The sequence below is a fragment of the Parasteatoda tepidariorum genome, chromosome 6, assembly GCF_982258835.1.
Source record: "Parasteatoda tepidariorum strain Cologne lab strain chromosome 6, Ptep-v5.0, whole genome shotgun sequence".
NCBI classification, from domain to species: domain Eukaryota; kingdom Metazoa; phylum Arthropoda; class Arachnida; order Araneae; family Theridiidae; genus Parasteatoda; species Parasteatoda tepidariorum.
In genome coordinates, this window is record NC_141760.1 from 58,618,946 (window position 1) to 58,691,034 (window position 72,089).

A 72,089-nucleotide genomic window follows, 5' to 3' on the forward strand; every position below is an offset into this window, starting at 1 on the left:
AGTATTACAAACAGTCAAATTTGTAGCAAGTGGTAATGATTAAGAAAAATAACTATCTAAATCACAACATATACATTAAAAAAACACGAGTATTTGTCAAAACATAGAAAATTCTGATATACAGCAGACTCCTAACTATCCATTTTAGTGTGTATCTGCAGTTTGATTATGGAATAAAATTTAGTTAGCATAAAATATAACAAAATTATTAATATTCAGAGAAAGGCAACAAAAGTTTTAATAAACACAAAAATGTAACAAAACTATAAATATTATTCACACGAGGTTTTGTTTTCTGCCTAAGGTGCATTACAATACTTTAATCAATGTCCAGAAATACTCTTATATTTCCGGCAATGGTTAAGTCTTTTCTTTTTTTTTCCATGTTATTGAAATGTTGCAAATTAAAAAAATAGATGTTTAAACACAATGGTTAACATCTTTTAAGGAAGTGAGATGAAAAAATTAGGCTGTACATCTAATTTTATATTAATTGATACTAATTATTCCATAGTATGACTAGAACAATATCAATTTGTTTTAAAAATTAAAAGACACTATTTAATACTTTTAAATAAAAAATATTTGAATTATCTGCTCACTTAGCATTGTTTAATAAAATTGAATTATAGCACATTAACTTTCTTGAAAAACATTACTATGTATAAACTATATACATTTTAAATAAATTCTTTAACACATTTGTTTTGAACATTATTTGGTTAAAAGAAATGTTCATTTAAAAAAATGAAAAATTATCTTCAGGTAAATTTAAAGTGCTTTGTAAAACAGTAATAAAATTTCTGAAGCTAGTTATGAAGTTTTTTCTCATTTTTTGTTAAAAGTCAGGAAAGCGTGTATGTACCACAGGGACTGACTTAGGCTTTTGGCAATAGAATGTGCAGCCTTATGTTAATACATAACATATACAAATACCACTTTTTAATATTTTGCAGATTATCCATAGAATTCAGTTTTTAAAAGTTGTCATACTATCTCCACAATCAGGAGTAATTGTAATGTTTTTTTACTGAATTAAAATTTATTACAACCTAATTAATAACAAAAAACAGAAGCAACAAATCATTACTAGTGCATGTTTAACGTGTATGTACATTGTACCAAATCTCTATTGTGGTGTGTATGATGTGTATACTCGTCACGTAAAGTTAATATCAAAAATCAAGATTTCAATAAAATGAAGAAAAAAAATATTTGATAGTATGTTTTTTTTATATTACCATCGACACTCCATGAGGTGCCGGGTATCATCTACTTCATCGAAAGCCAATACAGTAAAACCTCCAGGAAAGACCACTTCTGTGTAGCGACCTCCTCTATTATTTATTGAAGTTAAATTTTATTCATCAATCCAGTTTTCATGATGCCATCACAAGTGGCATTTCTGCGCAAAGGAAATGACACCGAGTAAAATTAAAATCGTTTACGAAAAAACATGTGCCTTGATAACATTTTGAAGTCATAGGAAGTAATCCCTAAGAACAACCAATCTCCTTTAATGGCCATTTTACTGTGGAACAAAGAGCAGTCGCTCCCCCCCCCCCCGAGAGGTTTTACGGTAACTCCAGCAATACACCGTCTGCTCGAAAAATGGAATCCATATGCAGTCAAGATACTGGTGTACGCTTTGTGTGGTATCATAATTCAAGGAATACCACTGAAATAAATTGAAATTCTTAAAATTATTTTCTATTTTTATGTAGTTTATTATAATTTGTATTTCAATTGTATTATTCTTACTTTGTATCTTATTTACTTTATTATATTTTGATAATTGTTCACAAGTTTCTAATAACAGTAACCTTTTCAGATATGAATAGTTAATTTTTTATTTATTAAAAGTGTAATATCCGTAGTCATTTTATGTAAAATTTATAACAGGACCATTTATCCTACTTCCGACGTGTATACACAAGAGATGAGACAGACTCGGTCAGATCTTGGGATCGTTTACTGAAAAATGGTTTTGGGTGGACTCGTGAATAAAATTTGCATTAACTTTTTTCTTACTTTACTAAGACATTCTTACATGAAGCAGCAGAGCAAAATAAAAATAAATTCTCAAACCTAACAGTTTACTAAGAGAGTTTCTGATTTGGAATCTTACAAAAGTTAAATGATGATGATTCCTCTTCACCATTTCTCTTTCTCATTCAATTCTACTTTTTTCTCTTTGTTTTTTGGTTTACAGGCTAGTTATTAGTGGTGCAAAAAAAATTTTAATGACTCCTTTCCTTGTTTAGACATCAAATGCAGAGTGGCAACACTGCAAATTTGGGCCTTTATTCAACGAATATCTCGGACAAATTCTGAGTAACCTCGGGCTCGAATTAAAATTTTTCAGGTTAATGCTGCTCGGATCTCCAAAAGTGTGTTCAATCTCATCTATAGTATACACATCATTGCTTGATTTTAATTTTACAATCTGAGGGGGGTTTCTGAAATTAAATATTGTTCTTAACTGATGAAGATAAACATAAAAAACTTATCTCATAATTCAAAAGTAAATTATCGTCTTCTAACAGTCAACAAAACTTTGATACAGCAAAAATCTCTTTAGCAAAATGAGTAGTAAGTTCAATACTGTAAGTTCAACTCTGAAATACAGCTAAATTGCTAATGATCAATCATTTATAACTGCACTGCAGTTTTCATTCATACGTCGTAAAATGAGATTTATGTGGCAATTAAGTAATTGGCAACTATTAGAATTTTTGACATGATTTAAATAATTATGATTACAAACTGAATTATAGTACATACAATAATCTTTTAAAAATGTTAGAAACATTCTAAACTCCTTTTACCAAAAATTCACTTCACAATTAAAACTATGTGGATGTTATAAGAAACATACATTAAATGCATTAACTCCTCAAATGGTAACAAGTTTGTCATCTCAGATATTGCTCATGTGTTTTCCAAGGTGTGCTTGACATCCATTCCTGAATGCACATCACTAACTTTAGGAACGTCAGCGTTTTTTTCTAAACGAAAGAGTTCTTTTTCTGTTTTGGAATCTAAGTTTTTGGGTATCACATTGAAGTTTTTTGAGTCTTGTTCACAATTTTTAGAATACAAATTCAAACTGGAAATATCAAGAATATTGTCTTGTCCTTCATTCTTATGGAAAGCATTTATTTTAAAAGGAATTTCTGAGATAACAAAGTTTTCATCAGAGGAAGATTTTAATATATTATTATTTATTTGCTCTTCGTCATGTGAGCTTGTAGAATCTGGAGAATCAATGAATTCATTTTGATTTCTTCCGTGGCTAATGTGATCTTCCTCTGCATTTGGAATCCCTGAAAAATTGGAATGTTTTAATATTTTATCACAAATATCCATAATATCCATATAATATTTTATCACAAAATGTAATGAATAATACCAATCTTTCAATTTTTAGCAGTTAACTAATGTTAATCCTAAGGTGGTATGAAATTCTAACACAAATATTTCAGATATATTTCATAGTGTTTTTTTATGTACGCCTTAAAAACTAGAGACTAACATTTTACAACACATTTTTTAAATTAACTCCAACATAAAATTTTACATTTTTCTGGAAAAATTCATTAAAAGTTTTATGCATATACTAAAAAAATAAACATTACAAAAGATTAATTCGTTTTAGCAACCACAAAAACATTAACAAGGATCAAATTATTTTTTACTGAAACAGGGCACAGCACACAAATGCTTTATTGATTGATTTTTAAAAATTTAATAGAAAATCTATCTTGTAATTTATTATGTTTTTTAATTTATTAAAATGCTTAATTTATTAAATACTTAATCAATAACTTTTAATAAATTAACTTTTAAGAGAAAAATTTAAAATTTTATAATAGCTATACTTGAAAAACTTATGGACAATTCTTGCCAAAAATTATGAAACATTAAATATTGTGGATTTCTTCAAAATTAAGCATGAAGACAGTTTGAATTGTTGAATAATAATACAATTATATATGTAATTAAAAAATGTGTTAGATTTCTCACCGTGGGATAAGATAGAATCATAATTATAAAGAAATTAGTATACTAATAAGTAAATAGTTATATCATAAGGAAATTAAATTGTAAATTAAGATATTTTAGATGTGTATATTTTCTGAGGGTGAAATGTTAATTAAATATATCAATTAGGTACACTTACAGAAAAATATTTAACTGGCAAAATACTATGTATTTAGTTGTGATACCTGCAGATATTGAAGAATAAACAAAATATGTATTTAAGTTATAGTAAACTTTTGAAATTTTTACCTAGTTTTGAAGTAATATATAATATTTTATGTATTAGCATTACCTTATGGCATCTTTGTGCGTATTCGAATTACATGACATCTCATTATGGCAACTTTTTAATAATTTCATAGCATACCACAAAACACAATAAAGTAGGTAATAGTAATAACATTAAGGTAATTAATTCTAATGCGTAAAAAATTTAGCTATAGATAACATTTATTTTATTGTTTCTTGATTTTAAATGTGTGTTATTGATTAAGTAAAAATAATAAAGAGATAAAGTAGAAAAAACAACCATAAAATGCTATTTGCATCAGAAAATAAAAGAATAATAAAACCAAATAAAAGAAATAGAGCCTCTTTCTAATGACGTAATAGTGTTTGAAAATGAAACAGAGTGAAGTTAGTAGAAGAAGAGAAAAATGATACTTTTGATCTGCTGACAATGACATATTTGTATCTCTGTATTTAGAAAGAAAATGTATTAATAAGGTGACCAAAGAAAAAAAAACTCCTCTGATTTTTGTAATTAATGGCCAGACTTACACAAAATGAAAAACGAATCTCAATTAAAAACTTTTTCATGCATCGATTAACTCTTGTATCTAGTTTCAACCCTTTTGTCACGACCTCATTTTGGCGAAATTTGTTTAAAAATCCCAGAATTTTTTAAGAGTATTTCATTTTTATAAGATTCTAGATTGGATACCACATGGATTAGTTTAGTAAAAAGATGAAAATAGAAATCGAAAATTATTATGTGCAAAAACACTTTTTAAGTAATAAGAAAAACACTTGAAATTTTAGCAAGAAAAAAGTTTAGTTAGGAAGCATTTATCCAACGTTTTAATAAAAATATCAATATGAGACTTAATTTATTTAAGTTACATGAATATAAATATCAATTTGTGATTTTTGAATCATACGAATACGCAACTAGAAGTTTAATTTTAAAGTCACATTAATGCGATTATATTAATATTATTCACTTAAATACCCAAATATTTTATTCCACGTGGCTGCTATTTATGACAGATCAAAGGTACATGTAAGACTGAGATTAACATTTAATACCTGTAAAGAAATACTGTTTTCTTAACATTAAGGACAAAAAGAATTTATATTGATAGCAGTATTCTCTAATATATATTAAATCAATTTTTTTCAAAAAAAAACTTTTTTTTTAATTTATTAACTTTTTGTAATATTTTATAGATATAACAGCATCTATAAGGCAGAAAATAAGAAAATTCTAATAGATAATAATCTAATAGATAATCTAATAAAAATGAATTAGAATCGATAATCAAAATATTTTTCAGAATTTGCAAGATTTGTTTATAGGAAAAATATTGGACTTTTAACTATCTCAAATCAAAATCTATGTTTTTCTATGTTTTTTTCCTGTTGTATTTACATTACATTTTCTAATACTTCAAGATTGATAAAATTCACTAATTTTTCACGATTCTCCATGATTTCCTAGCTTTTTGGTCACCCTTAGAAAAAAATATAGTACATTTTTAAAATATTAATTTTTCATTCTTTAATTTTTCAACACTTTTATATGTTTAGAACTATTTCGAAAAATTAAAATAATTAAGATATTGTAAAAGTGAGTGAAATGATTTATTATTGTTATGCTGTGTCAGAACTTGATACTGAATCTATTTTCAAGAAAAACTTAGATGGTTAACTCTGCAAAAAATTTTATTTTCAATCTGACTATTCAACTAAACAAAATTTATATTAGTATTGTTTTCTGTATGCTATTGACAGGTACATCAAAATGTACACTTTTGAATAATATGTCATCACTCATGTATAATTATTTTACTTAATTGTAAAGAATAAAAAAGTAGTTTCTATAAAAAAGTAGATAAGTTATTCATTAAAGGTTTTACATTATTTTCTTTTTACTATCTTTATTATTTAATAATTTGAAAATTTGTTTCAAAAATGAATTATAAAAACAATATAAGCAAAAAATTAGAGTTTGTTAGAGAGAAATTAGAGTACAATATAGAACAACATTTTATTTCACTTTAGCTTCAAATTATCACTTAAATTGGAAAAAAAATTATTAGTAGTAAAATATTTGCTATATCTCTTTAAATACTTTCCTTCACAATAAAAAATCTATATAGAAATACAAAGGCACATTTATTAATAGAAAAAGAAAACTGCATTGGGTGTAAATATTATTTTAAAGATACTAAACAAATTTATATAAAACATGCTGTTCACATCCAATTAATAATTTTCCGCTAAAACTTTTTGCCTGACATTAACTAAACTCAAAACCTTTGTTCAATTTGGGTAGGGAAAAACATGCAGTATAAATTGTTAATCTTACACTTGGCAGCAGTTTCATGTGAAGATTCCAAACTAGGTTCACTGCTGAAGAAAAAGATACTGAAATTTAAGATAGATACAAGAAACAGAGAAATAGTATGAAAATAGATAAGTTTGATGAAGGATAAAAACTTGCTTAACATTGAATTGCATTTTATTAATAAAAAACACTTATCTCGAAAAAATAAAATAAAATAAAAATCTGTAAAAATCAGTCTTGATATTCTTAATCGAAAAATTATATAGAAGAACAATTGAAAATAAACTACATTGATGTATTATGAAAATATTAAAATTTCATGATCAATGTTTTCTTGTTTAACTCTCAATAAAATACCGAATTTTAGAAACTGATGTAGAAAATAATAAAAGTATAACTACACAGAGGAAGGTAGTCTCTTTCGAAACTAGTTAGTAAATGATAAACATGAAAATCATGTTAAACACAATTAGAAAATATATAAATGTAGGAAGCATATTAAAAACAAAAGTTATGAGTGGATTTCATGTTGTCCTAGTAATTAATTGAAATTAAGTGCTTAACTAATCAAATTATGAAATTATTTAAACTACAACATAAAAAATGTTTTAAAAAAATGTAAAACCCAGATAATTATGCTTTACCTCTCAAAATTTCAAAAATTGCTAATAACTTTAATGCTTTAACTCTACTTTTCAATTATGACTATGAAAAAAATTCTTTAGCAAAAATCATGAAAGTTAGCAGCTATGCTCTTTTGCAATTTACAATCATATCGCACAAGTTTATCTAAAAATACCAAATAATACTTATCTAAAGCAAATTAAGAACTTTAAAAATTACATTAATAACTAGAGATCATTATATAACTTTTTATACAGTATTTACTACAAATAAAAGTGTAGGTAAACTGCAAACATAAAAGAAAATTGAGAACAAACTTTTGATGCTCATTTTCATCACTAACTCTTCCTTCTGGCATTTGTAATTTAGATAATTCCAAAGCAATAAGATAATCCATATTAGGATCAACAACAGCTGTGACTTTATCAGAGCCTGAAATTTGAATAAATAGATATTTACAATGACATAGGTTACAGCTTGGTAGCAGAATTTACAAAAGCAATCTGCAGCTCTATTTTCAAAAGAAAAAAAAACTATATGTTGTTAAGATTTAATTTGAATTTTATACAATCATACTTTAGCTTTGCCTAAAAGGAGAAGAAACAAATACTTATACTAAATGGTATAAAAAAATCAGAAAGAAAGGTTTAACCTACAAATGATAATATTAAAATGAAATATCTTTATTTTAAAATAATAAATTAACAGAAGTGTAATTTATGGTTTTCTGATTTGAGCCTATTAGAAGTTTCTTCAAATGAAACTCATTTCTGAAGAAAATATTCATTAAAAAAATATTCTTCAGTCTCTTTTCCTCCTACATAAAAAAAATCCTCCTACTCAAAAATATTCCTGCGATATTCACAAGCATGATAGCTATAAGAATCCAAAAATATGTTAAAAACAAAAATAGAATGAAATTTATTTTAGTAGAAAATCACTACAGCTAAAAAAAAAGGCAGAAACATATCTCAGTAATAACGTAGTAATAACTTTTTGTCAACGTAAATATTAATTATATACTATAATTACTTGAACTCTTTAGAACATTCCAATGCTTGCAAGATAAAGAACAAAATTCATGGATATCACCAGTTCTTTTATTTTTGACTCTGGGTCTTTTACAGCCTTCTCGAGAACAAGTACCTAAAGATACAATAATGAGTGATGAAAAATAAAATTATTTAAACTTTAGTTTTTGTTAAAAAGATTCTGCTCAAGTGTGAGATTTTTATATTGCATTCATAAAAAAGAATACCAGCATAGCACTGAAGTAACAGTTTATCAAACTAAAATTTGTAATATAGTCAGTAGTTAGAAGAGAGAGATAAAGAGAAAGAGAGATTTCAGAATTTTTATTCTTGTTACATTATTTAAGTTAGTACATAAATAGTTCCAAGATTTAGATAGATTTGAGATTATAACTTTTCAGATAGTGTGTAATTTTAAATACCTGTAATACAGTTTATTAACTGGTTTACGAATATTTATGTTCACATCACTAGACATAATATAATCGTAAATTATGAGAGTTCACATGAATTCAAGAATTTACAAGTCAACAAGAAAAGCAAAATTATCTTGGGTTTTTATAATAAATGGCCTTAAAATATTGTGCAGTCACATTTTGCCTAAATTATTTTTTATCTTCACAAATAAACAATAAAAGTCTTTGCAATTCAACCTGTTTAATAAGTTTCATAAGAAAAAATCATTATTTGCCTAAATTAAACTTGAAACAAACATAATTTACCTAAAACAGATGCCAGGACTGAATTAGCAATAACATCTTCATCACTGTCATAATCAGGCCAATCACAAACTGCTGCAACATTTGTGTGTTTACCTTGTCGGTTAATAACCCAGGGATCATTCGGATCAACATTCTCTAACGAATCTAATAATCCATTCATCTGAAAATAATTTAAAAAAGACTTTTAAGTGATCCTTTTGTCTAGACATTGCAAAAATTTATTATATTTAGTCTTACATTTCTTAGACTTAAAATATTAACAACAAATAACCATGAAATTGAAATATAACAACTAAAATCCCTTGATAACTTCAATATATTATTTTCTTTTAAATCTTCTTTTCCCAACTAAATGAACACAACAAAGAATAATTATAATCAACCAATTAGTTATTGATTATAATTATAATCATAATTATAACCAAATATATCGAATTAGTGTAAGTATAATAATTAAGTGTTGATTTAATACAATCAAAGATATAAATTGACCAATGAGAAACAAAATTAACCAGTCGGAAGGGACAAATCAAAATTTTGTTACAAAGTAATATAAACTATTTTAATTTAACTATGATAATCTTCTTATAACGTTAAAACATAAGCAAACATTAAAAAAAGACTTTGCTATTTATTGCCCTTACAGTTAGCACAAAGTGTATAATCTAAAAGAAATCAAAATCTAGAATTTTTGGTAGAATAAAAATAATTCTTGAAATTTCTAGTTAGTTTAAAAACACTACAAAATTATTTAGTATAAAGTTTAGGAGTTTTAGCATTTAATAATTGAAAAAAATAACAGTTAGGTAATTGACTTGTTAAGATGTTTCTTAATTTGGCATAAAGCACATTATAATTATAAATAATATTTGTATTACTAATGATAAATTCTGTGATAAACCCAAATAATATATTTCTGAGCAATTGCAAAATGAGAAGCAGCACTCTTCAAAAAAAAATAATAATAAATAAGTGTATCAATATTTTAATACAGCTTATGTTCAGTAACTGTAAATATAGAGTGAAGGCAGAAAGTGAACATTTTATATAATCATCTCCACCTAATTACATGTCAGAAAAATCAAATAACCTTCTAAAATGAATAAAATTTAATAAAACAAAAAATTTTATATGAAACCTCTGCTAAATTTCCTCATTCAAATGATTATTTATGGTTGCCAGTCTTCGCTTAATAGCATAAAAAAAAGATGAGAAATAAAAAAAGTTTTAAGAGTTGTTTCTCCTAGCTAGAATGGAATTTCAGTTAAAACAATGAGAATACAATACAATGGTCACTTCAATAAAAATTTCCTATTTATTTTCTGCTTCAAACAGTTGTCAGAAGGTAGTTAAAGTAATCAAATCTTGTAAGCAGTTTTATAGTGAATGAGGAGTTTTTTGTGACTCTTTGACACACTTCACTCTTATACCATTTAGAATGTGGGTATCTAAGAAATCTCTTCTGAGGGAAATTAGAGCATCATAGTGCATAAATTATACTCTTTGTTAGCATTGATTTATTTTTACATAAATTTTAATGTCATTTATACTTTATGAAATTAACACTGACTGTTCTAATTGTTTATCAATCATTAATATCAGTGAGTTTTATTTCTTTAAAACATTGTTCCATGCATTACACAGCAATTCAAAGTACAATTTCATTTTTAAAAAAAAGGATTTAAGATTTACTAATGCATTCTTCTTACAATCAAATGAAACACTTATTTGAATACAGTTAGCTGAAACCAATAGCATTTATTACTTACATCTTCAACAGGATCCATCCCCATTAGACCAGGTAAACGATTCCTTCTCTTTTTACGTTGGCTAGTTGGTGTTTCAGGAGGTGTCAAACCTTTATGAACTGCATTCAGCAAATCAAGTCTTTTTCTTTTAACAGATGTCGTCATTTGGACGACTTTGGATTGAGGAGTTTGTAGATAGACATGAGTAATTGACTCAGATAGCTTTTCCGTCACCTCTTCCAGTTCTTTCTGATAAACAGATATTTAAAAATGTTTTTATACATCGATAAAATTTAGAAAAAAAATTTAATAGAATAAAACACACTTTACAAATAGTAATATAACATGTTACATATTTTAACCCCATATTAGCATGCATCTGTTGCCAAAATCATTATCACAGAAATTTAACTAATACAATAGAACATCGATCGATTATTCCTTAAAAGATATTTTGTGAACGATAGATATGGGAAAACTATGAATGCAAGTCAATATAAAATACCGAGTAGAAAAAGTATGAATAATAAAAAAAAGTGGATTTGAAAATAAATTTAAAATCAGTATAAAAAATTTTAATTGAAAAGTGTACCTACTTAACGTAAAAATTTTTACAATATAAAATAAATATGAATATACACATTTATTTTTTTTAAACAAATGAAAATTTTGGTTTAAATACACTCATTTATGACATATTTCTGTTCTTTTCCTGTAAATTAGTGTGAATTCAGGAAGTTTTTGTCTCTAAGGCATTCAGACCTTCTGCAAATGTTGGCTCTGGTTGTGGTTCCATTACATCATTTTCATCGTTATCATTTTGATCTTTTTTAGTTTCTGCAACCATTTACTCCACTGGTATTAGACCACAAAGTTCAACATCTTCAACAACATGCATAAACACCAAATGTGATGTTTGAGATGTTTCCTCCAAAGTGTTACAAATTCTCTTTTCTTCTTCATCATTAGTATCAGTAATAACTATTTTCATCGCAAAACAAAATGATTGACTTGTGTTTGGATGCTTATAAGAAAGGTGATCTCCTAAGTAAGGAAAGCGGTTCAACTTATTCTTTTACATAACAGGCTCAGCTTTGTGTATGATTGAGAAAGGGAAAACCTTTTTACATGCTTATGAGCCGGTTTTTGTAAATATCTTGAGCTGTGATGAAACGGCATTATGAGGAAAGTTCGGTTAATAGTTAACTTAGCTTTCGCCACAAAATAAAAAATTTCACTACTTCCAGATTTGTCCATTCCAGATTCTTATTCCTTTAAAAACCTAAAATGAACAAAATTAATTCCGCAACATAAAAAGTTAAGAATTAGTTTTGCTCAATCCCAGCTTTTATTGAGTTCTAAATAAACTCTTTGGTATAATTTAAATGTATGCATATTTAAAGAATTTTTGCTAATGCGGAACTAAATTAAATTTTTTAATAGTGAGCAATGTAAAACAGTTTGTTTAATTTAATTTTTTCAACTAAATTTAATACTTACTTGCAGATATTCAAATATAGTTTTATTATATCCATTATCTTCTAAATAAAAACCATGTACATATGTGCCGCACAAGATACGCCTTGCTCGAAGAAGCTCGTATATTGCGTCTTCTAAAAAGGAAGTGTCTGCTTCGGGTGATGATGTCATAGCTAAGGTTGCCACTAAAATATTCATTTTTTCTTGCATGGGCTTCACAAATGTCTCTTCATACTAAATTTATAACAGCAATAAAAAATTATTAAAAGTTTGTGACTACAATGCTTGAATTAAGAAATATAACAAATATTTTCTTTTATTAATCTTTGAAGAGGATAAAAAATGACTACTTCCCCAGTTAATTAACTTCTATATTATTACTGGCTAGTGAAAACATTAAATAAATATGTTTTCAATTTAAAGTTAAGCTACATTCATTTATAAGGTTTTTAAAATTATATATAATTACAGAAATTCAAAACAGAAATGTAAGTGAAAATGATAGGTAAAGTAGTTGATATTTTTTTTATTTTTTTTTTTAAATTTTGTCGATTTTTATGATTTGTTATTTTCTATCATAACTTTATAATTGGTAATAAAATTACAAGACTATATGGCACAAAAAAAACTACTTCCTTTTTTTCAAAAATTTAATAATTGATTATTAAAACAGATATAAAAACCTTTGAAATATAAATACATATGTAAAATGAAGGTTTGTCAAACATTTTGAGAATTTCAATTGCATAAAAATTAGTTATATTCATTCACCATATTTTTCAATCATTAAAGACAACAATAATGGTATTTAATGAAAAACAAAACATAAAAAAATAATAACTTAATAATCCTTTACACAAGGAAAACGTAAATTTTAGTAAAATAATTAACAATGTTTTCAAACATTTTCCAAACCTTACAGAACTCTTATAAATCCATAAACATTAAAAATTATGAAAAATTTATTATCTAGTAAAATAAGTTAATTCTAAAATTTTAAAGAAAAACTTAAGTGAAAAAAAATATAAAATCAATGAATTGTTAAAACTGATTCAAGACACTACAAAAGAATGTAAAAGTACAAATCAGTGCCATTCAATTAATAATATTAAACATTCTAATACTCACTTTGAATTTATTTTCATGATTTTTGAATCTTGTATAATACTGTAAAAATCTTTTAAGCTCCTGCATATGTTTATTATGTTCTTCAGCCTAAAATTAAATTTATCTCAATTAATACCACATTTTGCTGTTTTAGGAGACTTCATAACTATATTTATACACATTATTAAAGAAAATTGAAATATTTTAGAAAAATATAAATTGGTATCTATAATTATTTATCAATAATTTTTTCAGGCTTTTAAAGCAATGATTCAAAATTCTTTCATTTTAAAAAACATCTTAATGAAATTCAATTTACTACAAAAAATACTCCAAAGATATTTTAACAGAATAAGAATTGTGAAAGTAAATTGAAGAACTAACTTAATAGCTATATCATTTTCATTCACAAAGCAATTATTTTATGAAAAGTTTATAGTTATTAACTACTCTTAAACAAGCAGCATATACCCAGATCAACAAACACTTGACCAAAAATAGGGTTTTATCAATAATTATTTATTAGTACTTAATTTTTATGAACAAGAATATTTAATTTCCTTTTAAATATATCACTATAAATCTAAAACATAATTCACACAAAATAATTTTTGCACCCATTTAAACAATATACAAAGCAAAATATTGCAATGGTGTCGCCGAGATTCGTATAGTCATCCAACAACAGTAAAGAGCAGCATTGATAAGTCCAACCTCAAGCTCAAAGTAATTCCATATTCCAAAACTCTAGGACCAAACTGAGAGACTTACTTCAACTTTGTGCACGCACTATGACAGAACCATCTGCTTGATCATGGTCAAACGATACCCAATGGTATATGGGTTTCTTTCACATTCAACTACTGTCTTGTTTACACCATCGTTGTTCAATTTCATAAGGAAAACTAGAGGGGAAACTTATTTTCAGACTAACCCTCGTATTTCAATAACCACTTATCCTATACAACCTTAATTAATAAAAACACAATGTATAAAAGCTGAAACAATAAGCTTTATATGCTGTGTTCTGTTTTCTAACACAGCAGCACAACGATGCCCTTTGTTCATTGGACAAATTTCTTTCTCGTGACTTCTAACTAACAAATAAAAAAGGTAATTTACTTCATTTATTAGAGCTTCTGTCTTAACTTCTGCACGTTTTACAGCGTCATGACGATTGCACCTGAAATAGCCACCAGTTCCATAATTGTGTTTTTTCCATGATTCTAGACACACCCAACAAAATTCATACTTGCACTGAAATAAATATATAACATTGCTTTGTAAATAATCTGCATAATGCCTCATAACGGATGAATATTATGTGTGAAACAATAGTGAAACTGTATTAAACATTGATGAAGATGTGAATAACTGTTTTGAAGTATACATTTTTTAACTTTAAAAAAATAGCAATTGTGAAACTTTATATTACATTAGATTATAAGAGCTTAAAAAATCAAAGCTACAACAATGTCAAACCCAATTTTAAGTTCTGAGTGAAAACATGTTAGTTCTAGAGATGTACTAGATCCAAAAATTTTGTTGGGCCTGGGTACCGGGTGATAATAGGATCATATACCTTGCCAATTCCAGGTACCTAGCTAAAATTTTATTTGCTACCTGGATTTATTACCTGACTGGGTATTATAGCATTCATGTAAAAAATATAGCAAATTGAACAAATATTTTACATGATATAGCCCCAAGGAAATTTATTACATGTTTTTATTTTTAGATGAGATTTTAGTATAATCTCTTAAACATTTTGATAATTGGTGAGAAATTTTATCTTATGATTAACATGGAACAGAAGATTCATATAGCACTTTTGCAGTCCTTAACGTTCGGGTTCTAAAAAATATTTAAAATGGATAATGCAATGCAATAAGAAAAATTATTTTAACAATCAAAGATGTTGCTCTTAAACAGTAAAAACACATAGTAATAATATTATTAAAACTCACTTTAGTACATTTCATGTGGTTACACCCTTCAGTGCGTTGGATAGGACATTTGCAGTTAGGGCACGGCTTAGAGTTTGTAACTAACCACAGTGAGTTTTCAGCTTGTTCTGTCTCAACATAAGTATTTTTTACTAAAATGGACAAAAAAGAAACAAGAACGATGAATTTGTAAAAAAATTCGAAAAATAACAAATAAACAAAAATTAGGCGATATAGTTACATATGAATAAACAATTAAAATAAATACATTAAAAAAAATAGAGTTAAAAAATTTAACTTTTCACTTCAAGATAAATTCTTGATGTGAATTTATCTCAAAATTTGATCTTAGATTAAATGTCAATGAGTTTTCAATTTTTCCTGTGTCAACAATTAATTAAATTTAATGATGATACCAATTAAGCAAACTAACTTAAATATTTAATTTTAAATACTTTAGCTAAAAATCTTTTTAAAAAAATAAACTTCTGATACATTACCAAGATATTTATAATTTTTTTTTAAAAAAATAGCAATACATTAAATTTTTGAAACAAAATAAATATTTATTAATCAGAAAAATCTGTAAAAAAATTTTCAGCATTAGTTACTTTCTTAATTAATTAATTAATCAAAGATTTTTTTTTTAATTTAGTGGACAGAAAATCATTGATTAATAAATCCTCTTCCTAAAAAACACTTCTGCTAAGTGAAGCACATTCTAATTTTTTTTAATACATACGCATTTTCTTTTTTTTTTCTCAACTTTTTACAGCAAATAATGCGCTGTGATTATTCCAGATCACAAGAGATTTGTTTGATTCACAGTCTTTGTTCACAGATTCATTGATTAATCTACATTATTTCTAAGGTATTTCACACCAAATAATCAAAAGCAGAACCTTTTTTTTTACATTTAGAGAACTCCATTATTATCAACATCAAAAGTATTGCACCCACTATAATAGCATGCATTTTTAGTCACTGATATAAGATAATCTCCTACTAATCACTAGTTTAATTATGATAGGGTTGCTTCTTTTAAGGTCATTAGAAACAAAAACACTTTTTATCCTGCTTGACCTACAATTTTCTGTGAAATTGAAGTTTAATTAGTTCTGTTAAAAGAATCTGATTACGGTTCAGATTTTTAAAGTTTAAAAGTGTTGAGTATAAGATAAACCATAATAAAATCTTTCTCCTTTTCTTCTACCATTAAGAACCAAGGATAGCAAATCATGTATTAGTTCCTCTCTGAGCATTAAGACACAACCTACTCATTGCCCACTTCTTTTGCTTATTTTTTATCTATTTGTAAATTGTTTGTTGGGTTTGCCCTTTCCAAAATTGATTGATTTCTTTCCTTAATAGGGTTAAGAAGATTTTTCTGAGACACTAATTTTGTAAAAATTCATGTTTTGCAAGTCTAATTTTCGCAAGCACCATGTTCCAATTACTTCGAGCATACAAAGTTCTACTGCAACTTATAAAAATTTAATTTTAGAAACACTTCAAACTATATTATTGATGGTTAATGTTAGCCAAACAATAAGACGCTTCCTAAAAACTAAAGGAATGGAGTAAATCTTAGGTGAATCCTATGATAAATTATTCTTTTAAAGCAGAGTGTAAGAAACTTTTGTAATCAGAAACTTAATATTCTGCATACGTGGTTATGGTTGAGTAACTGCACAGTAATATTTAAAAAATTTGAAATTATATTCTTGAAAGCAATAGCATAACAGAGAGCAGAGCATGCATTCAAAAATTCTTATTCTTACATTCTTGTGGCTTGATTTCTGCTATTTTATTATGCCATTCCTTCCACTTCTCACAACCACAGGGAGCATGAGCTTCTCCCAAACATTCCCTAAATAACCATAAAATAAACTTTTTACTTGAGAGATGCCATAAGTTTTTAAAAGGAAGTAATAAGTAATTCATTTAATTAATGTTGATTTTTGATCAAATTGCAACATCTTATTCCCCTTTCAACATTTTCAAATTAGTTAAAGTAGTTAAATAGAAAATAAGCACTTACATTAAAGCATTAGAAAATAAGAAGAAAATTCAAGAAATGAACAAAAAGTAATTTTTAAGTACATAACATTTTTATCAATTTTCAGTTTACTTTTTATGTTAGAAAAGAAAATCATATTAATAACATGAAACTTAAAATATGTTACTAGCTTCGATATTCAGTGCATTAATTTAGCATAATTTTTCATTTGCAAAATCACTCTTGTTCTAATAGTCAATAAATATTGTAGAAGCTAAATATCCTGGCCTTTAAGTACCAAAGTTATTTGAGTAATTAATTTTAATGCAGATTAATAAAATCTAAACAGATATTTATATTTCATATAAATTATTTTACAGAAAAATAAAACTACCATTTCAATCAAAGCTGAAGGCAAGGAAAAAAAAAATTTGTAAGGTAAAGGTAATGTTTCCTTAGTGTTATTTTTTGTTATGTTATTTTTATTTTATTTTTTTTTTGTTATTGTTTTGTCACTTAACTTAGTATTGATATTTCAATTTAGTTTTGATATTTCATCTTTTCCTAAAAAAAACAATTACGCAGGGAAAACAATTATCATTAATTACCAGCAAAAATAATGTCCATTCCCACAATCTACTGAATGAGATAGTGATGGAGGAGTACTGAACGAAATAGCCAGTAATTCCTCACTAATTTTCTCTGTTTCTGGAAGTTTTACAGCCATAGCGCAGGCAGGGTAGGGGCACCATTTCATAGTTGGATTGCTTTCAACAAATGCCTAAGAAAAATTTTATTATTATTTGCATTACAAAGAAATCTTAAAACCAACAACTATTTACTTTCTAATACTAGGAATGGAAAATGAAATATGAAAAATACCTTAATATCAAATTGTGAGTATCTTTTAATCATCTCCTCAGAAACAATTTTTTCTATGACATCAACAGGAACGATGAAAGGGCATTCAAAGGCTGGACAGAGAATTTTCTGTGTATCACCATCACTTATTTTAATAGTAAGATACCTGTTTAAAATTGGAATCTAGAGTAAATAGGGCATTAAGTAAAAAAGTAATTTTCGTAAGGGCAATAGAATTTTGTTTTCATAATAAAATATTATGAAAATAAATTAATGCCATAACTTTTAATAATATTTAGAGACTTTAGTGGGAGAAGTTTTTAAGGAAAGCTCATATTTTAATCTTGTTTAACAACCAACATTATTTAATTTGTGAAGTCTTTTACTTATTCAGATCTCAGTAGATGAAGTTACTAAGTGAAAATCTTTGAGTGTTTTCTAAGTGGAAAAAGGTATACGGCAACAAAATGAACAGTCGTCGGCAACTAAACATAATTTGCATCAAAAAAAAAAACATTTTATGATAAAAATAAAATGTTACAGATAATACAAAAGTAAGCATCACATTCATTTTTTTATACTTAAAATATTAAACATGTACTATAAAATTTATAAAAACATAATATAAAACAGGAATAGGAACATAATATAAAATGTTTAACAGAAACTGACTATAATAACTTATATTTTGATTGCAGCTTACTCTTTCCAACATTCTTGACAAAACTGGTGTAAACAAGGTACTTGCAAGGTTTCTTCTGTAGACATATCTTTCATGCAAATACCACACTAGAAGAAATAACTCTTTCAGTTCTTTACTACAGTGTATTGTCATTATATGAACTATAAAAACGTTTAATATAATAAATTGTTTAATATGCTATTAAAACAAACCGGTGAAATCTAAAGCAATGAAGATGTATTTTCTGAAATTGTCATATCTTCATATACTTTATCGCTTAAAGGAAACATTTTTATAAAAATTTTCAATCTACGAATTACAAATAATAACATTCAAAAATTTCACAATATAATAGTTTGGAACACTAGAGATTTTTCAGGATAGTTCATTAATTTCACAGAACTCTCTAAAAACTCATTATTTTATCAATATTAGGACTATTTGTTACAATCCCATTCTCTGACTTTTATTCATAAAACTATTAGAAGTAAGCCTTACTTAAATGGTGAGTCAACTCCACATTTTTTCATTTTAAAATACAAGGCCTAAAATTCTACTGAGTATATTGTTTTCACTATTTTGCTTGATTTTTACATTTTCAACGGCAGTTAAAATAAGCTGGAGGTATGTTAATTTTAAAATAAGGCAAATATTATTATCATATAATGTAAGGCTATCTCTTCTTTTTAGAAAAAAAAAACATAGAGTCAACTCATTATTCAAATAAGACCTTTATATTTTAGAGGAGGAAAAATTTTTTGATATGATTGCCACCTAGTCAAATAATTTGGCTTTAAAACTATCTTTGAGGACCTAAAGACAATACTGGTGCATGCTTGCACAACACTACAGCATGTTAGATCAGAGAGTAGATGGTGGTAGTAATCACCCAGCCACCACACCAGGCTCCCCTGCATAGACTTTTCCGGCGCAGAAACAGCTGGGATATTACATAACATTTGATTCAAAACCATTAAGGACACAACTGGGGAAATAGCAGCATGATTAGACACCCAGCTTTTAGAGCAGAGGATTGAACCCCATTCCATAGTAGGCAAAGACTAAACCCACTACATTAACTAGGCTGCATTTTGAAATTTTGACCTATTTTGTTTTGGTGTTGAGTTCTGAGAAAAATATTTGTTCTTATTGGTATATATATTCTCTATTTCATACTAAAAAATCTTAAATACTTATCTTTAGAAACTTAAGTCTTACAAATATTGGTAGAGTCTATTACATGAAAAGATGTCTCCAAAAAGTTACATCAAAAGAGATTATACTAAGTATTACCCTTAATTCTTAAATATTTCAGTTGACGTCAAAATTACATAAATTTTATCAAGGATATTGCTTAACTTGTTAAAAAAAATATACAATAAATAAAAATTTATATACATCCATATACCATACTGAAAAAATTTAATATAAAAGCCTTATCGTAACACGAAAATTACTACCAAAGAAAGGATTAATTTTGTTCCACCAGTAATTTAGATCTAAGTAAAAACTTTATAGTAACATAAAGTATGGAAAATAAATAATAATAATAATAATGAGTACTAAATACCAACAATTGATATTAACCATTATTTCTTCCTTGACAACAACCGTGTGCACAGGGCTATTGAGAGTCTCATTGTGATATTCTTGCTGTATCTGTTCACAGCATGCTTTTAAAGAATCTTGGGTAGCTGAAAAATTCACTGCACTTGATGGAGGTGTTATGCCAACTTTATTGCAGCATGTAACGGGATCTCTCATCCAGGCATCCAGTAAACTCTGCCTTGACCACTCTGTTTGAAATATTAAGGTTAGTTCCTGGAGATTTTTATGAGAGTAAGTGATTTTAAATGTCATTTATATGAGCATTATATCAAGAGTAAAAAATGTTTTCAAAAGGACTAAGCTCATAATTTTAATAGCAAAAAATAAAGATTAAGTATTTAAAAAATAATAATTAATTTTTGTAGAATTCTCCATTTAAAATTGCTTTAAAATTGCTAACATTAAAAATATAAATTTAGTACTTGTATTTTATAATTGATATAAAGATCCAGTATTAAAAAATATATATATCAAATTCCTTGAGTATAGATCAAGATATTTGAAATTGTTTTAACAGTATAATAATTATTATGTAAATGTGAATACTTTTCTACAATTTTCTCACACCCATGGTGCTACATGGGGCTTTTATATAATGTGTATAAAATGAAAGGACAGACACACAAATACCCCTTTTTTTAAAATACCACTTAGAAACAAAGGATCATAGAATGCTATCTGTAGTTGCTAGAAGGAGTAGTAAAATATAATTAATGTACAGGGACAATAAATAAGACTTACTCTAGGTTTTTATTTTTATTGCATTTCCACTCATGTTACACATTTACGACAGACTGTTGTGGAAGCAGGATATTTTTCAGATATATCAGGATGTTAGAGAAGGTCCACACATTACACAACCATGGCGAAGTACCACCATTTTCAAGGCTCTATCTTTTAATGACCCTGACAGAAGTTCCATGAAACTTTGACCATGGACAGACAATGTAGACAGTGCATGAGCTGGTACCCCTCTCTCCAAATACACCACAACCAACAAAAGATTTAACATGCACCTTGCTGCCTATATAAACACCTGTTGTTTTGTTGGTTACCAGGATGAAACTCAGAACCCTCAGCTCTCCAACGAGCAGTTTGAGCAACGCCTTAATTGACTGTGCTCTCGGAGTTCCCATTTGAGAAGGTTCATTCTGCATAAAGTGTCTCCATCTCTTTGGTCAAAACTTTAAGCATCTGTGAAGTAGTATTATTAATCATGAATATGAAACATGTGGGAGGAGTGGAAAAACAGTAAAACTTAAATAACCTAAAAAGACTTTAGTTAATAGTTCTTATATATTGCAAATAATTTGCATACCCCTTAGCAGCTTGTTACTGCATGTTCTTATGTGACTTATTCCTTCTTTTTATATGCCTACTTTACCCTTTAATTTTTGACCGTTATTTTTAAGCTCCATATATGGTGGTCCATATTAATGTAGTATATATATATAAATTCACACAATTCTTTTATTAAAACAATTTATGGATTTTAAGAACCAGTATAAGAATGGATTTGCATAAATATTAAATGCAAGCCTCACAATTGAAGACCAAATCCATTTATCTCACTTGATGAAAATAAAACTTTTAAGTTTATGGTACACTAATTTTATTGAATATCAATGTGAATACAATAGAAATTGATGACTAAGTATGTGAAAAAGAGTGTGTTGTAAATAAGTCCAATAAACAATGAGAATTGAAGTGAACGAAAGAGTGGAAAGTTTAATACCAAGAGAGGAAAAAAAGTTACATAAATTAAATATATAGAGTGCTACAAAAAAAAAGGAAAAGACACTGTGAATGCACTGTATGTGTAGGCAGACTTTCTGTGTAAACTATCATTTTCAAATCGAATTGCTCTACTACGAGTTCCTCAAATCCAAATATAATGTAACTTTTTAAAACTCAGTATGCATGATTTTAAAACAAACAAAATTTGAAGTATACCATAATTTCGAAGTAGCACTTCAGCTGTGAACAATGGAACATGAAGCATATCACTGGTTTCTACTAAAAGTTGATCTTTGGCTTCGAGTAAATCTTGAGCTCTCAATCCACTTGTGATCTGAAAAATAGTACATCTAAGTGGTTTGCAATCAAGTGGTGATAAAATGTTAGAAAAATAGAAAAAATTATTACAAAAAAAAAAAATAGAAAATTTAACAAAAATCTTAAGAAAAAAAATTCTCAAAAGTTTGAGATTTCATTACAAAGAAAGCAGCCAAATTTTAGTCAGGTACCTGGAATCAGAAACCTTCCAGCACAGCTGCTGCAGATTATTTTAAATAAACAAATTGTGATAAATTTTTATGTTCCTTGATTATAGTCTTAATGGTATAGGAATTAATTCCAATTTTTTAGTATCAGTTTAAAAATTCAAGAGAAATTTGAAAAACAAAGTTTTTATTTATTAAGACCTTATACTTGGAAATTTCGTTACATATAGATTATATTAAGCTAAATTTATACAATAATCACTGTATAACTGTGTGGAGGTTGCAGACAAATCTGGATTTACGAAGATAGTATTACAGGTTCCCTCCATAAATTCAGCTACCAAGAGCAGATATAATAAATAATTAATATATGATTATATAAAAATTAATTTTAATGCAAGTCAAATGTTTTAAGAAATTATGGGTAATAAGATATGAAAATATCTTTTAAATCATCATTTTATAATATACAACTTTTAGTAGTGATTGCTTTCATCGCATTAGCTATTTAACTTATAAGGTTTGCAGTTTGCTGCAATATAAAAAAGCAATTAAAGACATATTTTTAAAAAAGTCAAAACTTTAAAAAAATTAATCTCAATAATACAATATGTCAATTAATCTAATAAATAAATGCAATGCTTTAATTGAAAATAACAAGGCAATATAATATTTAAAAAAGTTCTTAAATCAACTATGTAAAATACAGCATACCAAACTATAACATATAGTTTTACTCAGTAACATTAAAAAAATTAATTATAAATATAGCTTATTTTAATATAATAGTTGATATAATTGGATAATTTAAATCTAATAAATTAAATCCTTTAATTTTACTAACTTCTTCCTCAGCTTCTTCTGTAGATAGTGATTCCTTTAACACAGTTGTATCAAGCTAAAAATATGAAGTAGGAAATATGATTTAACAAAATGACACTTTATAAGTCTTTTTTTATAAAATAAGAGATTATAAAATAATGTCTTACAAAAAAAATCATTTTAGCTTCAAGAAACTGAGCAATATCTTCATGCTTATTCTTTGCTGCCAAATCACAAGCAGTTTCTGATGATTTATTCTCAACAAACAGGTTGGCACCATGAGAAACAAGTAACTAATAAGGAAAAATATTAAAAGAATATTACAAACGAGATATTAAAACTAGATTACTCATCAGACAAGCGATTGGCAAAAATAAAAAATAAAAAGTTTATAAAAGTAGGAACTCAAATTTTTGACAAGTTACAAAATACCTATTCTATCATTTGATTCTGGTAAATATTAAAACAATAATTTTTAGAATAATTTATATTATTTTAAAAAAAGCAGAGAGAGAGAAATGGTTGTCTTATTTTTAAAAAAAAATTTATAATCTTGATTTATCTCGATTTATATTTCTGGATAGTTGTGCTACTATACACATAGCATATTAAGTTTCAGTTAACAAATGTTTTTTGAGAAGTAATTTTAAGCAAATAGTTGAAACTGGAAGAAAAGTTACTCATTGCAGGGTAATATTTGTTTAAGAATAATATTTATTTTTTAAATTTTAACATATTAACTTTTTGAATTAAATTAATGTACCTGATGTCGATATATACATCTTAACATACTTAAAAATTTTGATACATGAAAAAAAATCAATCACCATTTGAATAACATGCTAGCTCAAGCAATAATTGATAACAGTAAACACACACCAACCAAACAGCACGATAATAGACCATATAGAATAACCCAGTAGCTTTAATCAGAAGAAAGAGTGCAAGGCTCACTGCCAAAGAAATCATCATCCATAAATCCAAAATACTCCCCAAAAGTGATTAACTCATTAAAAAAAAAAGATTAACTGTCAAATCTCCAATAAAGTGATTCAAAAATTTATGAACCAGCATGCTTACATTTTTATGGACATAGAATGAATAAAAAAAGTAACATGAGATACAAACAATTTAATCACCAAGTTGAGTTTGCAAATAAGAATGTATACATAATTATATTTGTGCTTATGAAATTGAATTTGACTAAAAATATTGTTTTAACTCGGAAAACTTTTTATTGCATTTAAACTCTTATTATCATCCAGTTGAATTGAAGAAGTTTGTTTTTAATGTTAAACTATCAACATACAAAATAAAATGATATATCAACTGAATACCTTTGCTGCAAATCCCTAAAATTAAATTCAAAATGCACTCCCATTATTACATCACTACTAAGTAGGTGCCGTACAGAAAAAAATAAAGAAATTGTAGCTACAGTATGTGTGCAAACATAGTAACCCATAATTTTCAATTTAAATGAAATTTTTAAAACTTTTTTAAAAAAATTAGGTTAAAAATATTTTATTTATTCACCTTCACAGAATAATTAAATACTCAGAGATAAAAATTAAATATTTATATTCATGTCTACAAACTTCTCTTAACCTTCTTAACTTTTTAAAAGTCACATTTCTATCCACATTTTTCTCCACATAGAAAAAAGTTTTTCTATAACATCATAAATAGAAATGGTGTATAGAGAAGACTGATTCTCCCAAATCAAGAGCTGTGATTTATGTTTTGCTACAAGGCTTTTGATAAATATGAATATTCTGGTGATATTATTAAAAATAAACAGCTCTCACTTGTTAAACTATTATTATTCTAGTTAACCTATCATTGTATATCCATTGCTAGTTAAACTATTATCGCAAATAATTTTGTTTTGTAAGAGAAATTTGCAACAACAAAAAATTACTTTAATAATTGAATATCAAATTATGCATACATGCCAACATAATGAAACAAAAACTTTCAATAGCATTTAATACAAATTAGCACAGAAACGATTCGACAGAAAAATGGAAATAAGTAGCTCTCTAAGCATAAACTGATCTGATGGGACTGTGATTGTTTACATGACTTTCTTCCTTTTTTTGTTGAGCCTCAGAGGCTTAAGAAAAGATTTTGGAAATGAAAAACAGTTTTACAATTAATAGATATGCAAAAAAATTTTGATCTAATGAAGAAAAACAAAATAAATTAATACTTCAACACATTTCATTAAGCCAGATGCTGCTGCAAAGTGAAGAGCTGTGTTACCCTCCTGCAAAGCAATATCAAATATTTAATGACAAAGCAATAAAAACATAATTAGCAAAATACACAGCAAAAGAATATAAGCCATAATTTATAAATATTCAAACTTTAATTTCATATTTTATTTTTATAATCGGCATAGAACAGCCTACCAATGTTCAACCCCGTAGCCTTGTAATTTTGAACCTAATCCAGAAGACAAGGGAACTCCCGGATCAAGTATTGGGGGAATTTATCTTCGTGGAGGACTTTTTGATTGAATTAACCCACATTTGCCTTACATAGAGAGGAAAACCACAAAAACCTCTCATGATCAGTGTAAGGTTTGCCACCACTAGATGGCGCTGCGAGATATGAGCAAAACTTAAGAATTAATTAATAAAGAATCTCTCGAGTAGATTAGAGTGGTGAGAAAAGGATTAGAGTGTGGGGGGAAGGAGCGAAGCGTTTTTTGACGATGTGATTTGTAATTATTCTATATACTTAATTTTATGTTTGTGATGTGGCATAGTATGTGTTTAAATAAATTTGTTTTATGCCAAGAAAGGTTTAGTGTGAAAATCATTTCACATTATGAAAATTTGAAAAAGAACCTGCAAAGTTAAGTGGCGTAGTCGTGCAAGAATGGAATTCTAGATGAAATTAGCTAATTAATTAGCAATTAGCTGAAACCGAAATATGGTTTCCAATCAAGGAAATGAAGGATTCCATTAGAAACCAGGTAAGAGGAGTCCACACTCACTAGTAAAATTTTAGTTAAATTTAAAATAATGGTAAGAGTGCATTATTATTAGCCTTGATTACTTTTGGAACTGTGAATAATTGGTATTAATTGTATGAAAATAATAAGTTACAGTTTAACTTATTGGGTTGATTCATCAGAATCGTATAGTTTTGATTCATCAGAATCGTATTAAATATTCGTTGTAGAAGGAATAATTTTGGTTTTCTGCCATAGAAAACATATTTTCATTTAGGTTTTCTGACATAGAAAACATATTTTCATTTAGGTTTTCTGCCATAGAAAACGCATTTTTGTTTTGGTTTGAAGAAAGAACGCTTTGTTCTAAATATATCATTGTTTCCAAAAGTTTTCAAAGGAGTATTTATGTTTCATCGAAAATATAAAGAATTTAATATTTAGTTCATAGTTTCTTTGACATCAGTTCAATTTATGTGGTGGAACTTTTGTTTTCAAAACAAAACAAAAAGAATAGATGCGTCAATCCAAGACGATAAGTAGTTTTTATATTTAGTTTACTAAATATAAATTTGATCAATCCTGATCATAAATAAATATAGATTTTAACCATCCCGGTTAAAACGTTTAATATTATCGTTCGTTCAGAGACCGTCCTGGTCATTTCAAAACCTTTTGATCAACCTGATCACTTTATTGTGTTTTAATGTGTAAAGATTATCCTAATCTTAAGAAAACTTATTTTTTTAATCAACGAAAATATATATTTACTGTGTTTATATCTGTATAAAAGCATAAAGTTGCAGTTTATTCTAAAATCTATTGCTTTTTAAAGATTTAAAAAAAAAAAGAAAGTTAAGCATACAAAGTGAAACTTATTTTCCGAAAGCGGAAGTAATGGATTAATTCGTTTCTTAGTTGAAGAAATGTTTATACTTTATAAGAGTTATTTATGACTTTGGAATTAGTAATTCTGAAATATTGTATAACTGCTTTTAATGATGGTAGATGTTTAAATGAAATCTTCTCCTTATGGTTTATTGAATATTAAATTATATATCAGTAAAGTTTATATGTTTTCTGATTTGATATTTGGCATTCTGTTTTATGATTAATGAAAAAAAAAGAAGTCTAGTAAGTGAAATGCTGTTTTGTTTTGGTGAATTCTTATTCATTCTTTAAAAAAAAAAGGAAAGTGATGACTCTGAAAAAGAATAATAAATATACGATTGAATGTTTATATTTAAAGTGATAGATTTTATTAGTTTGTTTTGAAAAGTAATTTGATGTGGTGATTAAGAGAAATATTTTGTCAAAAGTATTCACTTCATTCTGTTATTGATATAAGATATACATTTATTCTGTTGCTAGAAATATTATCTAGTGATTTATTACTATTACTGTGTTCTTGAGGTCTAATGCTTTTTGATTTTTTTTATGTTCTCATCAGTGATTTTGAATTGATTTTAAGAAGTAGTTTGCTATTATTTTACAAAGTGCTTTGGTATTATTTTAACTTAAGAAGGTTGCGTTTTAATAAAATTTTGATTTATGTTTCGAGAATTTTGTAGTTCTGTTTTAGGATTGCATTTTAATAAGTTGTTTGTTTTAAGTAGAATTCTAATTTAAAAAGACTTTTTTATTGCATTTGAAGAGATTTTTTTTTGTGTGGTATTACGTGTATACATTACAATAGGATATTACTAATTTTTTTTATTATAATAGCATATGGCTGAATTTAAATTTAATCAGATATATGAAGAAAAAAAAGTTTAAAATATTTTATTATTTTTCTTTTACATATCAAATTTTTAGATTTTTTTTTTACCAAGGTAAAGTAATTAGTTTAAGTTAATTATAATAAGGTGCGAGATGGCGTTTTTAGGAAAAGGCTTAAAAATAGACTTGCAATTCATGGCAATAGAAATGGGGGTTGAAAATGTTACTAATCTAAGAGTGTTTGAGTTGAAAGAGCTCATCTTGAAGAATGAAAATTTCGATGAAGATTTTTGTAAAGAACTGTTGAACACTATTATAGACGATCGTAAAGGAAAAGAAGCACTCGAAGTAAATGAACGCATAAGAAAAGAAGAACTTGAAATTGAAGAACGTAAAAGAAAAGAAGAATTTGAAATGGCGGAACGAAAGAGGCAAGATGAAGTTGAAGAAAAGAAAAGGAAGGATGAAATGGAATTCGAGCTTCGGAAGAAACAAATCGAGATGAAAACAGGAGATGAAAATGAGGTGAAAGAATCTGGACAATTCAAGATTGATTTACATAAGTTAATTCCAAAATTTGATTCAAAAAATGATGATATCAGTTTATTCTTAGTTTCGTTCGAACGTCAAGCAAAAATCTTAAATTTACCGAAGGAATGCTGGGTGACGCATCTTATGAGTATTATACCGTCAGATATCGTATGCCTTATTGCTCGTGAACCAGAAAAAGATGCGGCTGATTATGAATATGTGAAAAAATTATTACTTCAAAGATTTAAAATGAGCCCTGAAAAATTTCGCCAAATGTTTGTCACACATCAAAAGAACCCCGAAGGAACCTGGAAAGATTTCTTTTATGAAATTAGAAATTTTTGCGAGGAATGGCTTAATGGGTTAAATATTCAAACCTTTGATGAACTTAAAGATCTTCTCATAACGGACCAAATGAAAAAGAAGGTGCCCACCGAGATACGTGAACATTTCATAGATGACTGGTCTAAAATAAAAACTCCAAAGGTGCTTGTGGAAAAACTTGATGAATATGAGGACATTCATCGGAAAACCAAGAAACCAGCTGTGCCATTGAACAGTAAAGAGAAATCTTTTCACAGGACCTTTCCTTCGAATAAATGGAATCAACCACGCCATAAAGAAGAAATGAATATAGGAAATAAAGATAAAGTGACAAGTCACAAATACAATAATTTTTATTCTAATAACAGCCATGAAACTCAATATAATCGATCACGTTTTGTACCTACGTGTTTTTCTTGCGGCAAAGAAGGTCATTATTCGCGAGAATGCAGGGATAGGAACATAAGTAAACAGAGTTCTCAAAGAAACAAACCTCTACCTGTCAAAGCCCAAAGTAATGCAGTGCAGGCTGGGGATAATGCGAAAAATATTATGACAGTACAGATGTCTACTCCCAAATCCACCTGTAACTTCTTGGCACAGAATATTGATGAATTGAAGACTGTAAAAGTCAAATGTGGTGATGTTGTCTTCAAAGGAACTGTAGACTCTGGAGCACAAATCTCTGTTGTGCGAGCGGACTTAGTAAAAGACATTGAAAGTGCTGGAGAAGGACAAATCCAATTAGTATCAGCCTTTGGTGATAGTGAAATTGTTCCCTTGAGAATATTCAATATAAAAATGGATGATGGATGGCATGATTCAGTACCAATTACATTTGCTGTTTCCAAGAAGCTGGTGAATGATATGCTAATTTGTCAAACTGCATATGAGGCTCTCCTAGAACATGTACAGTTATACAGTGTTAATGCAAGACAAGTCATTAATGATGAATCCCAAATAATCAAAGTCGCAAATGTCGAGGCCAATGAAGATCAAACACCTGAATCCTGTTCAGAGAGAGAGTTATTTGCAGAACCGGTCAACCTAGAAAACAAAGTTGATTCTAATCTTGACAGTGAGACGAGAAAGGAATTTATCAAACTTCAGAAAGAGGACATAACGTTACAAGATGCATGGGAAAAAGCAACTAAGACGGAAAGATCGTTCGAAATAGAAGATTGCTTGCTGATGCATAATGATGTTGTTTGTGGGGAGAAGGTAAAACGGATGGAAAAAGGATGGCTCATGAAATTCCTTTAGCTGGACACTTGGGAGAACAGAAAACTAAGCAATGCATTAAATATTCATTTTTCTGGCCTTCAATAAAAAGTGACGTGAAAACATTTTGTGAAGCATGCAAGCCATGTCAGTTACGAAGAACTACAACATATAGAGATAGAATTCCTATACAGCCAATTGTAAGGCCTAATAATCCATTTGAGGTTTGGAGCGTGGATTGTATTGAACCTTTAGAGCCCCGATCTAAAAGAGGACACTCGTACATCATATGCGCTATTGATTTGTGTTCAAGATGGGCGGAAGTCATACCGGTCAAACATATTACTGCAAAGACTACTTGCGATGTGCTGATGAAGATTTTCTGTCAAACTGGTTTCCCCAAGACTATATGTACGGACCAAGGTACAAATTTTACAGCCCAGTTAACTCAAGCTTTCCATGGCATATTGGGAGTCTCTCCTAGATTTTCCACTCCGGGTCATCCTGAGAGTATGGGAGCAGTTGAAAGATGGAACAGAACTTTGAAAAACATGTTGAACAAAAACATCCAAGAACATGGGAATGAATGGGACGCTCACCTTCCTTATTTACTTTTTGCATATAGGGAAATACCTCATGCAATCACTGGAGTGTCACCATATCAATTGGTTTATGGAAGATTACCAACTGGACCATTAGCCATTTTGAAAGAATTTTGGACTGGTGAAAGAGGAATTCCAACTAATGCTGCTCGTCCTGTTGAAGATTACTTGAAACAATTGCAAAGGAAACTGCAAGATGCCCACTTAATAGCATCTGAGAATAGTTCTAAAAATCAGGAACGTATGATTTCACACTACAATATGAGATCCCGAGAAAAGAGTTTTTCTGTTGGCGATGAAGTGCTGATTCTTATGCCTTCCTCAACTCACAAATTGCTTAATACCTGGATAGGACCAGCCAAAGTAGTAAAGCTCACTAGACCCCACTCCTGTTTAGTAGAAATGGAGGATGGTAGTACAAGAGAATTACATGTAAATAAATTGAGACCTTATATAGCTAGAGTTGAACAAGTTGGAATTATATTTGATCAAGATAGTGATTTTGGGGAATTGTATTATGCTCCAACGGACAAAGAAACCACATGGAATAAAAATAATGACATTGAATTAAAACGAATGACTAATACCTTGAATGACCAACAGGAATACCAGTTGAAAAGTCTACTACAACGATATAAAGATATATTTTGTAAACGTCCTGGAAAAGCCAAAGTGAGAGGACACTCTGTTAAAGTTACTGCAGATTGTTCACCGAAGCGATTACAACCATATAGAGTGCCGATTGCCCTCCAGAAAGAAGTGGATCGTCAGATTAAAGAGTTATTGGAAATGGACTTGATAGAACCGAGTGATAGTGATTGGGCGCATCCTCTCGTGTGTGTTGCGAAGAAAGATGGAAGTATTAGGTTGTGCATAGACTTCAGACTCTTGAACAGTTATACAATACCTGATGCATATCCAATGAAACATGCGATGGATTTGTAGCGTATCTACCACTACAAAATTACAACTACAATTCACTAGTACATAAGACATGTTAACTCGACTCTATGTTGGGGTACCTTTTCATAGATGACGGTTGACATGGTCTGTAACTCCACCCCCCACATTGGTGACCCGGACGTGATGTGAACACGCCTACCTTGGCAGTAACGCCTACTTCGATATGAACACGCCTACTTCGATGAGTGATCCACATTGAACAGTTGATTTGCTACTTGTGACTGCGACAAAATCCACTTCCTCGCACTGCTGCTACTCAGTCTCGTCTCGATCACACACAACGTCGGCTTGCATACTTGTGATTACTCGACTGCTAACGGCAACATAGGAGCGACTACGACCGTGAAGTTAATACACCTCTCACATTCAGCACTCAAAAAATACGGTGATCTTAATACAGCTCTCCCGGCTTCTCACAAAAACAGCAATGAATCAACTAGTGGAATTCGTTCATCGAATTCTATCACAGATATAATTCTAGTGGGAGAGTACTGTAGCGTATCTACCACTACAAAATTACAACTACAATTCACTAGTACATAAGACATGTTAACTCGACTCTATGTTGGGGTACCTTTTCATAGATGACGGTTGACATGGTCTGTAACTCCACCCCCCACAGATTTAATATACGAGATAGGCAAAGCTCATTTTATATCAAACTTGACTAAGAAGAAGGTAGCTAACAAGATTCCTTGGGACAATAACGCCGAAAACTCTTTTCAGTTATTAAAGAAAAACTTAGTTGAAATGCCTACTCTCTATACCCCTGTGCTGAATCGCCCATTTCAGCTGTATACCGATGCTTCAGCTACTATCGTTGGAGCTTGTCTTGCACAAAATGACGAGAATGGCACAGAACATCCAATTGCTTTCTTCAGCAAAAAATTAACACCGTGCCAAATAAACTGGTCCACGATAGGGTGGGAAGCCTATGCTGTGCTAAGTGCATTGAAAAAGTTTGATTGTTGGATCTTTGGATCTCAGATACAGGTTGTCTCTGACCACAACCCACTAACATTTTTGACTAAAGGATTACCTCATGGTACAAAATTGGCTAGATGGGCTCTAGCCTTACAACGTTATGATATACGTATCATATATCGAAAGGGAGCTCACCATGGTAATGCAGACGCCCTCTCTCGCTTACCTTTTGAAGATTAGTTAATTTTTTTAGTACTTATTTTCATTTCATATTTTAGTACATTTATGCATATGTATAGTAAAACTTTCTAGTTATAATAAATGTAATCATTAATAATCGTATATCATGTATTTTATCTGATTTGTTGTATTTGTTTCAATTTTGTGTGTATATGCTAAAGATCTTGGTTAGTCATTTATATTTACTATATCAAATAGTGCACTCTTCAACTAGAAATTAGATATTCATTTCAGGAACCGGACTCCGGTGAGTGTGTGACTAACCTCTTTCTTTCAGCACCTGGTCATTGAAGATGACGCATGTGCTTCCCTTGGTGGGACGTGTAAGGTTTGCCACCACTAGATGGCGCTGCGAGATATGAGCAAAACTTAAGAATTAATTAATAAAGAATCTCTCGAGTAGATTAGAGTGGTGAGAAAAGGATTAGAGTGTGGGGGGAAGGAGCGAAGCGTTTTTTGACGATGTGATTTGTAATTATTCTATATACTTAATTTTATGTTTGTGATGTGGCATAGTATGTGTTTAAATAAATTTGTTTTATGCCAAGAAAGGTTTAGTGTGAAAATCATTTCACATTATGAAAATTTGAAAAAGAACCTGCAAAGTTAAAGACAGTAAAAGGACTCTAACCCATGATCCATCTATCACTGAGGATATTTTACGTCAGCACTGTGGTTGGTGCAAGATGGGTGCAGAATTCGTATCAACCAGCCATCACTAGGATTCGAACCTGGTTCACCTCATTGGAATGGGAACTCTTTATCCCCTGGGCCACCATGGTTTTTAATTTCATATTTGCTTTAAATCACAAAAAATTAATACATAGCTAAGCAAATTTTCTGATTTTTCAAACTAATCAAACAGCTTTCTTATATATTTATGGTATATGTTTGAGAGATTGTAAAAGTAGTGCTACTTATAACAATAAAGAAAACAGTTCTATAGTTACTTTCTGTGCACTAACAAATAATGCACAGGATTTGCTTCCCTTTGCACAAAGAAAAATCAGAAATAATACAAATTCATCATCAAAAGTTAAATTACTTACACTGCACTGCATAAAATTTAAAAATAAATAAGTAAGTCAATAAGGTGCATTCTAAAAGTACTTAATCTTATAAACTTTAGGGAAAATATTTCTTTGTAGTGTAAATTGTATGTCATTTGATGCTATACATCAATTAGTTTATGTGTTTTCATATAATTATCAATTTAGTTAGTAAGTCAGTAGTTATTGGTGCAAGAGCCAGTTGTGGCTATATCGCAATTTCTTTATTCATTTTTTTAGAATAAAATTAGAATTTAGAATTTTCAATTTAGAGTAAAAATAATAAGAATACAGAACACTCTTAGAGATATAGCAATAACAAATAAAAGTATTGTATATGTGATAAACAAAATTATTGTATTGTTTTTTTTTTTTTTTTAAATTTCTATTTTAAATTTATTGTATTACTTTTCTTTGTCGCCTGGACAGGATTTTCCTCTTGACGACGAATATATATTCTTTGTATTTATGTGTTTTTGTTCTCAATAAAGTTATATTTGTTTGTTAAAAAAAAAAAAAAAAAAACTTACATTATCCAAACAGTCTAGAGAAAGTTTATCCTCAGAAGATACAAATGCAAGATAAGATAATTGCAACATAAGATTAAGACATATTGCTCTACGTTCTTTTCTTTCACTCCTAGGTGAATCTCCCTGGCAAACTAAATGCAATGCACTCTCCCCTGAAGCATTTTGCTTATTAGGATTGCCTTGGAGTTTAGTCAAGAATATCCTAAAATAGAAGAAAGTATGCTAAGATTAATTAATAAAAAAAATAGCACTCAGTGAATATATTATTTTTTAAACTAAAAGCAATTGTGACTAGTAGCAAGTATTAACAGTAAGTATTAAAACCTGTATCATGACATTTTGCTGCTGGAAACAACTAAGTTACACAAATTATATGAATATACGATGAATAACAAAGTTCAATTATGGAATTTAAGCTTCAACATTCAAATATCCAAAATACATAATTTAAAAATTTAAAATTTTATTTTTAAAGATTTTTAAAACAAAAAAAGTGAAGAGATTTTTTAAAGCAGTATGTATTAGCACCATCTGAAATTGCAGAAGAGCCAAGCCAAACAGCTCAGTTCTTGTACTTAGAATAAATTTTAAAAAATTCACTTATTTGATACCCTGAAGAAGTAAGGAGTTTTACCCTTCGATTGCCTGATTTTGTAATGACTTTTTAATTTTTTACATGTCGCTCACTGGTTCATCATATTAATGCAGGTAACCAAACCAGAATTTTCCCCAAAAATTAATTTCTAAGTTAAAATAGCAATTTACATAAATGACTTAGATATTGCATAAGTAACAAACCGTAATAAAGGTTTCATAGCATGATAAGCAGCCAAATGCAATGGAGTGTTATGCTTCAGAGTATCACCATATGAAGAATTTGGATCAAGATTATGTTGTAATTCAAACGAATGTTGAAATACTTGAAGAGCAGCATATTCATCTCCATTTTGTAAATATTTTCTAAATTTACTAGAGGAGCTCCCCATCTTTGAAATTCATTAAAGACCCTGTAAAAAAAATTTAAAAAAATGTCACTTCAAAAATATTTTGATGTATTTTCATCACAAATAAATGTATAATTATTAGATTTTAGTAATTACTTAAGAGATATATCTAAGGAAAATTAAATGTAAAAAAAAAAGGAATAATAACTTATTTAAAATGCACATAGCATACATATTATTAACTTTTATACATTTATTAAAGTTATAAGTTTTTATTACTTAAATTATTATTTTCACCAATAAATATAATGCTTCAAAATAAGTAACTTTTGTATCAAATTATTTTCGCACAATAATGAGTATATATGAGAGAGACATGAATAACTGTGCATCGATTTATCTCTATAAAAAACAATTTTTAACATGCTGAATGCAACTAACTTTACCTTACTTTCCCATCAAATTTTCTTTACACATAAAGCTTTTTCAAAAAAAAAACAATACTTTAAATTATGTTCAGAAAAATAATTAAGAATAGGGAAAGTTAAGACAATTTACTCAAGAGTATTTCAAAAAATATTACGCAATAAAAACTTTTAAAATATACCATAAAACTACAAATTTAAAAAATCTAGAACATCATCTGTGTTGGATTCAATAGCGTTAGCAGTGTCATCATACAGATCCCTCTTCCTGCCAAACAGATTTTACATCATCCTCATGTGCTCTTTACCATAAAAAATCATCTTCACCCCCATCCAAAGAATTTGAAACTCCATACTTTTTAAAAAATTTTACAACATTTGAATTCATTCTAGTGTCATTTGACACATATAAAACATTTGACTAAATCAGCAGCATGGAAATTTCATGTTTTCGCAAACGTCTTTGATGTGAAATATTTTTTACTTGACACATTTTTGCAGACTAAATAAATTTTTTTTTTGGAAATTTTTATATAAATTTATATCACATTGTGTTACTAAGAGTTTACAAAAAAAAAAAAGATTCAATGCAGAATGAATTTTCTATTATTTTAACTTTTTAATATTAATTTAATTGCATAAAATTACTCTTCTTGAGTTTTCAAAATAAAAGGATAAACAGTAGTGTAGTTTTGGGGAGAGTTTGGGGGTCACCCCCTCCAAAATTAAACATTACTTGATTAATGAACTATTGTAGCGTAAGTAGGATGAAGGTATAAAAGTTTTCATTATTAATATGATATAATTTAAACATTTATAATTATATATATATATATATGGATAGACAGCCGATAACCCCCCTTGAACATACATTAAAACTACGCTGCTGAGCATAAATGATGAAATTTCTTGAAATCTTTGAATATTTACAAAACTACAATTTATGTATAAAAAAAATCAGTATGTTTTTTTACTATAAAAATCTCTGATAACTTACAAGGAATAGAAGAAATAGGTCACCAAGTTTTGGAAAACACTGTGTCATGGTACATGAGAAACTAGAAAAAAAACATCAGAGTATAGGCAAACTCCCAGCCAATATACATTTTTAAATTTATTGCAAGAACTATGGTCTGGTTATGACACGTTAAGGATTCCAGTTGACTTGAAATGGTAATATTCTCACATGGAATTAATTTTCCAACAGGAAATTTCTTTCTAGTAAAATTTGAAATAATCATGATGAGTTTTGGTGAGAACACTAGTGGAAAGCAATTCAAGTAATAATAAAGAATCTGTAATAATTTTTAACCAAAATATTTCTGTTATAATAATTTTTTAAGCTCTTGATAAGATGTACGAAAAAGATTTTTGTATCTGTATCTATGCTAATTTTCTGTAATGTCTACGCAGTGACCAGTAAAAAACTAAAGAAAACATCCCACAAGGAGAAAAACTTAAATAAATACATAGCCAACCAAGGCCATACCTCACTATATTTTTTTTAATTTCTTGTAAGTTTAAACTCCCTTTGGTGCCTCGGAGATTGTAGTTGGGCAGGACATGCCTTCAATAAACCACACAAGCTTAAGAACATGCAAGACAATGCAATACAAAAATTTAGTTTTTGCGGAAAATCAACTTGATGTGAGAGTTTAAATTAATGTAAAAATTTTTATTGCCTATTTATTAGATAAAAACATCAATCTATGGTGATATAAATACTATATATATTTTTAAAAATAAGTCATATTAATGTTACAACTTTTATTCCCTTACAAAAAATAACATCTATTTTATTTTGTTTTACAAAGATATAAATTTTATAGTGTATACACAATTTAAATTCGTATCAATTAAAAACAAACAATTTAAATTCGTATCAAATGAAAACAAATGTAATAATACGAAATCCTTAGCTTAAAATTCACAAAATAAAATAAGAAAGAAAAAAAAAAATTTTAAGGCAGAATTGCAATCTACTCAAAATAGTAATAATAAGGGGGGGGGGAGAGAATTCAAATAGTGTCAACATATTAATCGAAAATACAGATTTACTACTTTTGTTTATATACAATTTTTATTAGTTTTGTTTATAAACGATTTCGTTTATAAACTACCTTTAATCTTTTGTTTCACATTGCTTTGTTTGGAAGACAAACCAAATCACATAATAGCAAAAAGCAAAATAAAACTCAAAAAAGCTTTCCAACATTCGTGAATAAATAATTTTAATAATTAACTTTATGCCAAACTAAAGAATTACTTTTTTTTTTTTATCAAAATAGTTCGGATTCTCTTTGGGATTAATTCCGAAACTAAACAGTCAAACAAAGATTTTCCCGCATAACAGTTGACGTTAACTCGTGACAATAAATACAAGAAATCAGATAATCGTGATTAAAGTCTGTGAAAGCAATATTGGTGAATGTAATTTTTTTTCAGCCATTGGCTACAAATTTGTTAATTAGTTAACCAAAATTAAGAATTAATTTAAAATTCTTTCCTCAGCCATTCTGATATTAGCAAGCTATAAGCTAGTATCACCTCATAATTAATAAAAAAAAATTATCCATCACCATCAATCTAAAACCGACCAACTTGTCCATGTTGTGTTCTAAAATATTTTACATATGAAATTTAAAACATTATATCCTTGTATTAATTATTACTGAAGACCTATCTATCGTTTTATATTTCAAACATGTTAGATTTTACTAACAAAAAAATTTTAGCACCTATGGTTCGTGTTGGAACTTTGCCTATGCGTTTGTTGGCTCTAGAATGTGGAGCAGATATAGTTTATACTGAAGTATGCTATTATTTGGAAATTTGCATTAAATGAAATTGTGTAATTTTTATGCAATACGATTAAGACTCATAATAAATTACTCAAAATAAGTTGAAAATATTGACGATTTTCACATCTGATTAAAATGATTATTTATATTGTGACATTTTTTATTCAACAATGTAATAGTAGGTATTTTATAAAACCCTGTTGTAAGATTGGGGGGATAATAATGATATAAAAAATTTGATTTTCTTTTTTACAGAAACTTTTTTTCTATTTTTGTATGTAGTTATGACTATTTATTTCTACATAGCTTATAGCATTTGATATTTTTAATGCAATAATATTTATTACAACTGAATCTCGAAATGAAAAACACAAATTTAGTAACCCGTTTTTGAAGAGTCCAATTCGTATGATTTCACCGTCTATTTTATTTTCAGTAGTTACTGTTACGGATTTCACGATTTTTTTATTATTTCTTTTAATATGATGACAATTTACAAATTGGAAAGGAGAACAGAAAGGAAATAATTAGTGTGTTACAAAAGGCAAAAATATTGTCCATAATACTTGAGTAAAAAAAATTATTTTTATTCAAACTGAAATTATTTTTTTTCGAAGTTGACGCTTTTGTTACTTTAAACTAGTAACATGTATATTTGTTATTTTTAAAAATATCTTGCAGAAAAATATTAGTATTAAAGAGGTATGTCGCAAAAAGAAGTTTCATTAAAAATATTTTTTTTTATCAACTAGTTTGTTTTTTTATCCATGACAGCTGTCCAAGATAAGTTACTTTGGCATTCTGTTTGTCATATTAATGCTTTTAAATTCTTATTAATTATGTATGATTATTTTAGTAAGAAATTATGAACTATATCATGTTTTTCAGGAAATTATTGATTACAGACTTTTGAAGTGTAAAAGAGTTGAAAATAGTAGGTATTAAACTCAAGATTATTTCTTTTTAAAGGTCTATATTTGTGTGTTTTTCTGTTATCAGGGGTCTGTCCAGAGTAAAATTACTACCGTTTAGCGGTGCCGTCACAAATTCTTTAGGAGAAACGATAGTTTCAAAAAATTCTTTTAAAAAGCAAGTTCGCCTGCAAACCCCATTCTCATTGCAGTCTATTGAAAAGAGCATTTCTGCAAGCTGTCTGTTACGAAAAGGTAGCACATGTTTGGTCAGATAGTGCAATGTGGTAAGCCTAACTGGTCGCGTATGCCATATCAAAGCAAGCTTGTTTCTCGCTGAGTATTTTATAAATGAAATGACGAGCCCTCCATGAACTTTAGAGGAAGTCAAAATTCGAACATTATCTTAAACATCATTGTAAATTATTCTAATATACCTTTATTTTTTATCAAACATTTTTTTTCTCTGTAAAACTTTTTTTTGTGTGAACTAGTCGAAAATGTTCTCATAATGAAGATAACTTTTAGTGGTAGTAGTGTTAAATACATGTTTTCTCTAAATTCAAATTAAAATTTAACTATGGACAATGATTTTCATGGATATAATTTCTAATTTTTCACAAAATTTTTGCCTCTCAAAAAAACTTAGACAGGCCCCTGGTCATACAGTGAATGTTTTCTTTCTCGCTAACAAAGAGTAAAATAAGAACAATAAAAAACATTTTTGGGGATGATCTTATACTGAAAAAATACTGTTTTTATCTGCTCTAAAATTCCTGGAGCAAGTATAGGGAAACCTTAGATAAATGGATGCATTTTTTTAATGATTTTACTCAATATTTTTAGTAAAGATATTTTAAAGAATATAAAATCTTAAATTTCTTGTATTTTATAATCTTTAATAGTTTTGAAGATGTTTGTGTTTTCATTTTGTATTTATCTTTCTAACTCAATAATAATATAAATTGTGTTAATTATAGGGCAAAATTAATGGTTACCCCAGGGCGATTAAAAATTTTCATGCCAATCGCCACTTTTTTAACTGAAAATGCATCCCATGTGCATTACTTATTATTTTAATAAATTGGAAATTATAATGAATATTTTATAATATTCGTGAAATTACTTAATTTCATGTTTGTTTTTTATTCCTTGTTCTTTTTTTTTCTGATTATAAAAAAGAATTTTGTTGTGCTTACCACATTTTTAAAAATGCTTAGAAAGAAATTCCATACATTATTAATATCAATAGCTTTTTTTAATCCAATTTTTAATTTTTTTCTTCAAAATTTTTCAATTTTTTTAAAAAGTGACCACTTAATAACACTACAACCGGGCATTGCCCCGTAGCAAAATTTCCTTATTTGACCTTTAGTTTTAATGCTATTAAATATCAATTCTGTTGATCCTTTTGAATCTCTAACATAAATTGCTGGTTATTTTAGAAAATATATCTATATTTTGGAGGTGAGTAGTCTTGTATAAAATAGAAAACATTTGGTACTTTAATTAAGAAACAAAATTTTATTTGTACAGTACAGAACCCGTTATCCGGAAATCAGAAAACCGGAAAACCAAAAATCCGGAACGAAATTCGATAAATTTTCCTGCCATTTTTGAAAGAAAAAATTTTTTTTTCCTCATAAGATTTTAGGATTTTTCTTTCTTTTTGGAAAGATATTAACCTTACTATCATTTTGGAAATAATCATTAGTGTATTACTTCGTTTTTTCTTCTTTTTAAGATTATTTCCAAATATTATTTTTTTTAGTTGGGTTTAAGAATAAAAAAACGGCTTTTTGTAGCGATTCAGAAAACCGGAAAAATCAGTTATCCGGAATAGCGATGGTCCCGATCGTTCCGGATAATCGGTTCCCTACTGTACTTGTTACCAGAACTGGAATAAATCAGCATTTTAGAATTAATGATTATTATTTTTTTTTCCAACAAAGTTTAACTAATAGCAGACAGGAACAAAAATAACCAGCCGTAGATGCATCTTTGGTGAACTTACTGCTATGAGTAAAAACTCACTCTCCTTAAAGTGTTAAAGCTGAATAAAATTTCCCCAAACTTTACTTCAACTATTTCTTTAAATTTTAAGCTGGAAATTTTTTTTCTAATTAATGTTAAATAGAAGTATATCAAATTTTATTTTCTCTTACTTAGTAATCATAGTTTTCAAAATTTATGACCACTTCTTATTTACATTAATTTTCTCTCCTTGGGAACCTTGCAAATCAAAGTATGCAATTCAAGCTCGCCCAAAAAAATTGCTAAATTTCCAGAAAAGGCTGTGATGTACTTGTCAGGTGTACCAAAATGAAAATGCAAAATTATGACTCTTAAAGTTAGTAATAGTCACAATAAATATAAACTTTTAGCATGAAAAAGTACAGAATACAAGGATGTAAAAAATCCAGTGACTGAATGACGTAAAATTAATATAATACTATAGCATGTTAGACAAATTCAAACATATCTACTGAGTAATATTGGAATATTTTTTTCGCGCAGTGTTCTGTTTATCATGCAGTGTTCATTTTTTTTTAATGATTTATTATTAATAAATGCATTTACATATTTTAATTGTCTGAAGGTATATTATTTTTACTCTATAGAACTCTTAAATACTGTGGATTTTATTGATGAAGATCAAAATGTTGTATTTCGAACTTGCGAAAAAGAAAAAAAGAGCCTTGTTTTGCAATTGGTGAGTGATATTGCTTGTATTCATGCAAAAAAAAAAAAATTATTTTATTTAACACCTTAAAACTTTAGGAATGATTTTATTTTTTTATCTCTTTTAACCCTTTGCTTATGGCATGTAGCATAGTGAACCCTTTCATTCTAGTCCACTTGTACTAGCCCTAAGCAAAAGGTTAATATGACACTTCTGTATTTTTAGTTTGCGTATAATTTTTTTTTAGTTTTTAGCATGCAGTAATATATGTACTTTTAGTGGTTTGAACTTATTCATTACTAGACAAATAAATGGCATGTATTTATCTGCATAGGTTTAAGAAAACTATGCAATTTTAAAATTTACTATAAAACCTAATATTGTTTACAAATAATGAAGCATGTTTTTTTTTAAAGCATTAATTAAAGTTAAAATCAAGAAGAAAAAGCTAAATTAAAGTATACAGTACAGAACCCGTTATCCGGAAAACCAAAAAACCGGAACAAAATTCGATAAATTTTCTCGCCATTTTTAAGAGAAAAAAATTTTTTTCCTTGTAAGATTTTACGATTTTTCTTTCCTTTTTTAAAGATGTTTACCTTACCATCATTTTAGAAATAATCATTAGTGTATTACTTCATCGTTTTTTCTTATTTTTAAGATTATTTCCAATTTTTTTTTTTTTAGTTGGGTTTAACAATTGAAAAAAACGGCTTTTTGTAGCGATTCAGAAAACCGAAAGAATCAGTTATCCGGAATAGCGATGGTCCCGACCGTTCCGGATAATTTGTTCCCTACTGTAGTATAAGTTTTTTGATAATGATAGTTAAAAATAAGAATTTTTATAGAGAGAAATCTTATTACAATGATAAAATATTTTTAAATATAGAATTACATTGACAAAATTGAAAAGAATCAAATCATGTAACATTATATTACTTTATAATTTTTAATCTATTGTCCTTTGTATAGGGTACTGCCTCTCCAGAAAGAGCTTTAAAGGCAGCAAAAATGGTGTAAGTATTATTTTTTTCACATTACTAATTATTTAGTTTATTTTATACAGTGCAAAGTCCCATATCTGGACGACTGTTAACTAGAATGGTCTCTTTTCTAAACAATTTTTTAATAATCAAAATAAACAAAACTCTTTTCCCTTTTCAAAAAAAAAATTTTATTTTTTGCACTTGACACCTGTTAAAAAAAAGCATGCAGGAATGAGAAACCTCCGGCTTTTCCGCTTCCTTGTGATTTTTATCATGGAATGTCACACTTAACCTGCTCATCTACAGATGAAGTTCTATGGAGAATGTACAGTATCAGGATGAAGTCCTAGACTCACTCTAAAATTGTATGCTACAGCAATTGATCCTACTTTCATTTTAATGGATGACAACGTCCGTCCTCAAGGAGCAGCCATTGTCAATGACTATTTGGAGATTGAGCATATGGAGTGGCTGGCTTACTCACTGAATATTAATCCAGTTTTCCAGCTGTCTGTACTCATTTCTCCCTTCCAGCTTTTTTCAGAGGTTTGTAAACTATTCTAATAGTGGATGTGCAATCACTGGACTCTGAGGTGGTTGACCACCTTGTAACATGCATGATCACATGCTGTGCTCTCTGTGTAAAAATTAGAAATGCTCTGATACCCTATTGATGATTTTTTTCTTCTAAATTTGAACTTAAATATTTTAATGATGCTGTGTTCTTAGCATGTATTTCAGACATTAATTAATGTTGTTTTTATCTTTGTACATTTTTCTTCGTTTTGTTTCACAAATCAACATATTTGCTATTTTCCTGCATTTTTACTTAAGTGGTACTTGTCTGTTTTTTTTTCACATTTTACTACTCCGTGCTTAACTTTTGAAAGTGAGTGTATTAACTTTACACTTTATCTGAAAAAGTTTTGATTTAATTTTTAGTAAACTGGGAATATTTTAAAGAATACATAAGTAACAATTGTTTTAGCCCAGTTTTGGGAAAAAGAATTATGCTTGCAAAATTATAAGTTATTTATAATTTTTTTTTTTCTTTTGTGAAGCTTATGAAAAAAATTTGTTTCAATATTTAATTTTTTTTAAGCAAAGAATGAACGTTTCTCTTTTCTGATTTTTTTTTTTATGTATATAAGTAACAATTATTTTGATACAGATTTTTTTACGGAGAATTATGTTTCTCTATTCTTTTCTTTCTTTTTTTTCACTTGTAAAGCATATTATCTGCAACTGAAATGGTGCTCTCTTATTCATATTCTTTTTCTTTACTTTAGGGAAAAAGAAGTCTCTGCTATTGATGTTAACATGGGTTGTCCTAAAGAATTTTCAATAAAAGTATGTTTCCTTTTTCTGTAGAAAGAATCTATACTGTTATTACATAATGTTATCAAGTGATGCATTGATAGATCAAGTATTGGGTACAATAGGAAAAATACTAAAATAACAACTGATTCTTTATAGGGAGGTATGGGTGCTGCATTATTGACCAAACCTGATAAAGTAAAAGCAATATTATCTACTTTGACCGAAGGTCTGTCTTGTCCAGTTACTTGTAAAATTAGAATTTTGCCTGAGGTTAGTAAATGATGCTTTCTTCCACTTTCTTTTTTTAAATAATTTTGTTTATTAATCCAGCTATGAACTCATTTAAATAATATACACTATTTATAATTAGTGCAGATCATTTTAAAAGGATGCTGTACAGTGAATAATTTTTTTGTGGTAAATTCAGTTTCACCTTTGCTGTCATTTTAAAGCTTAGAGGAAAGTGAGTTCAGATAAACCTAGATTGCATAATGAAGTTTCAAAAAAAAAAAATTTAAAAATAGCAAAATGCAAACAAATTATAGCCTGATAACTTACTCATAATTTGTTTACCTTTTGATTTTTTAGAAAAACTTTTCCTGTATTTACAATATTTATCTTTCCTATATTTATCTTGATTTTCCTGATACAAAATATTGTGTCCTTATTTATATCATTATTTGTGCTTTAATTGCCCTGATTTTTTTTTTTTTTTTTTTTTTTTTTTTTTTTTTTTTTTTTTGTTCTGATGTTCCTGAATTTTAAATATGTTCTGAATGTCCCGAATTCTTCTTATACAAGTGTTGGTTTTAATAATAGATTTTAAGAATTAAAAAAATTTGGATTTTAAATAAAATAAAAGTAAAAAATTTAATTATTAATTCTAATAATAATTGCGGAGTTTCAAATTTTTTCACTTTGCTTGATCTTGTTTTAGACTTTTGCTCATCTTATGAAAAAGAAACTCAGTATTTTTGCTGTTAATGTTTTTTTTTAATATGTCTATTTGCTAATTATAAAGTGGTGTTAAAACATATTTGAGTTTTAATTTTTTTATTTTGTCCGTCAAATTGCTGTAAGAACTTTTTAATTTTAATACTTTTCATTTCATTTACTGCAAAATCAACAGTTTTATTAAATTTCCATTTGCTTTAACTAATGGTTTAATTTCTTTGTTTTTTCCTTTTTATTTTGATGAATTTTTGTTTTCATATTATATGATGTACAACATTTTCTTATCATTTGTTAATTTTGTATGCATTTATCATTTAATAGGCAAATTATATACAATTTAGTTTTGAAATAATTTATAACTGCATGAAAATATCTATAATTATCAATTTTCTTTTTAAACTTATTTCAATCTGTATTTATGTTGAGTAATCTATTTCTAAAGTAAAGAAAATTGAAATTCTGTGATGTTGCTGCATCACACATCACTGATGTTGCTGTGTTTTCTTTTGAAACATAAATTTGTTCAAATTAATTTAATTTTCTCAATTTCACTTGTTTTGACTACATTGACATTTTAACTCTTAATTGATAAATTGATTTCTTTATATCAATTCTATTTTGCACTGCAACCAAAAAAAAAAAAAAATAATGCCTTCTAGATGTCACTTGATAAACTTATATTTCGAGAATAGATTACTTTGTTCTTGAACACTTCTTGAATGTTTTGGCCTCCATCTCTCCATTGCATGTCTAGAATTTCAAAATATTTTAGAGATTTAAAGGCTAAGTATGTAAAAATTTATCATAAAATTTTTATATTTTTTGCCTTTTTAAATTTAAATATTGTTGATGATTTTAAAATAGACAGTCTTAAAGATGTCGCATGGCTCCCGTCCATTTGGCAAGTCTTTTTTATCTCTATACAAACACTCCTAAGACTCTGCATAATACCACTCGTGAAGATTACTCGACTTTTTGGTGATAAGTAAACAAAAAAATTCTCTTAATTTTCCGGCCTGTTTCTGAGAGAAATATGATGCACCCTGCCAATGCTCATCACCAAGATTGCTGTAAATCAGTGAAACACCTGCTTTAAAATTTATTAGTGGCCTCCAAATTCTGCAACGTGTTTGAGAGAAGAAAAATGGTGAAAGTAAATCTGATAAATGGATTCTGACCTTGATTTTTTCTGTTTTGTTGCTGCGCCAATGACTGGGGTACAGAACTTGTCAATTCTTCGAAATATAAGGATTTTGTATTTTTAACCTTTACTTGAAAAATCATCCTTTTTGAGGATTGATATACATCATTTCACAACATGATTTAATTGTTTTTAAGAGTTTAATTTGTATGATCATGCAACATAAATGTATATAATTTAATTAAGGGAACCTAATTTTTGCTTTTAATAACCCTATTACTGATTTCAAGATTTCTCACTGTGTGTATGCATGCACAATCTTGTACCCTATTTAAATTCAATACAGTTGTACTTGTAAAAATGTGCCGCAAAAATGAAAACTTCAAAGCAGTGAATTACCTTTTTTTATGTTCATATAAAAATAATGTATTCTATAAAATAAAAAAAACTCTTAATTTTATCCCGATTTTTTTGTAAAATGTCATGATTTTTATTTCAAATCACTTCAAAGCCTGCATTTGAAACTTCAGGATTTATATTAGGTGTACCTGAACTTATTCCTTCCATACATTAAATTTTAAATTATGTAAATAAGAAAGTCCAGTGCAGAACCTCTTATCAGGAAATCGGAAAACCAGATAACCGGAATGAAATTCGGAACCGGAATTTAATTTTCTTCCATTAAAAAAATTTTTTTTTCCTGCAAGTTTTTTAGCCCATTTTGTTATTTAGAGCGTACGGCATATCGAGTTGACAAAAGAACTGATTTAGAGGACGGATCAAAAGCCGTTTGTAGACGAATCTCACATAAGCACAAATAGCTTATATATGTTATTAATGTTAATAATAACATTAATAACATATATAAGCCTGTATATAATTTTTATTTCATAATTTCTTTCCTTATTGAAACTTAAGTGTATTATTATTTATCATTTTTTATTATTTCTAAAACTATTTCAAAATAATTTTTTAGTTTCGTTTTATAAACGTTAAAGAAACGGCATTTTGTAGCAATTCAGAAAACCGGAAAAATCAGTTATCCGGAATCGCGATGGTCCCGATCGTTACCGATAATCGGTTCTCTACTATATCGTGAAATATGAAAGGGTAAAATTATGTAATATAAAAGGTTTTTCCTGTGGTATAGCATCCTTTTAAAGAATTGATGAGTCCATTCAGCTAAGAACAAATAATCTTTGTGGGTTTTTTTTTTATTATTTTTGTATTTAATAAAGTAAAAATAATTTGTTATAGTAGTTTAAGCTATGTTATTTAATGAAATAAAATCTTCTGTATGTTTCTTTACTTATGAATTTGTCTGCAGTTAGATAAAACTCTGGACTTGGTAAAACTTATTGAACAGACAGGAGTGTCTGCTATTGCAGTTCATGGTAGAATCATGGGAGAGAGGCCACAACATAAAAACAGAAATTATGTCATTAAAGCAATTGCAGAAACTATTTCTATACCTGTTATTGCAAAGTGAGTAATACTTTGCTCATATTTGCAAATTATATAACTTAGTGTGTAGATTTTATCAAACTTTAAAATCATATAACATTCAAAGAATATTGTGATTCTATAGTTAAAAAGTTTAAAGATTGTTTCTATGAAATAATAAATTTAATAAAAGAAATAAGTTCATATACAAATTGATCGAAATTTTTAAAAGAAATCAACGCCTTCACTCTGTAAATAACAAAGAACTGACTTTCCTTTTTTTAAATGACAATCTCTATGATTGATGTTTAAATTCTTTTATGAAGCATTATATCAATAAGCCATTCATTTTAGTGGTGGTTCAGGAGAGATTAATTCTTATGATGATATAGAAAAGTTTCGCCAAGTAACTTGTAGCTCATCTGTGATGATAGCAAGACAAGCTGAATGGAATTGTTCTATATTCTGTAAAAAGGGAAAATTTCTTCTGGATGAAATTATTGAGAAGTATATCAAATATGTGAGACTCATTTTTTATTATTTTCTTGACTGATCGATTTTTCAAAATATTTCTAATATTCTGGCTGATCTTTAATGCTTAGTTAAATATTTCATAACTATTTTATGTAATATTTGCTTCTTTTTTTTATAACCATTTAAGATTTAATTTTATTTTTTTTTAAGATCAATATTTGCTAATAGTAAATTTATTCACTTTTTTATACTTTAGTTTGATGTGATTAAATAGCAAGAGTAACCCTTTAATAAAACTGAATTTAAAAGTCATGATAAAATTTTACTATTTGTGATTTTGAAGCATTGTTTTGAATAAAATTCAATTTATGTGATTATTTAATGGAAGATTTTTGAGTATGAAATAGTCAGAGTTGATACTGCAATAAAAGTCTTTCATAAGAAATAGCCGTGAATAGTATAATCAGAGATGATTGTGCTCCAGAAAAAAATCTGAACTTCCAGATTTTTGGCTAACCGTGATCCGGAATTTTACGGAAAGCCGATCACATTTATGCATAAAAATTCTTGTATATTTTATTTATTTCTATCTATATTATATATATCTAGAATTTGTGCTTGGCATAATTTTTTGAAATGTATCCATCATTAATGATTTTTGAGTTGGGCTCACAATCACCCCTGTATAATTAAAGTAAAAAATTTTATTTGTTATTTTAAACTATATTATAATTGCCAATAGTAGTGCACTGTAATTTTTTTTTTATTTAGTCAATTGAATATGATAATAATGTATGGAATACAAAGTACTGTATACAACAAATGCTTGGTTCTCTGCAAGAATCTGAGAGGGGAAAGATGTTACTAGGTGCGCAGGAGATGGATGTTATATGGTTAGATTCCTATTGTTGTTTTCTATCCATTCATTACAGTTTACTCAATGAAAATATAATTAAATAAAGATCTGCATTAGGTTTTTAATGTAATGTTGAGGAGCTTAGTTATAAAATATGTCAGAAAATTGTTTTTTTTTAAAAATCTTAATTTTCCACGTTTAAATTGCTTTGTTCTTGACCGAACTCAACTTCCTAAGGGGGGAAATGTTACATATACTTTTTATCCTTACTATTTAATTTTTACAAATAAATTATAACTTTAGTTGTCAGTATCTTTCAAAACATAATGTATAGTGTCGTCACCCAGCCTGAATTCGAAAAATATAGCAAGCGTTTTATAATTTCAACAGCTTTTTTCACCCAAAATTTAACCGTTACGATTGTTTAATCAGCTTTTTTAAAAAGGTAATTTCGTAATTTTTGAACAGAACTTGTAGATTTATGAAAAATATCTTTGTTGTTACCTTAAAGAGAATTCTTAATCCAAGTCAGTTTTTACTAGTTAATACTAAGCACACCTAACAAAAAATTAGTCACCCTTAGATAAATCATGAAAAGCCTAATTTAATGGCGTGCAACACCACCTCTGGATTCGATAACCACCTGGATTCGGCTAGGAAGTGAGTCCACAAAGTTTTGCAGGTACCCAAATTTTGAAGATGCTGATTTCTGCGTTTTGTTTTTTTTTTTTTTCTCGTTGTTCCAGCATTCCCCACAAATTTTCAATTTGGGTCAAGTCAGGTAATTTTGCAGGCCAGTCGAGATGTAATTGAGTGTTCATATAACCAGTTATATATTCTTCCAAACCGATGAACTTTGCTGTTGTCATCTTGAAAAATAGGAATATTGACAACATACTCTTCATGAAGATGTTGACTGAAAGGCAACATCTAATCGTCCAGTATGTTCAAATAAGCATGTTGGTTCATATTAGTGGCCATCTCAGTGAGGGACCCAATCCATAATATGAAAAAACGCCACCAAAACATGACAGACCCACCTTAGGCTTAAACCTGACCTTGCACACAGTCAGGATGAAATGCTTCATCTGTTCTTCGTAGCGCTTGACGACATGGGGCTTTTGAAAAAAGACAAAAACGGGATTCATCTTACCATATTGCATTTCCCCATTCAGCAACTAGCCCACTTAAGTCGCACAGCTTTATGTGCCTATGTGAGCAATGACATATTACAAGATGTTCTACTCAAATGTTCATTGCATGCAGCTCCCGTCGTAATGTTCTCTCACTAAAAGGTTGGGATGGACCTTCATTTTCTAAATAAAGCAATTCCTGTCGGGTTTGGAAGCGATTTTGATTGACAAGTCATGAAACATCTCTCCGGTCGCTTCTATACAGGATATTTTTCCGACCACAATTCTGACGTCTTTCGTGACCACGTGCATTATACCACTGCTTGTAGACACGTTGAGCAGTCCACATCGAAACACTAACAAATCCAGCAGCTTCATTCACCATATGACCATGGGCACGTACAATCACAAATGCCCCTTTTTGCCACTCTATTACATCCTTACACTTATCCATATGTACACGCAATTTCCGCTTTAAACAAAAATATCTCACCGATAGTTACGCCTTTGATCTCGATGAAGTAGTGTGCACGCAGTTGAACACTGCATCATCTAACAAAACCTAACGATTCATCAGTGCTTGAGCACTAGGGTGACTAATTTTTTGTCCGATGAGCTTAAAATAAGAGTACATTTTTTAAAATCTAAGCACAGACAATTGTTCAAAATATTCAAAATTCGGATATTCAAAATACAGTTATATATGTTATCTATATTTTCCTCTTTTCTTAAAATATTGTCCTGTGGAATAATAATCTGCAATAAAAAGTTTCTTAAAAACAAACATTGAGAAATCAGCATGAAATCAAACATTTAGAGGGAAGAGAGCTATTGAAAGCCAAAGATAGTCAGCTGCGAAAAGTGGCTGAAATTTAAACTTTTTTTTATAAGGCTTCCTGATATTTGTGAAAATTAAAGTTAACTATCTCAAATTCTTTCAATCTAGCTCAACATAGTAATTTCGTAATTCTTTTCAAATATTTATTTCGATTTTTCTTATCATTATTTACATTTCTAGTGGGCTTTGGAATTTGTCAGATGCTCTTAACCAAAAACGAGCTGAAATGAAATCAAAAGCGGAAACATTGAAACGATTTCCTGACCAAGATATTGAACTTCAAATTGCTTTGAAAAGGAGACGTGTAAATGATGGAGATATAAATGAAATGGATATAAAATTCTTAAGGTTTGTTAGGTCTTAACTCTATATATTCATACTTTGATCACAACTTCTGAACTTCTACATTCAACTTATTATTGTTAATTATAACATATACAAACTATTATTGTCAATTAAACAAACTGACATACTGATTTAGACATTCTGTCTTTCCTATACTTATTGTATGTAAAATATTTACCTCACCAAAAGTGATACTTAAATAAAAATATGCTTTTTTGGAAAATTGATGATATTTTTTTTTCTCTTCATTTTAAGAATGAATAATTTAAAGAAGAATCGAAGAACTTTTTATATAAATATTTCAATAATTTTAAAGTTACAAATGGATTCATTATTCAAACTGATTCATTCAAATTGACATATTTATTAAATACTTATTGTTCGTTTTATTAATGTAGGTTAATTGAGAATTTTTTAGAATGTATTTGCATTTTTCACTTTTAAATTTGAATATATATTACTATAACACTGTTTACTCTGAATACTAAATAATATCAGCCATTGAATTTTAGAACAAATTTCGATATGGATGATCTTCCCAAAACTGTCCTGTGGAACTGGGCCAAAGGTCAAAACATTGATCAGCCAAAATATCAAACAGTAAGTGTTTATATGTTTTATTTTCTCTTGCCAAATATTTCTGTAATAAAACTCCCATTCTATGTGCCATCTTATATCTTTAAGATGAAAGAGTGGAAATTATGTCACTAGTTGCGGAAAAAGGGCTGCTTGTTGCAATATCTGAGCAACAACAAAAAAATTTGGTTATTTTTTTCACTTCAAAATATTTATTTTTAATAAAGTAGATCATATCAAGACAATGCATTAAGAAATTAAACAATCTAAAGAAAACTATTCATTGTCAATTTGCTTTAGGCCAACAATTGGCTGAAAATTGATAATACACTTTAACATATTTATACTCGAAAATGGAATGGTAGTTTTTCTTGTTGTAGTTAAACCCATTAATAGTCAAGTTACGTTTTTTATTTATATTTTGTCTATTAATTAAATCCAAAATCAGTATTATATAATGTGATGTTAATTAGAAAATTTCTTGCAACGACCCATATTCCAAGATCCGGATATTTCTAGCAAACTGATCTCAAATTTATCTCTAGAAAAATTGGTATCTTGTTTGTCGCTAATCAAATATTCAAAGAATTTTGTCTGTTTTTTTTTGTGTTTGACTTTAATTCATTTATATTTTTTCTATTTAGGTTTCTTTTGTCATGAACAAAATGTAATGACTTATTATTTATTTATTTTTTTTAAATTTAGGATCAATATGAGAAAAGTTTTCAATCTGTTGTACATATTAATGGGAAAAAATATACAAATTTATGCTTGTAAGTTTTATTTATATTTTTATGGAATTAAAACTTTTTTTGATAATATTTATTTGACATATGTTTTAATTGCAATCTTTTTTTTTCATTCAGGGAGAAAAATAAAAAGAATGCTGAACAGGCAGCTGCTTTAGTTGCGGTTATTTCTTTAGGACTTGGGAAAAAAGACGTGAATCTTGAGACTTGTGGTTTGGAATCTACCAAAGATTTTTCAAACAAAACGACACCTCCTGATGCCCTCTGTAATACTGAAAATAACAATACCCTTACCATCAGATGACAACAGTCTTTCAATAGAGCAGCTTATGTAATTTTAAAATACAGAGTATTTAATAAAATAATAATTTGATAAATTATAGTTTAAAGTTAATTTCGGTGGGAAGTTTATAAACTGTTTGAGTGAGCATCAACATCTTGCTATTGAGAGTACAATTCTAGTCATGTCACATGGTCAATCATCTGAATAAGAACTAGTCCATCTAAACTACTTTTTTGATTTCTGGCAAAGAAGACATTTAAAATACATGAAAGACATTTATTTAAGAATTAAAAATTTATGTCTTTTACACAAATGTGTAAGTTTACCATTTGTGGTGCATTGCTATAGTGATCAGGTTAGACAAATGGTCAACTTATATTAAGGGAAATTATTCGTTTTTTCCCCCCTAATAGTTTTTCATAAATAGATGTAGTATAAGTAATGTTATAAGAAATAATTAAATTCTTCCAAGGAGTTCCTCTCTTCCAAAAAAGATACTTATCTTTTTAAGCTATTTTCCTTTCCATACTATGACTAGATATCCTTCACTTGTAGCGCTTTCCATCTAGTTTAAAAGTAAAAAGATCTGCCCTTTACCTGTAAAAAAGAAACAATGTAAAATTTATATGAAATGATTATTTCATCAAATTGTCTTCATACAAAGTTTCTTGGTTGATATTTACAAGATATCAATGTAGTTCACCACCTAATCAATTTTAGTACTAATTGAAACAATACACTTATTATTGTCTCTATTAAAAATCATGAAGGATGCAATTTTGGATTGTTTATCTTTATGTTACATTCTGATTTGCTACCTCAGAACTATAAGACTTAGAAACTTGAAATACGAGGGGTGTGTATATTAAAATGAATAATAAAAAAAATCCGCTTTTCGGTATGCAACTAGAGAGTTGGAATTTGGTGAGCTGAAAGGGCCATATTTATTTATGAACTTAACACAATTTTTGGTCAGTATAGCCTGGTTAGTAGGGCTTTTGGTCAATGTTCAAGAGGGTGTGAATTCGATCCCACAGCCTGAAGACTCCCCATGAAGTAAATAGTGACTAGTGCACGTTAAATCTATTGGGTCACAAAATCCTCCATTACGCTCTGTGAATGTATGAATGGGTCCGCCCTGTGATAGGATTGTGACGAATTGTGTGGAAGAAGTTGAATTCTTTTCCATAGATGGCGTCGCTAGAAAACAAGAAGTGCCCCCCTTTGCCTAAATGGCATAGGACAACACAGCTTTTTTTTTTTTTTTTCAAAATTTTAATTTGTTCAAAAGTTTTAAGTGTATTTCTTGATAAAATTTTCTCACTTTTTTACGCTGCATTTTGCTTTCCTGCACAAAATGTATAACACTTAGAAACTTTAAATCATGAAAGCGTGTAGAAAAAAGTAAAAAGAGTTTGACGGGATAAAAAAAAAAAAAATTAAAATTAGACAAATAATTTGAAAATTATTAATCATGTAAGGAAAAAATACATTGACCTGTAGCGGACTGGAATGTAAACAGAGTTTAAGTTTGACGTGCTGAAAGAACCACTTTATTTGTGAACTCAACTCGAATTTTGTTTTGAAATTCCAATTTGTTTGTAACTTATTGCGAATTTAAGAGTTTTTTTTTTTTAATTTAAATATTGACTGTTACTATTGTTGTGGTAAATTTATTTTTCCCTCACGAAATCTTTATTTTACAGTAGCGAAAGAAAAAAAAAGAGAGAAGTATTGATAATTATTTTCCAAATCTAGGTAATCGTCTATTTCGTTACGATTACCATATATTAACAAAATATTCTTATATAAAGCTGCAGTAATTATATATTTTCAACTTAAAATGTTCTATCTTTTGTCTTATATGTTGACATTTAAAAAAAAACAATGATTAATGAGAAGCAATTGGAGAGTAAATAGATAGATACTTCTGTTTTCAATGTTTAAACATTGGTCATCAAAAATTAAAGTATCTCGTGATAGCTGGTTGTTTTATTTTCTTTGGAAGAGCGTTTCATCATTTTACACTGTAATAAATCGCGATCAGACAAGTGTTCTTTTTCTTAGCTTTAATATCACTAAGAATTCGTATTTAATGGATGGTGTCTACAACTTCGTATTCCACCTTTTCTTTTTAAGCCGCTCCATTTCCAAAGATAGCAACGCTAACTCTGCAGCAGTTATCTACCAAGAAGTACTACTTATGATTTTGTTCGAGTAGCACCAGGGACTGCGAAACCAGAAGAGGTAGGTTATAGCCCTCTCGCATTTAATAAATGAAGGGACTCACCCCCTTCTTAGGTTACAATTTTTCACTCAATATTTGAGTAAGTAAATTTACTATTAAAAAAAAGTTTTTTTTGTGCCCGAAATCTAAGAAAAACGCCTCTATTTCAAGCGAGTTTTACCATTTCCTTGGTGAAAATTGCTACCAAATCATCCCTCTGCAGAGGAAATATATGTCCCCATTGCTGATCGATAATTCTTGGGAAATGGGGAAAATTCTTGGTTTCAAATGCCACAGCGAACAGAATAAAAAATGCCGTTAAATGAGTGATAAATAATACAAAGGTAAACAATTTCTCTTTTTAAAATTATATTTTTTTTTAAACAGTTTGTGTCATAAGTTAAAATCACAAGTTCGAAATCGTGATTGTGAGGTTTAGATAATCCGGTTGATGTATACATATATATATATATTATATATGGATGGTGATTTCTACACTAGGGAACGCTGCAAGCTCCATACCGCCTATACTTCCGGATTACTGTTTCCGGTGTATTTTAAAGCCATTTGGCTCATAACGTGATCATTGTGTCTTGAGATTCTTGAAAACGAGGTATTTGATTACTTGTGTTTACAATGCTAAAGGTGCTAACACAACGTAAGATGGTGCACAGCTTGCAACAAGAACAAACAGTAATAAACAAATGGAAAGAGGCCAAATCAGGATTGCCAAAAAGCGTGTTATTCAAAATCTAGCAACCATTTCACCTTTTTTAACAATATATCTGTGGATAAGTAAAACAAATTTTCACTTCAAACTCACCAGAATTTCTTAATAACTGTAATATTTTATGAAATACGGCAGATTTAAGCTCAGAAATTATCTAATTTACCAAATTATCCGTTTGAAAATATCACCTCGCAGAATAAGCTGTAGTAAGCAGTTGCAAACTTTCTAACCGGAACTGGAGCAGGTATTGATCTCGAGATTGTTATTGTTTACATTTATATTGAAAACACCATCTATATTATATATATGATACATATATACAGAGAGTCCCCCCCCCCACTCTTGACATACTTCCGCGATCACTGAATAGCACATGACCACTTAACTGTGCTTGGAGACCACTTTATGTAGCTAAAATTTAGAAGGTGGTAATAGACTTAAAAGTGTGTACCCTGTATAAAATAGTGTGTCTCATCGCTTGTTACGCACATTATTTCGAAACTAATTTGCCCCAATGCCCTTTTCTGTCTTTTGAGTTATTTACATCCCACTGTGAGAAATATCACTAAACCCACCTGGATGAAATCTGTAAAAACTGATCAATGGTACTATAAATGTGATACGCACTTGAAATCGCGTAGAATTTCAGGATGATGAAATTTGCTCGACAGACGATTTTTTGAACGATCCAGCTCAAAGCTTCCATGAGACATCGTAATTCTTTATTTTGTTAATTTATCATCTTTATTTATTTATTTATTTTTTAATGAGCGTAAGAGTTTTAGTTTGCATGAACTGCTCCTATCGGGTTCACAATTTCCCAAGTCACATTTAATGCGAAATTTTATTTTATTGAAAAGTTAAATAAAAAAAATGGTACGGTAGAACTTTTGTCACAATTACCTTTTCCTCGAAATTCACTTCAAGATTGATTGCTATTGAAATCTATTTGAAAAACAATTTATTTTCTTTTTGCCTTCTATGAATCCATCATTAAAAGTATTTTACTATTTCTTTTTTTTCTATCTCTGCAATAGCTCACCAGACCTGAAAAAAAGACACGGTGTCGTGAATGCGTTTCTGTTTTCTGATATAAACAGTTTACAGAAAACTCCGGGGAATTTTATATTTCTTGATTGTTTTGTGTTTTCGATTACTCTGAGAGACCTCTTTCATATCGGATGTTATGATTGTGAGAAAGCGGGTTTTGGAACCTGACGGCTTTTGTGCAAACATATCTGATTTTCGAAGTGCCACATTGCCCGTGATGATACAATGGAGATAAACGAACAGCGCAAAATGACTCATTAATCGTTTACATTTCAAACAAGGCAGGCGAGTCAGAATATTTGCTGTGGTGAGGAAAAAAGTATATATTTGTACCAATACCCGTGTCAAAAGAAAAAAGAAAGCTCAAAATGCAAATAATTGTTTGCATTTTGAGCTTTCTTTTTGCTTTTGCTTCTAGCTTTCCTTTAGTTAAAGGAAAGCTGAAAAATAATTAAAATTTTGTGTTTCAGTTCAATAATATAAAAACCCGAAATTTGCCCCCCCCCCCCCCCCCGCAAGAGGACAGTCGCTATCTTGAATTTACTGAGGGACAGAATTTGTCTTATAAAACAAGCAAAGTATCGTTTCCAATGTTTGTTTGTTTTTTTACACTAATACCAAGTCAATCGGACTAATAGCTCGAAAGTTATTTAAAAAAGTACAATTTTGATTTATACTTTATGTACACTTCAAAATTTCTTATCTAGGTAATCGATTATTTTGTATCTTTTTTTTTTTTTTTGCTCTAACTCGAATGAAACAAAAAAGAGTTAATAAAACTAACAACTCATAAATTATAAATGTTTTTGTGTATTAACTTGTGCGTAATTTGTTTAAAACCCAAAAAAAAATTTTTTTTGATTAGACAAAATGAAAAGTATAATTTTAATTCTAGTTCAGTGTGAATTCGAATAAAAATAACTAATTAATATTGTTTTCAGCATAACTTAGTGTAAAAGCAACTTTTTAAGTCAAAAAAAATTAATAATAATAATAAAATAACCAAAATACAAAAATATTTAAATATCTAATTTTAAGCAGATTTTGAACTAATTAAATTGAGTAAAAATCATAATTAAAAATTTTTGAGCCTTCTAAATTATAAAATAATTACATACAACTATTTCAAATATGTATTTTATGCATTTTTCTTTTATAAATATAGACAGTGTACGTCGTCTCTGCCGGTCTTAATATACATGTTTAGAATCTTTATCTTAACATCAGAAATTAATATATAATCAAGAACAAAAACGTTATAAAAAAGTGAAGATTTATTAATAAAGAAAACAAGATTGAGGACATCAAAATTTATTTGATTGCCAACTCTCGATTTTACAACAATACAAAATAACTGAAGCAACCCTTCTGAAGCAATCAATGTCTAATTATTTCAAACTTACTGCAGTATAACTACGGATTTAAAGTTTCATTATTTTTTAAATTCATGATTTTCAAGCGACTTCACATTAACTAAAGTAAATGTGAGAGGACAATAGCTAAAAATTATTTTAAAATAAATTACTGAGAAATTACTTCACATTATTTCCTCTGCAAAGTAACTGAAGTATTTTTACAGTTAAGATTGCGCTACAGAAAATCTACAGTTGACTGTAGTAAAACTTCAAAACTATTTCAATTCTGTAAAAAAAACTGCAGTTTATTTTTAGCTGAGTTTTTAAAAACAATTTTAATTACATTTCTAGGCAATTAATTTATCATTATTTATTTAATATTTTGGCTATTTTTATGAAACAAAAGTGAAATGCCAAAGGAAAAATCATAACAATAATTTTAAAAAAATTTAATAAATTATGAAAAGGAAATGCTTATATGGAAATATGCATTATAATTCCACATCGAGAATTTGAATTCAAAATCAAACAACTAATCTCAACAATAGGGAAATATGCTTCCCTAATAACCTTTTTCCAACATTTATAATAGTTCTTTTTCATTTTAAAAACTTAATTGAAAGCTTAACTTTCTATTTTTAATTTAAAGATGTAAATTCAAATGAAATTTAATTGAAATTACAATTTAAAGATGTTTAATTTAATTTAAAGGTGACAAAACGACGAGAAATTTAAATTGATTTAATTTTATTTTTATAACAGTCGTGAAACAGTTAACCCAGTTTTTGAATTAACGACTACCGATGCTCAACTCCATAGCCTTGTAATTTTGAGCCCAATCCAGAAGACAAGGGAACTCCTGGATCAGACACTTGCAGGAATTTTGCTTTCGTGGAGGGCTTTTTAATGGAACTAACCGCATTTGAGTTACATGGAGAGGAAAACCACTAAAACCTTGCCACGTTTAGCCTGACAGCAAGGAGACGCTAACCCATGATCCGTCTAACATTGGGGATATTTTATGTCGGCACTGTGTTCGGTGTGGACTGGTGCGGAATTCATATCAACCAGCCATCACTGGGATTCGAATCAGGATAATCTTTTCGGAGGGCAAGCGCTCTATCCTCATTTAAAATAATTGAATTTATACGAAATATTTCGTTGTTTTTTTATTTAATATGCTTCGTACTGCTAATGAGCATCGGGATTTGGTTAAAAAAAGAAAAAGGTCCACTATTTAGGGTTCCATGTCCAAAAAAAAATTAGGAACTGTTGATTTTAGAGACTGGGATTTACCCTAATTTCCTTTAAAATGTATTTTTAGAATATACTTTAACATTTGAAAAGATAAGTTTTGCTTTACGCTAAACTCTGATATTGTAAGGGAAAAATACCCTTTAAAAATCACTTTATTTTATTCTTCGCGTTTCTTTCTATTTCCGAGAAATGGTCCTAAGCAGAACTTTACAGTCAAGTGGACTTCAGAGCCGTCGAAAATTCCCAAATATCGAAAATTCTTTAAAACCCCGATCAATAAGTCTTGCTTTTTATTGAAGCAATGAAAACTCGTTCTGCAAAGGTAAAAGAGAGCTGCAAAAGTTTTTATATTTGTTTTCTCAAACATTTTAATATCCCTAAAACTATAAAATATACTTTTATAAATACACGATCAAAATTTATTTTTAGGATAAAAACATAATGAATTTTATGAAATAAATATTTTTTTATATAAAAGTTAAAGAAAATTTTTTATTTTATTAATTGCGCTTTTTAACCAAAAGTAAGTTTGCACATTAAGGGTTTCCAATTAATATTTAAGCAAAGTAAAAACAGCACCACTTTTAATATACAACGGAACACTATTGAGGAAAGCGATGTTGAAAATTTCAAAAAAAAAAAAAAATCATTGTCTGCTTTAGGAAATAGAAGTTGAAAGACGATTATTAGATTGCTTTCTTCAATTTAAAAATATAAAATGAAAAGTCTAATTATTTTAAGCAATTGCCACGATTTTTTCTACATTTTGTCAAGTTTTTAATCGGAGTTGGATCTATATATAATGAAATTGGATTTATTAATTAAAATAAGAATTAGCTAAAATATTTTTTTTTATTCTTTGAATCATCAATAATTACTAATTTTCTTGGTTTCTGAAAACAAGATATTATAGTATCTAACTTACAACAAGATTCGTTCATTAAGCGTATCTTTACAGGGTGTTTTGTAATGACTTTCCTTAATATATACATTAATATAAGATTAGTTTTAAACAATTTGTTAGCACGTGTAATTTTATAGTATGTTTCAAAATGATTTTCCTTAATGTATACTTATTTTTCAATTTCTTTTTTAAACAATTCTTCAGAAAATGTAATTATACAGCGTATTGCGTAATGACATTCTTTGATGTATATATTTATATGAGATTTTGTTTGAACTCTTTAGTAAGTGTAGTTTCACAGGATGTTTCGCAATGACTTTCCTTAATGTATGCATTTTATTTCATTTAATTTTCAAACATTAGTATTCACATTAATATTTTTAGAAAGTGTAATTTTACAAGGTATTTCGTAATGACTTTTCTTAATACATACATTTACATAAGATTTGTTTTTAAGCAAATTTTTAGTAAGTGTAATTTCATAGGGTGTTTCGTAAAGACTTTCCTTAAGTTCATGCTCAAAGCTGAAAGTTACAAACCGAAACAATTAATAAAACTAAATTAATTTTTCTCCTTTTTTTAGAAATTATTTGTTGTCCTTTAATCGGCTTTAAGTTTTTAGAATAAGTAAAACGTGTTTTTCGAAGTTCATCCCATCAAATTGTTGGTAAACTGCTGCAGCGGCTGCTGCGTTTGAGCCGATTTCAAGCTAAACGCCGAAATGTGGCAAACTTACGTCGCCAGTTGGCGATAAGGACAATCACGATTGCAGACCTAACTGCACCTGTTTTTCTCCTCAGTTCGGTCTGTGACGACGCCTGTGTATGTTGCTGGGACAACCTGTCCGCCACGATGTTTAATCTAGAACTTAACTTGTAACCTTAATTGTTATTCTTTTATTAAATTTATTATTATTTAATTATGGCTGGCATTCTGTTAATTGTTTCTATTCTTAATCAACTTAATTACTCATTTTAGATCATCTCTCTATTTGAATATTATGTTTTTATTTTAGGAGTCGCGTTAACTTCCACGTGTCTCCTCACTGGTGACCCGGCTTTGAATCTATGCAATCTTTCTAAATTTATGCGAAGACCAGCTTAAATTTTTAATAACTTTTGCTCCTTTAGAATTAAATTTAAAATTTAGCGTTATTTTTTGAAATTTTTTTTTTTTTTATTTACAAACTTGTGATCGCACGGAGATATGGATGGATGGACACATGGATATTTTAAGGGTATGTTATCGAATTTCTGCTGTCTTTTTGTGATTGGTCAATTCAAAATTACTGTTGCTTTAATATGTTTAAATTAATGTATTAATTTAACTTACTGCTAGTATCTCTGATTTAAACTTACTGTTAGTATTGATCTACGGCATGTACGGAGTCTGTTATCTTAGTGCATTATCTTCCGAAATGTTTGAAAATCACTTTCATTAGCAATAATTATTTGAATCTTTTACCATTTTTAGTAAATGTATTTGCATTATTTTCGAGTTTAATTTGATCTTTGCGCTTATCACTGCATCATACAAATTGTTTAATTTTATTTGCTGCCCTAACACTTTAAAATAATGCCGAATGTGGTGGAGCAGGTTAATGATGCAGATAATGCTGCACGTTCTTCAAATGCATCTCAGGTCTCCCATCTTTCGGTAAAAATTCCCCCGTTATGGAAATCAAAAATTAAACTATGGTTTATTCAGGTAGAGAGTAATTTTGAGCTAGCTAAAATCACTAATGATTTAACGAAATATAATTACCTCGTTTCATCAATAGATCCTGAAACTTTATCCTCAGTGTCCGATATTTTATTTGCGCCACCTGCTGCGGATAGATACAACACTTTGAAAGACCGGTTAATAGCCGAATTCTCTGCTTCGGAAAACGAACAAATTCGCCAATTAATTTCTGAATTGCATCTTGGAGACGTTAAGCCGTCCCATTTATTGAGAAAAATGCGCGAATTAGGGGGTAAAAGCGTCAACGATGATTTTTTGAAAACTTTATGGTTTCAGAGACTGCCTCAAGAAATTCAAACAATCTTATCAATTAGCTCTGAATCTTTGGACAATTTAGCCAAAATGGCAGACAAAATTTCAGAAGTCCGTACGACTCCGACAGAAACTGGCGTGTTTGCTATTGGGCAACACACTACGGAAAGCTCACAGCGCAATCCTCCGTCTGAAATAAGCGTTTTGCGAAACGAGATAGCTTCGTTGAGTGCAGAAGTTAAGAGATTATCTCGCGAGCGTAGTAGAGATCAGTCTCGATCACGGTATAACAAATCTCCCTACCGAAATCAAACTCCTTCAAGATCGCGAGGCGACCCAAAATTTTGCTTTTACCATAACAGATTTGGCGCTCGTGCAAAACATTGTAGAGAGCCTTGTGCTTATAATCAAACTAAAAACCCGGAAAACTAGATTCGGCTATCGAAAAACAAGTGTCTGCGACTGCAATCCCGATAGCCAAAAACTCATGTCGCCTTTATGTTTACGACAAGCGTTCTCATTTAAAATTTTTAGTTGATTCAGGATCCGATGTATCTTGTATCCCCGCGCCTAAGGTATCTAAAAAATTAAGACCTGAGCCTTTGGAATTATACGCTGCAAATAACACGAAAATTAAAACTTTTGGCTCAAAATTAATCAATGTTGATCTGGGTATTCGACGAAATTTTAAATGGCATTTTTTAATTGCAACTATTCCAACACCCATTATAGGTGCTGATTTTTTAGAGAATTTTGGCCTCTTAGTTGATTTAAAACGTCGAAAACTTATTGACAGTGTAACTAAGTTAGAAATACAGGGTATGTTTGCCCAACCTAAACCTATTAGTTCAATTAAACTCATCTCCGGAGAATCGGAGTATCATAAAATGTTAAAAGAATTCCCAGATTTAACTAAATTGTCATTAAAACTAAAAGATTCTAACCATAGTACTGTGCATTATATAGAAACCACCGGACCGCCCGTTCATTGTAAGCCTAGGCGATTAAACCCTAGATTATACGAATCCGTTAAAAAAGAATTCCAATTCATGATGGAGCAGGGAATTTGTCGACCATCCAAGTCACCGTGGTCTTCTCCGCTCCACGTGGTTCCGAAAAGTTCCGGTAGTATTCGTGTTGTAGGAGATTATCGCAGATTAAATGCGTGTACAACTCCGGATCGTTACCCAATCCCGCATATACAGGACTTTTCAAACTCTCTCTATGGTGCGAAAATTTTCTCAAAACTCGATATTGTGAGAGCATATTTTCATATACCAGTGCACCCGGAACATGTACAGAAAACCGCGGTATGTACACCATTTGGCCTTTTTGAGTTTCCCTATCTGAACTTCGGTCTTTGTGGAGCAGCTCAAACGTTCCAAAGATTTATGAATGAAATTCTTGGTGACTTTTCCTTTTGCTACGTTTATCTCGACGATATTTTAATTTTCAGTGAAACTGAAGAAAAGCATAGAAAACACGTACGTTTGGTTTTTGATCGTTTGAACAAGTATGGATTAACTATACAAACTTCCAAATGTGTTTTCGGTGTACCTGAAATTTCATTTTTAGGACACCTTATTTCTCAAGATGGTACAAAACCATTACCCGACAAAATCAAACCAATTTTAAATTATCCTCAACCTCAAACCGTTAATGAACTTCAAAGATTTCTAGGAATTTTAAATTTTTTCCGTAGATTTTTACCGAATATAGCACAAAATCAAATACATTTGACGGCGTATTTAAAGGGAGCCAAAAAGAAAGACAAAACGAAACTTGACTGGACAGATCAAGCTAATAATGATTTTAAACAGTGTAAGGAATTAATTGCAAACGCTGTACTGTTGTCGCACCCTAAACCGAATGCCAAATTAATTTTACATGTGGATGCGTCGGATTTCGCAATAGGAGGGGCTTTAGCGCAAATAGTTAACAATGATGCACAACCACTTGCTTTTTTCTCTCGAAAACTTTCCCCAACTGAAAAAATTTATAGCGCATACGATAGAGAATTATTGGCAGCTTATGCGGCAATCAAACATTTCAGACATATGCTTGAAGCGCGAGAATTTTCTCTTTTCACAGATCATAAGCCTCTAACTTTTGCATTCAGAAAGCGCTCTGATAATTGCTCTCCGCGACAAGCGAGACAATTAGATTACATATCTCAGTTTACGACCGATATTCATCATATAAAAGGATCAGATAATGTTTTGGCAGACGCACTATCGAGAATCGAAGCAATATCTATGCCCAACACAATCGACTATAACGAAATTGCACAGGCACAAACAACCGACGAAGAACTAAATGATTTATTGACAAATTCCGACGTCTTAAAATTTAAAGCAATAACCCTGCCTGATTGTAGTAAATCAATTTATTGTGATTTATCAACTGGCACAGCTCGGCCATACATTCCTGAAATATTTCGTAAAAAAGTTTTTACTACTTTACATAATTTATCCCATCCTGGGATTCGCGCTTCCTCAAAATTGATGCGATCTAGATTTGTTTGGCCGTCCATACGTAAAGATTGTGCAGAATGGGCTAGACAATGTGTCCCATGCCAAAGATCAAAAGTAACTCGCCACACAAAATCTGCAGTAAGTAATTTTTTAGACCAGTCACAAAGATTCGAGCATGTACACCTGGATCTTGTGGGTCCTCTTCCACCATCCAACGGGAATTACTATTGTTTAACGATGATCGACAGATTTACTCGGTGGCCAGAGGCTGTCCCTATTCCTGACATAACTGCACACACAGTTGCAAAGACCTTTTTTACTCATTGGATTTCCAGGTTTGGCTGTCCTGTCCGTGTTACTACTGACCAAGGCAGGCAGTTCGAAAGTTCACTTTTCGTGGCCCTGTCACAACTCCTAGGCATCAAACGCATCAGGACTTCTCCGTATCATCCTCAGGGAAATGGCTTGATCGAGGAGTTTCATCGTCCACTAAAGGCAGCCCTGAAGGCCTATAATACCGAGCAGTGGTCTTCAGCTCTACCTACATTGCTACTAGGTTTCCGTGCAGTCTTTAAAGAGGATCTAGGAGCCACAACTGCCGAATTGGTCTATGGAAGACCTCTCAGACTACCTGGCGAACTCTTCGTTCCGTCACCGACCAGTGCTTCCCAAAATCAACTTATCCTGGACTTGCAATCCCACTTCGAAAATGTGAGATCAGCCCCGATGTCTCGTCATGGACACAGAACAATTTTTGTTCACCCACATTTGAAGGACTGCTCACATGTATTTGTCAGACACGACGCTGTTAGAAAGCCACTCCAAGCTCCGTACGATGGTCCGTATAGAGTTCTGCAAAGAAGTGACAAACTTTTCGACATCGAACTTAAGGGGAAAAAGTATACCATTTCCATAGACAGGCTTAAACCAGCTTTCCTGCCCAAAGAGACTAATCAACATACTTATCCTTCTCCAGTCGAGTCGATTGAATCAACCGTTCCTGCAAAAAACTCAGAGACAGTGAAACCGATTGATCCAGCCAATACAACTCGTACCGGTAGAACAATTCGTAGACCTCAACGGTATGTCCATTTTTAACCGTTACACTGCGGAGGGAGTATGCAGCGGCTGCTGCGTTTGAGCCGATTTCAAGCTAAACGCCGAAATGTGGCAAACTTACGTCGCCAGTTGGCGATAAGGACAATCACGATTGCAGACCTAACTGCACCTGTTTTTCTCCTCAGTTCGGTCTGTGACGACGCCTGTGTATGTTGCTGGGACAACCTGTCCGCCACGATGTTTAATCTAGAACTTAACTTGTAACCTTAATTGTTATTCTTTTATTAAATTTATTATTATTTAATTATGGCTGGCATTCTGTTAATTGTTTCTATTCTTAATCAACTTAATTACTCATTTTAGATCATCTCTCTATTTGAATATTATGTTTTTATTTTAGGAGTCGCGTTAACTTCCACGTGTCTCCTCACTGCCTTCGGAATCATTTAGCATAATGCAGTGGCTCGACGCCAACTCATGATAGTCAAAATTTACCATAATGAAGCAATTTTCTCCGATACTTACCCTTTCTGAAGGATCATAAAAACTATTCCCCCAGTAAGTGTGTTAAAACTGTACAGCATTGATGCAGTTTCAATAGGATTAGTTGTACTAATATAATACTTTGTACATGTATTAGTGTATTCACTACATATCAAAACTGCACCAGTTATTATCCATAATTACAGTAGTGCCTGTTATCGAAATTAACTAAGCAATCATTGGCAACAATAAAAGTTTGACGATTTCTTACAACTCTCCCAAACTAATTAATACCATTTTAATTTATCCGTTAATTTTGTTTTTCATAACATAGCTTTTTTTTCTTTCAGTTAGTATTTATATTACCATAATTAGTTAAGCATTATCGGCATCAATAATGCAGTGATTTTTTATGTTTCTCCTTAACAAAATAGTAACATTTCTCCATCAATTTTATCTTTTGAAACATAGCTTTCTTTTTTTTATTTCATTTGGTGTCTTACCAAAATTAATTAATCACGGCACCCCTAAACGATTAAATACCTTTTCTTAATTACTTTTTCTATTTAGTACTTAGTTTATTTTTTTTTTAATTTCAATTCTTACCTATTCCCAAAATTAAATAAGCATTATTGACATCAATAATAGTTTGACGATTTTTTACGTTTCTATTAAGCGAATTAATGTGAATTCTCCATTAACTTTACTTTTCCATACTAAACATTTTTTTTAAAAAATTCAATTTTCATTGATATATAAAATAATAATAAAAAAAAACATGTGCTATACAACTTTTTTTCACTCAAGTGTTTTTTCATATTAAGATCACTTTTTGTTGCTAGGCATTAATGGGTTAAGCGGTCCCCCCAAACTTAGCGACTTTCACTTATAGGCATTATATCTGCATGCCTACGTTTTTATTCTAAACTTGTATGCCAAACATTTATTAAATTTATTCAATCAGGAGACTGAAATGGTTTTATTGAGCGTTTCGTACACTGAGTCCTTAAATTTTTAAAGTAAGTCTCACTGAATTTCTGCTTTTTTACCACGTTTATATTAACTTGCCTTTGTGTATGTCTGTTCGGGTGGAATTTTGTAATTGGTTTCAAACTAACTTCCCGACTAGCTACAGACTTCAAATTTGGCACATAGTTCAGAATTGGATGACAATGCATGAAAATGAAGAGAAAGAAGACATACAAAGTAAATTAAAATTAAAGAAAAATTAGTATTTTCGCGATTGTCTTTTGTTGTCGATTTGATTAGTTCAAATTAGTGTCACATGTCAGTTGAAAAGTTTTGTGTACAGTGAGTGAAAAAATTGAGATTTTGGAAGTGAGTACAAAAAAAAATAAAAATAAAAAATAATATTTTTAAAAACCGTTTTTGTAGTGGAGAATAATAATTAAAAAATAAAAATTTGAAAAGCGAAAAACGTGGGGCGCATGAAATACATAACAGTACGTATACACATACATATACACATTTTCTTACTCATAAGTGACACGGCCACATATGCATCCACATACGCATGCATATACACAAACATATTCCACATCCACATTCAGATACAATTACAGATACACATACACATATTCTCATGAGCACACATACACACACTAATATAACATTACTGTTATGTATTTCATGCGCCCCACGTTTTTCGTTTTTCAAATTTTTATTTTTTAATTATTATTCTCCACTACAAAAACGTGGTTTTTAAAAATATTATTTTTTATTTTGATTTTAAAATTTATTAAACTATGAAAATTAAACAATGTTACGACTTTAAGAAAACAAAATATTGCATAGTAAAAATAATTTAGAATTTGAAGATCTGATTTTGTTTTAATGCTACGCCTCCAAACTGACTTTTAACAGATTTTTATTTGCGAATATGATTGGATTGTAATGGAAACTTATTTCTAGCATTAAGAGTTGAAACTCTCTGTATACTTACTTCTATGTGGTATAAATCTTATATTACATCAAATTCTTCACTTCTAGATTTTAGTGCTCCTTAATGTTGTTTATTTTGTTATTTCGCACGCACTTATTTCCCTTTTGTATTTTTGCTTTTATTGTCCACTATTAAAAATAAATCCTTTTCGGAAAGTAAACCTCCACCCTTTTCAGACGCTACCAAATTGCTCACATTATGGTTCTTTAAAAAAGATAGATAATAATGAAAAGTTAATAAATAAAAAAACAACATTATGTGAAGAATCATCATGGCAATTTTATGGACACCAACAATTCTATTGTATGGCTTCTACCGATTTTGAATGAGAAAAACCAGTTCTTCAAACTCGGTTACTAATTTTTTTCACAGAAATATTACTCAATGATTTTTTTTTTTTTACATTCTTTTTGTATGTTTATTTTGAGTCATAATAAATGTAAGGTCGGAATGGTTAATGTAGCCGGAAATGTTTATGCATCGGATAGTTGTTGATCAAGGTTTAGCCACTGAATAATTGTTTAATGTATCGGTACATTATACTATGGATTTATAAATATCGCCAGGGTGGCCTAATATAATGTGCATTTTTATCCACAATAAAGGTTCAGTCATTCTGAAAAGAAGAAAAAAAAAGTGGAATACCCGGATGATATTTTTAAATAAACCGTTTGTTATTTTAATGGGATTTTTAGATTTTTACTTTTTTAAAACAAAATGTTTAGATGAAGAGCTATTAAAATAGTTATTGCTTTCAAATGCAATTAAATATTTAATATGAATCGTAAAATTACTAATTAAGTGGAAAATGGAAAAAAGAAAGAAGTCTTTGTAAACTTGTAGATTGTTTGTCTTTGGAAAGTAAGAATGATATCTTGTGTTGTAAACCACAAACTCCGATATTGAAGTTTTTGCACTCAAAATGTGTTATTTTCCACCAATGTTTATGCAAAGTGGAAAATGAAGAAAAGTAAGAAGCTTTAGTCTTTGTAGTCTTTGCAAAGTAAGAATGATGTCTTTTATTGTAAACCACAAACTCTGGTATTAAAGTTCTTGCACCCGAAATGCGTTATTTTCCACCAATGTTTGTGCTAAGTGGAAAATGAAGAAAGGTAAGAAGCTTTAGTCTTTGTAAACTTTGTAGCCTGTTAGTCTTTGAAAAGTAAGAATGAAGTGTTGTAAACCACAAACTCCGGTAAGAAACTTTTTGCACTAAAAATGTGTTATTTTCCACCAAAACTAATAAATACTCTTTTTTTTTGTTAGAAAATATTTGTTAAAAATTATTCTTAAAATAGTTGGTAAAATATTTATGCATGAGATAGTTGATGAAGGTGTTGCTTTTGAATAGTTGCTTAATGTTTCAAGATTTATAATTATCGCCAGGGATTATCCGACAAAAAGTTTTTTACACTAAAAATAATTGATTTATTAAAAAATATATTTAAGTAGTTAAAGAAAATGCTTCTGCATGATATAGTTGGTTGACCTGCACTCATTTAATCAAGGTTTTGCCATTGATTATTTGCTTAACGTTTTATTTTAATTATAGATTCTTAATTATCACTAGGATGATATTATCCAGCAAAACTTATCAACACTTTTAGTGTTTAAAAAAATATTTACGGTTCAAAAACATATTGAGAATAGTTGGAAGAAAATGTTTAGCAAATAAATTTAAATTCTATAAATATTTATTTCTCCGTTTCTGTGTGCACTTATGTAACTTTGAATTCCACCGAAAAACAATTTTTAATATAAATTCTTATTTAGTTTGAAATTCTAACTTTGATTTCAACTGTGCTACTTACTACATTTACTTATAGATGTTGAAAATTGTTTTAAGAAATAATGGTATTAATTGTGGTATGGTCTCCTCGTTAACTGTTTGCTTTCTTAAATATTTTTTTTTCCAATTCATGAAGCTTAAGTTTTTAATTTTATTTTTCTACTTAAAATTTTCTAAAAGTTCCGATTTTTTGTGGAAAAAAGTCTTTACATTTTGCTATTTATTAATTAATAAGGTAAGGTTATTTAGTAATATAAGGTTATCAAAATAAGGTTATATATTAATATAGGTGACCCCTCAACATATTTGCAGAAGTCACTTGCGTCACTACGATTGAAACTAAAGCAAACAAATTGTAGAAACTGACTAAAAAACAACGTTTTAAAATAAAAAACAATTTAAAATTTTATTAAAGCTTAATAAGAGTAGCGATGGCTCAGGGAATAGAGCGTTCGCCTCCCCTATGAGGTGAACCGGGTTTAAATCTCGGGGATGGCTGGTCGATACGAACTCCGCATCCGGCTTGCACCGACTACAGTGCTGACGTGAAATATCCTCAGTGGTAGACGGATCCTAGGCTCGAGTCCCCTTGCCGTTAGGCTAACCGTTGGAGGTGCACGTGGTCTTCCTCTCCATGTAACGCAAATGTTAGTTCCATCAAAAAGGTCTTCACGAAGGCAAATGTCTCCCAATACTTGATTCAAGAGTTCCCTTGTCTTCTGTATTGGGTCCAAAATTACAAGGCAGCGTAGTTGAACATTAGAAGTTGTAAACCCAAAAAATGGGTCGGCTGTTCAACGGCGGGTATAAAATAAAATAAAGCCTAATAAACGCGTTTCGGTTGTCACATGCGTACACCCTTTATCAGTTGCACAGAGACGACGCAACAGAAATAATATAATATGACAGAGGTTACGTCACACTAAATGAAATATAGATGTCTCGGGCAATGTAAATAATTGGGCATTGCTTATAATGCCCGGGCAATTTAAAAAGTGCCCAAAAGGATATGACAAAATGATAAATTATGTTGCAATTATTACATTGCCCGGTCGTTATGTATAATGCTAAAAGTCAAGTGGGCAATTTGTGTCACACACAGCCACAGGGTGTCTTGGGATATTCATCCACTTTTAGATGCACCTGGATAATTTTTTTCAAATTTTTTCCCGCACATGCGCTGTATAAAGCAACTGCTTCAATTACTCTTATCTGGCGCAGTTTTTATTTTATTTTTTTTTAATTTTAAAGCAATAATTTCGGTATCAGTTTAAAATTGATTCAAACGCTTTGTTTAATTTTTTTTTAATATTTAAGCTATAGCAAAAGTGGCACTAGACCTAGTATATATTTCGGACATTTACCAAAGGTCTAGTCATACTAGGTCTGGTTAAGTGCTATTGCCCGGTATA

At 29.2% G+C, this 72,089-nt stretch overlaps 2 protein-coding genes across 7 annotated transcripts; one reads left to right on the forward strand and one right to left on the reverse strand.

Moving 5' to 3' along the window:
* Positions 1-1,434: 1,434 nt before the first annotated feature.
* Positions 1,435-38,264, reverse strand: LOC107440258 (ankyrin repeat and IBR domain-containing protein 1). Of its 5 annotated transcripts, none has more exons than XM_087165903.1 (23): positions 38,165-38,264; positions 36,896-36,956; positions 35,328-35,536; positions 34,530-34,731; positions 25,677-25,733; positions 23,632-23,757; positions 23,487-23,540; positions 22,374-22,491; positions 20,400-20,608; positions 18,834-18,919; positions 18,152-18,296; positions 17,878-18,050; positions 17,052-17,140; positions 15,292-15,422; positions 14,447-14,581; positions 13,346-13,432; positions 12,239-12,451; positions 10,760-10,987; positions 8,991-9,150; positions 8,270-8,383; positions 7,555-7,669; positions 6,635-6,678; positions 2,733-3,326 (listed from the first exon to the last, which is right to left on the reverse strand). In XM_087165903.1, exons 3-23 carry the CDS (start codon positions 35,513-35,515, stop codon positions 2,932-2,934), a joined length of 3,069 nt encoding a protein of 1,022 aa, XP_087022029.1. In that variant the 5' UTR covers positions 35,516-35,536; positions 36,896-36,956; positions 38,165-38,264; the 3' UTR covers positions 2,733-2,931. The 5 variants fall into 5 exon arrangements, with proteins under 5 accessions (XP_087022031.1, XP_087022032.1, XP_087022029.1 ...); XM_087165902.1 differs by having other exon boundaries at positions 38,019-38,259; XM_087165905.1 differs by lacking the exon at positions 6,635-6,678 and having other exon boundaries at positions 1,435-3,326; positions 38,019-38,259.
* Positions 38,265-38,324: 60 nt separating this feature from the next.
* Positions 38,325-53,485, forward strand: Dus2 (Dihydrouridine synthase 2). Of its 2 annotated transcripts, XM_043041462.3 has the most exons (13): positions 38,325-38,710; positions 39,588-39,633; positions 42,232-42,323; positions 43,266-43,309; positions 44,569-44,629; positions 44,756-44,869; positions 48,022-48,179; positions 48,492-48,657; positions 49,383-49,504; positions 51,619-51,786; positions 52,296-52,383; positions 53,065-53,132; positions 53,226-53,485. In XM_043041462.3, the coding sequence occupies exons 1-13, from the start codon at positions 38,603-38,605 to the stop codon at positions 53,410-53,412; spliced, it is 1,422 nt and encodes a 473-aa protein (XP_042897396.1). In that variant the 5' UTR covers positions 38,325-38,602; the 3' UTR covers positions 53,413-53,485. The 2 variants fall into 2 exon arrangements, with proteins under 2 accessions (XP_042897396.1, XP_042897398.1); XM_043041464.3 differs by lacking the exons at positions 48,492-48,657; positions 49,383-49,504 and having other exon boundaries at positions 38,456-38,710.
* The last annotated feature ends 18,604 nt before the right edge of the window (positions 53,486-72,089 follow it).

Coding starts and splice junctions, on each gene's coding strand:
- LOC107440258 (XM_087165903.1), bottom strand. CDS start 35,515: ATGGGGAGCTCCTCTAGTAAATTTAGAAAATATTTACAAAATGGAGAT. Junction 23,758..25,676: donor GCTTAATGAAATGTGTTGAA/GTATTAATTTAT, acceptor TTTCCTTATTAG/TTACTTGTTTCTCATGGTGC. Junction 7,670..8,269: donor GAATGTTCTAAAGAGTTCAA/GTAATTATAGTA, acceptor TTCAAATTTCAG/GCTCTGATAAAGTCACAGCT.
- Dus2 (XM_043041462.3), top strand. CDS start 38,603: ATGTTAGATTTTACTAACAAAAAAATTTTAGCACCTATGGTTCGTGTT. Junction 39,634..42,231: donor GTGTAAAAGAGTTGAAAATA/GTAGGTATTAAA, acceptor TTTACTCTATAG/AACTCTTAAATACTGTGGAT. Junction 49,505..51,618: donor CAGGAGATGGATGTTATATG/GTTAGATTCCTA, acceptor TTACATTTCTAG/TGGGCTTTGGAATTTGTCAG.